This window comes from Neofelis nebulosa, chromosome 5 (genome assembly GCF_028018385.1).
Source record: "Neofelis nebulosa isolate mNeoNeb1 chromosome 5, mNeoNeb1.pri, whole genome shotgun sequence".
Lineage (NCBI taxonomy): Eukaryota > Metazoa > Chordata > Mammalia > Carnivora > Felidae > Neofelis > Neofelis nebulosa.
Genome location: NC_080786.1, coordinates 50,220,049 through 50,292,137, shown reverse-complemented (window position 1 = coordinate 50,292,137; position 72,089 = coordinate 50,220,049). Strand labels below are relative to the sequence as shown.

At 39.7% G+C, this 72,089-nt stretch overlaps 1 pseudogene; it reads right to left on the bottom strand.

Moving 5' to 3' along the window:
• Positions 1–35,854: 35,854 nt before the first annotated feature.
• On the bottom strand, positions 35,855–71,095 carry LOC131513109 (vomeronasal type-2 receptor 1-like; annotated as a pseudogene).
• Positions 71,096–72,089: the final 994 nt, after the last annotated feature.

Sequence of the window (72,089 nt, the reverse complement as noted above, 5' to 3'; positions counted from 1 at the left end):
TAAGTGTCTCAGGTCACGATCTCATGGTTTATGAGACCCCCCACTTGCACTCTCTCTCTCAAAAATAAATAACAAACATTAAGCTTTATGCTGACAGCTCAGAGCCTGGAGCCTGCTTTGGATTCTGTGTGTCCCTCTCTCTGTCCCTCCCCTGCTTGCACTCTCCCTCTCTCAAAAATAAATAATAAACATTAAAAAAAATTTTTAAATGGCTTCAATTCAACCAAATATTTTGAGGAAGCCCCTCACTGATATTTCCCATTGTGATGATCATATTGCTTCAAGTTAAGGGGAGCCTCATTAATGAAATCCACAAATATTATTGATGAGAAAGTAAATGGCAAAAGTAAAACACGACATGTATTTAAGGAAGTGGCTGTCTACTGAAAAGATAGCATGAAGAGCAGAAGTGGTTTAGCAGGATTTCACCTGAGACACAGGTGGTGGATCCAAGCTCTCCTGAATAGGAGCAATGTGACCCGGGGACATTGTCTAACCTCTCTGAGTCCCAGTATCCCCATTGGCACCAGAAGGAAATACAGATGACCATGTTTCTATGAAGATTACAGATATTAAATGTACAGCACCTGGGACATAGAAAGTGCTCTAGTAAAACCACAGACATTGTTATGATGACATCTGATCATTTATTGTGATATTATTTGCATTTTAACACCTAGAGTATTTTTCAAGTGTGTCAAAGTATACTTGTTTTATTTGACTGTAATAAATACACATGGAAGAGCTTGGCCCAATACTTTTTTGGGCCCAATTTTTTCTCAGAGTCTAAAAGCTGATTTATACTATTATGGCCCAATACTCACAAAGTTTAAGGCATGTCAGCAGGGAATATTTCATTCCAAAATGTCCGGACCTTATTTAGGAACCAGTCCACAAAGGCTAGTTAATGGAGGGGAGACTGGAAAAAAAGAGATTGCCCTATAAATATCTGAAGTGCCTGAAAAGGGCTAAGGACATGAACTGGGAGAATACAGAAGTCAGAACCAGTAGGGCAAGCAGACCTGGCCACACCAACATCGAAGTGACAGGAGTTCCAGCCATTTGCAGGGCTGCAGACTCGCCAGAGCTACTCAGAACACTCCCATCATCCCTATAAAAGATCTTGAAAAAAGCTAAGGGACATTGTGAAACTTTCAGTTACTGGAAGAGACGGTAACTCATTTTGTTTTTTCATAGTCATATGATCAATGCTCAGAGAAGTTTTTGCTACTCAAAGTGCAGTCCAAGGATCAGCAGTTTGGGTAGCACTTGAGAACTTCTTAGAAGTGCAGAATTACTCCAGACCCACTGAACCAGGACGTATATTTTAACAAGATCCCCCAGGTGATTCATATGCATATAGAAGTTTGAGAAGCATGAATCTGCATGTACTGGGAGATTGTGTATATGAAAAGGTTGAACAGGGAGAATGCATTTTGACTAATACAGAAGAAACTGAGACCTAGAGAGTTTAATAACTTTCCTAAGATCACCCAAGCCTATCTGATTCTAAAATTCATGTTCTTTCATTGTTGAGTAGCTGCTCTTTAAACATGAGTTGGATGTCTGTTGAAGAATATGCTTTGTATATAAAACTTCCTGGGGCGCCTGGGTGGCGCAGTCGGTTAAGCGTCCGACTTCAGCCAGGTCACGATCTCGCGGTCCGTGAGTTCGAGCCCCGCGTCGGGCTCCGGGCTGATGGCTCGGAGCTTGGAGCCTGTTTCCGATTCTGTGTCTCCCTCTCTCTCTGCCCCTCCCCCGTTCATGCTCTGTCTCTCTCTGTCCCAAAAATAAATAAAAAAACGTTGAAAAAAAATTAAAAACAAAAAACAAAAAAAAAAAAACTTCCTTCTGATTATTGGAGGTCAGCAGGATTAACACAGATATTCCCAGGTGGAGATGAAGGAGAATAAAGATTAAATTCAAGACGAATTTAGGACTCTCTCCTAAAGCACCACAGACTCTGCCATCTACAGGTGAGAACTATGTGTGAATACACTTTGCCCCAAACCCTCAGACCCCACTCCTGGCTTTGAGCTCCTCTCGTGGCCATAGTTTTTGCTTCCTGCCTCACAGAAACTGATACATGCCTCCCCTTGCCCTGATGCCCAGTGCTGAGGTACATTTACATTTTCCCAAGGATTCTGTCGTGAGTTATAACTGAAAAGTAAGTATGAAATGCTGGCATTAACATTTAACAAATATTTCAGACTTATAACCCATTTTCTTTTTTAAACATAATTTTTAAAAGAGAGGCAAGTAAATTCCTCCTAAAGATAATAAGCCAGATTCAGCAAAGGATGGTATGATCCTTTAAACAGATAAGCTTCCCATTAGGGGCTAGAGAGGCCACCCTCAGCAAACGGGAGGTGACAATATGGAGATTGCACATGATTGCTGTGATGTGGAAGAGAGAAATATGGTGGCTAAAGAGAAGGAGGTGTTGAGGGGGGTGTTTTAAAGATAGGAAAGCCCAGGGCACCTGGGTGGCTCAGTCAGTTAAGCGTCCAACTTTGGCTCAGGTCATGATCTCATAGTCTATGGGTTCGAGCCCCACATCGGGCTCTGTGCTGACAGCTCAGAGCCTAGAGCCTGCAGCCTGCTTCAGATTCTGTGTCTCCCTCTCTCTCTGTCCCTCCCCTGCTCACACTCTGTCTCTCTCTTTCTCTCAAAAATAAACAAACATTTTTAAAAAATAAAATAAAGATAGGAAAGTCTTAGGCAACTTTGACTGCTGGAAGGAAGGGAGAATCCAGTGTGAGGGACAGTCTGAAGACTATAGAGAGAGACAACAACAGACACAACAAGGTCCCCAGGTGGATAGGATCATAAAATCCAGAGTGCAAGTAGACAAACTGGTCTCAGGCAGGGGCTGGAAAACTTGTTAATATAAGAGGAGAAATGGGGGGAGGATAGAAGCAGATGCAGGAAGGTTTTAGGCTTAATGGAAGGAGGTGAAGTGGTTCCCTTCTAGTGGCCTCTGTTCTCTCTGTGTTGTAGGAATGAAGGAATCACTTCATTCTGGAGGTGAAGGAATCTTTGGAGAGTCCATGTGTTTGAGGAGAGTGAATGTGCGCAATCACTTTTCAGCAGGAAACCAATGGCATGCTCAAAGAGTATCGTTATAGGCCTGGATAATGTGGCCACCAATATGAACAGGACTGTCACTAAAGAGGGTCAGTTATGGGGCAAGTCAGTTAGATGTGGGTTGGGTTGGGGGTGGGGGTGGGTGAAGCACCCAGGAGCTAGCAATAATGGGCAAGAAAAGGGAAGTGCAGCCTTGAGAGCTGGAGCCATGAAGGGGGAATTGCCCAGCAGAGACATTAGTCAGACTTATGGTGAGGCAGAGAAGAAACAGGGAAATAGAGGACCCAACTTCTCTGTCCTCTTTCCATCTGGTTCTTCTGCTAGTGCCTCCCTTGACAAAACCCAACCGGAAGCCAGAGGGCAAGGAGCCCGAGGATCTTGCCTGTTGAGGTCAATCAGTGCCCAGAAAAGATATAGGTGGAGAATCTATCCACAGTAGAAACAGCAAATAACCAGCAAGTGGAGAATGTTTGAAATGGCCACTGGTGGAGGATGGATGAAATTACTGCCAAGGAACAGGGCTTGCCTGAAGTTGGGAGCCGTGAATGGATAGTGGCCTTTATCAGTGCAGGCCCATGATTATCTCCTGGAGTGCTCAGGAGTACAGGTGCAAGCACAGAGAAATGGGATGTTTTGGTTGACCCAGGGTTGGGATTTTTCAGGCAGGTGGGGGAGCGCAATGGGAGTGAGGAAGTTGGCACTGGGAAAATATGTGATGGATAATTACGTGTAAGATGTGAGAACAAGATCAAAAAGAGGAAACTGCTGATGAAAAAAGGAGAAGTTCAAGTCCTTGAAGGCCAGCCCAGGGGTATATTGCTGTGCTTCTCGGTAATCTCAGAAGGGTCAATGCATCTCTGGGCAGACAAGAGGCTGAGACCAATACTGGGATTTAGTTCTGCTCACTGTACCTGCCCTCATGGATATCTCTTTGGGTTGTGTTTGTTTTTGCCTGGCACGTCTTTTTTTGTTGGTAAACTGCAAGTCCTCTGTTCCACATAGATATCATTGGACTATAAATCACAAGGCCCACCTGGTTCCTGTTCCTATTGGTGGCCACATCATCCAGGCCTATATATTCTGAGAACTGTGGTATGCTACTTACATGCTACTGTGTTCTCACCCAAGGAATGAACACATATCCTAATAAAATCCAATCAGAGTTCTTCCATAGGATGTGAAATATAGACATGGAGGGGAGAACAGGTCTCTTTCTATTGGATTGTAAGCCTAAACTTGCCAGGGTCCAACTTGGCTCTCAGGTAGAGAAACCCTATCAGAAGCAGGAGGAAAACTAAAAGGCTAATATTCAAAAAAACAGAGCAGAAGAGCTGAAAGATGTGGAGGAAAAGGCCTGAGGACACCATGTGAGCCCCTTGTCCAGCCATGTGTGGATCTATCTTTTGGACATCCTGCTTTCATGGGACTAGGACATCTCTTTTGTGCATTAGCTGGTCTTTACTAGATTCCAGCTGGTTTTTATTGGGTTTCTGCTGTTTTGCACCAAAAAAGTGCTGAGTAATATAATAGTCTGAACATGTCAGAAATGCCCCACTTGCCCCTGGAATTGGTTGGTCATTCAGAAATCCAAGCAGGATTTGGGATAAACATCCCTGGACTCTTTGAATCCCCTGAAGGGTTCCGGCTGTTTTCCACCCTGAGGCCCCACTGCTCTTTTACTTTCCTCAGGCCGAGCTTAAGGGTCATGGTGACACATAGGCCAGCAGCTACCTGGGTTTATTCCATCTTTCACCTTGGAGCTGATTCAATCCAGTGTTGGAGCAGCTTGTCAGGGAATGATGACAATACAAAGAATCGCCGAATCATAGGCTTTTCAGGCCCACCGGTGTGTTGAGCTGGCCAAGCCCCTTAATTTTACAGATGGGTAAACTGATACCAAGAGGGCCTAGGAGACTTGCCCATGATTGCCTAACTATAAACCAGTAGAGGAGGTGAGGGAAAGGACATAGTATTTATTGAACTGTATAGAGTACTTACCATATGCCACACATTATGAGCTTTATATAAGCTTCTTTGTCCTCAATCCGTCCTGCAATGTGGATTTATGACTACCATTTTCCAGATGAGGACACTGAGGGTTATAGGTTTTCAATAACATGCCAGGGGCAAGTTAATGGCTGGGCTGGAATCCATGCCTTGGTCTCTCTGCCCCAAGACCTCCCAGACTTTTTTAAATTCCACAGGGCCAGCTCCCTATTGCAAAGAGAGAATAAAAATCTGAAGAAGAGTTATAATATAGCTTTACTTTGAAAACTTCTCAACTTGCTGGGATACATAGAAAGTTGGCCTTTTCCATTGTCTTTCCACCATAAAATATTTCTAGTTGTGACCTTTGGAGAAAATCTTAGAATATAATGTGGCCTTAAAGAACAAAATATGTTACAAAAACTCCAGGCTTCCAAATAGCTTTTGCCATTATTACAATGGAATAGGAAGAAAAAAATAGAAGAGTTTTTCACTGTCAGAATAAAATGTAGCTGACTTCTGCCAAAGCAGTTATTCCTGGAATGTCTAATTATTAAACCAGAGGCTATTATCGAGAAGTCAAGCATTTCATTCTCTTCATTCTGGCAAGAAGTCCTTAGGAAGCTCAATTCACAAACAGAGGAAAATCTCTTTCTGAGAACTGTGCAAAATTCAGCTTTATTTGAAAGAAAATCCTGCCATCTCCTTGGCAAGAGCTGTATAACATGCACAGTATATAAAACAAGATGACTCAAAGGGCCCAAATTTCTTCCTGGGGCCTCCAGGCTTCCTTGAAGGCCTGGGCCTGCCCCAACTCAACTTTAAAGGGCATGCCAGCGACAGCAAAAAAAAAAAAAAAAAAAAAAAAAAAAAAAATCAAAGAAGTACAGAGCTCACCAGCTCACCGTTCCTGTGACTCCAACAACCCTAGATTCTTAAATGTTCCCATTTCTATTATTATTTTTTTTTTTTTATTTTTTTTTTTTTATTTTTTAAAATTTTTTTTTTCAACGTTTTTTATTTATTTTTGAGACAGAGAGAGACAGAGCATGAACGGGGGAGGGGCAGAGAGAGAGGGAGACACAGAATCGGAAACAGGCTCCAGGCTCCGAGCCATCAGCCCAGAGCCTGACGCGGGGCTCGAACTCACGGACCGCGAGATCGTGACCTGGCTGAAGTCGGACGCTTAACCGACTGCGCCACCCAGGCGCCCCCCCATTTCTATTATTATTAATTATAGTTCATATTTATTGAGCACTGACCACGTGCTGTGTGTTATGCTAAGCATTTGACACGCATTTTCTCGTTTAAATACCACAACTTTATATCTCCACTTTGGAAATGAGGAAATTGAGGCTTGAGAAGATTGTGTAACTTGCTTGAGAGAAAACCTCTGTTTTGTGCCTCCTGGTGAATCAGAGTGAAGCTGTTAGGCTTAGGTCCCTCGGAGGGAAAAGAGAAGGGAAGGAAAGAAGCCAACCTTCTTAGCATCTACTATGTGCCCAACACCATGCTAGGCACTTTGTTTCTTGTCTCTCTCTTCCTCACAAAAAGCCTGGTTTATATAAACAACCTAATTTTCTATAAGAGTTCGTGGAGAGAGAGATTAAGTAACCAGACCATAGTTAGCAGATAGTTGAGTAATTATTATACAGATCACGTATTCTAAACATCCCTTTCTACATTTGCCCTAAGTGTGTAGAGGATTTAAGTCCTGGCTCTGTGATGCAAGCTGTCGGATCTTGGGCAAGTCCCTAATAATCCCGTTAAGTCAACAAGGTCAACTAAGATAATGTATGGGGATCCTTACTACATTCCACTTTTCCACACACAGCTCCCTCCCCTCGTTTCTGGCACTTCTGTCAGAGCCCTCCTTGCTTGGTAATGCTCCTTAGTGGCTTATGTGGGGTGGGGGTGAGGGGGGTGGGCACCAGACTGTCTCGAGAGCCCCAAGGGATGACACATTCCATAGAACCCACATCTTGGAGCGGAGTTGGCACTAATCTATTTAGTAAATGTTGACTATTGAAGATCTCCTGCTGTTTTCAGTCATAGGACCTAGAGATGTCTTTGCAAAGTCCTGAATCCCTTAAGAGGTCATTTGACCTGCTGGTCACTTTTGGGTGACTTTAGTCTCTGTTGCTTCAGAAACCCTGGCCACAAACATAACGGCCTCTTTAAAATTCAAGCTACTAAAGCAATGACCGCCCCCCACCTCAGATATCCATTATAATATTCCTTTGCAAAGCTACCCCCTCCAGCAAACATTGATTAGATTTTATTTTTTGACATCTCATCTTCAGCAAAAATTTGGGAAGATATAAAGGAAGGCACACTCATACCCAATCATGTGGCATTCAGTCACAGTAAGAATGAGGTGGTCCCAGAGCTAAAGATTTGCCTTTCTGGTCTTCAAGTCAAGTAAACATGGCCTATCATGTATCACGTTCAGGTGACCCCCACAGATCAGAACCCCACTGCACTGACTGAGCAGGGATCAACAGTGCAGGTCAGTCAGGGAGAACATGTACAGAGGGCCATTTTATAGGGTGATGCCTGAGTCAGTATCATTGGGTGAGGAAATTTAGACCTACACTGCTCTTGAGCTAGGCATTTTACTAATACCACAGAGTATAAGAACAAAAGTTCTCAAAGGATTAAAAAGAATATAACACAGTTCACTCACAAGACATACAGTTTCACACTAATTCTCCAAGTGCAGTTGCTTGAGTGGAAGCATTAACATCACCTGGAAACTTGTTCAAAATTTAAATTCTCAGGCCTCAGAATTAGTGTGTCAGCACCAATCTGGTAGCCCAATTTCGTGTCCTCCTACAAGAGAAATACCATGCTAGCCAATAGAGGCTATCTGCTCACTGGATGCACTTCTAGAATCAGGGCCCTACCACAAAGCCCTGAAACAACCCTGTAGTCCTGAGTCCTGAAGCTTCTGGACATCTAGTCAACTCCATGCACAAGGAGGTGGGGGTACAGAAGGCATCATGAAGGTGAGAATGGGAGACCAGAGCCTATACCAGACCTGGTCCAAGCTCAGAGCACCCTTCTCAGATGCGGCTAGAGGCCCTGACTAAAACTAATCTCACCAGAGAGTCACTTACAAAATTTTGAGGAAGTGACTCAGTTGGTTGAGCGTCCGACTCTTGGTTTCAGCTCAGGTCATGATCTCACGGTTTTGTGAGTTCAAGCCCCACATCAGGCTCTGTGCTGGCTGCACTGAGCCTGCTTGGGACTCTCTCTCTCTCCCTCTCTCTCTGTCCCTCCCCCACTTGCGCTGTTTCTGTCTCTCTCAAAATAAATAAATAAATTTAAAAAAAAAGAAAGAAAGAAAGAAACTTTTGAGGAAGAGATTTCAAAGTACAAAAGCCCTTGGGACCATGGGGACAGAGAAGAGAGGAGTGGTAGATGGCATGGGGAGCCCCGCTTGCCCAGGCCTTGGGACAGTAATGCTGTTGGCTTCTGTCTGCACAGGCTGCCCCCACTTATTAATTAGAACCAGACTCTACTGCTCCTAGGCCAGTCTTTGCAGCCTCCACAGAGGCCAGGATAGCACTTCTCATGTGAGAAAAACTCAGTAAAGTTTGTTAATTGCTCCACACATAAATCTTACTGTTGTTTTTAACTAAAGGAAAAAACATGTTATTTGTGGTCTAAATTAACCACCTCCACTCACCGTGGGAAGCTTGTCTAAGTCACAAGGCAATCACAGCAAGTCAGTAGCACACCTGAGACTGGGGGATTATTAATCAGGTCTTTCTGACTCTGGACACCTGCTCCTTCTACTATATCATGTTGCTTTGGGACCATCAGAAGTTTCAGAGAACTGAACTTGGGAAGGTTGGGTTAGGAACCCATATACAGTATAGGAGGAGTCAAAAATTTCTCTGGTAAGAATCCCTGAAACAAAAGAGTCTACAAAACTATAAGCTATAGCAGTAGGTTTCCTCTCCCCTCATTTAGATGGCAGTGTTTTTTTTTTAAGTTTTATTTATTTATTTTGAGAGAGAGAGAGAGAGAGAGAGAGAGAGAGAGAGAGAGAGAGAGAGAATCCCAAGGAGGACCCATGCTGTTAGCACAGAGCCCTACAGGGGCTCTATCTTATGAACAGTGAGATCATGACCTGAGCTGAAACCCAGAGTCCAGACCCTTAACTGACTGAGCCACCCAGGCACCCCAACTGCAGTGAGTTTTAAAACAAATTATTTGACCCTCCCCCTACAGAAGGTGCAGTCTAATTCCTCTCCCCTGAGTATGGGCTGGCTTTAAGCAATTCATTTCTAATAACTTGAATGTAGCAAAAGAGACACTTGCTGTCTTCCAATCTTCCAAGGTAGGTTAGAGAAGGCAATAGAGCTCCTTCCTGGTTCTTCTCTCTCTCTCTCTCTCTCTCTCTCCCTCTCTCCATGTCTTGCAAGCCCTCCACCAACATATGAAAGAAGTCTGGATTTCCTGAAGCCACTTTACTGAAGAGATCCCATAGAAATGGTGACACATGGCCATGGAGCTCCAGTTGTTCCAGACCCCGCCTTTCTGAGTCTCCCCAGCATCAACCACCAGACATGAATGGGCAGCATTCAGATAATTCCATGCCTCTGCCTTCAATCTGCCAAAGCTGACATCAAATGGATTAGAGACAGACTCCCCCAGACAAGCTCTGGCTAAGTTACCGACTTACAAGCAAAATACTGTTGTTGTTTTAAGCTACTAAGTTTTTAAATGGTTTGTTAACACAGAATTCCATAACTAGAACATGGCCCCAATCAAAAGAGGTGAATGGTACCAAGGGAAAAGTAGAGAAAAACTGGCAAATGTTAACACTTAGAGAGGGTGATTTTTCAGTATCTATAACTGACTTATTTTTGCCTTTTTACCCCAGTAAACATATGGACAATTATGCAAAAATCCTCCCTGTCAGGGTTTCAAAGAAGCCAATAAAATCAGGAAGGTAAGGATTGATACCTATTAGAGTTGCCCACGATATTTGAATATTTTATTCTAAATGAGATTTTCATATTCAGATCAAAATTACTGTGAAATCAATTCGGGATTTTTTCCCCCAAAGACTTCTCTTTTGCTGGTATTTTACAGATTTTTGGGGTGGAGGAAAAGTTTACTTTGTGGTCTATTTATGGATATCCTTGTTGATGATTTTTGCTTGTTCTGCTTAGAGAATCCATTGATTTTACACTCTGGGATATCTTCTGGTTTTCCTAGAGCCCAAACTGTTGTATCTCATTTGGCTTCTTCTCTCTACCCAAACTTGTCCTGCTGATTCCTCTTTTAGAATGAGTGGCTCCCAATTTTGGTTTCCCCACTGAAGCCTCCTGAATCAGTCAACCACTCTTCCCTGTCTTTAAAGTCCTAAGTGTGATACCCATTCAAGCCTCCTAGGCCCTGGCTTGGTCCAGAACCCTTGGCCTCTTGCTTTTCTACCATGATCACACTCCTGTCCCAATACTTCCCTCGTTTCTTTTGTGGATAATTATAATCCTCTCCTAAATGGTTTTCTTGTTTCCAGTACCTTTCATCTGAAATCCAGGTACCGTGTTAGAATCTGGCACATCTTTCTCAAACAACAATTTCACCAAGTCACCAGTGCCTCTAGAGTCCGGACCAAGCACATGATAGCACAAGGCCATTCACGTTCTGGCCATTGTCCCCTCAAGCCTCATAACACACACTTTCCTCTTTCCATAGCATTTTTCCCCAATAATACCACCATATGTATGGTTTTCTAAACACACCATATTGTTTTAGGCCCCTTTGTGTTTAAAAACATTGCTCTCTCTTTTCTCGCCTCATGACACAACCACATGTGGAACTCCTATTTATCCTCCAAAATACATTTCACCTGTCACCTCTTTTAAGAAGCCTTCCCCGACCTTCCATAAAGAGTTGTCATCTCTTCTACCTTGTACACGCTTCTGTGGCTGCACAGGCTACAGTGAGGGAATCTAGGTATTTACACGTCAGCCTCCCCTACTGGACCTTGAGCTCCTTGGGGGAGACTGCCCTACTCATCACTGTGCCTCAGAGCCTCACATAGAGTCACCTACCAAAGGGACTCAATAAATGTTTTTTTTCAATTAAGTAGGGCAGAATAAAATGAACAACCATTCAGTGGTGGATTCTTAAATGATGGACCAAGTGCCCTTGAAAAAACAGCCTCTGGTAGCTAGCCAGGCACACCTTAACTTACAAAGTTTATATCACAATAACAAAACTCCAATTTCATCAACAGCACGGAGGTGAGTGACTGAGCTGATTCAGAGATGAGAGGAATAGGGGCGCCACATGAACATAAACCATTTTGGGAGTAAGTTTTGTTAGGTTCACAGCTCATGTAATTCTGGCTGGAATTAACAAGACTTATAAACTATAAGAGCCAGAGAATCATCTCTATCTTGTCCATAGCTCCGGCCTGATCTGGTCTTAGATTAATAGTTCTGAGTTTAATCTTCACATTTTAATAAAAATATAAACAAGTTGAATTGGATCAAAAGAAGAAAAATAATCATTATTAAGATTTGGAAAATAGAAATTATAGGAAAACATTAAAGATGTTCAAGAACCAATTTCACTTATAGAAATTAACCATAAGAAATTAACTAAGAATTTGCACAAAATATTTGCTACAATATAGTTTGTAAGGACATTTTTTTAATCATGAAAAAAAATGAAAACACTTAAGTGACCAAACGAAGAGATCAGATAATTAAACATCCATAAATTTGATAGCCAAGAGATGGAAATATAGAAATGGAGTTATATTCAATGATATAGTTATTGAAGCAATTAGATTATAATCCAGTAAAATTCCATTTTATAAGTTTACATATGGCAGAAAACACTCTGAAGGAAAATGCAGCAAAATTTTGGAAGTAATTATCTCTGAGAGTTTGAATTTAGATTTTTTTTTTATTTTGCTTATCTGTATATTCTATGTTTTCTAAAATCACCATGCACTACTATGTGGAATTTTTTAAATTAAAGTGAAATAATGGTAGAAATTAGCTTGATTTAGCACCAGATGTAATTAGGAAACCTCTATAAACTTGGCTTCTCATGAACATAAAATAGACAAATGGGTAAATTAGACATAAGGCCAAAACTAAGCTGGAATAAAGACAAGGAGATTCTATAACACCAGGTTGAGGAATTTAATCTTTATTTTGTAAGAAATACAGAACATTGAATCTTTTTGTTCAGAAGAGTGACTCAAACAAAACTGTTATTTAGAAAAATATTTCACAGGTGGAATTGGGCTTTGTGGCTAATTGGATTGGAAGGAAAAGGGGAAAGTAGAAGCCAGTGTTTCCAACTATAAAAGGTTTGAAGCCTAAGACATGGGACAGACAATAATGGCTTGGACAAGTCCAGAGAAAGACAGGGAAGAATTTGGAAATGCAGAAGAAAGGTAATGAATAAGCTGGACTTGAATCGTGCTCTAGTAATCAGGCAACTGCTACTATCCACTCCTGGAAACTTGAAGTGGATGTTCCTCAGAGGAAAGAATAGGAAGGAAGGAAGGAAGGAAGGAAGGAAGGAAGGAAGGAAGGAAGGAAGGAAGGAAGGAAGGGAGGAGGAAGGGAAGGTTTGTACATGTGGAGTTGACACAATTCTTATAAGTTTCAGACTTCCTAGGCCAAGATTAGATTTTGGAGGCTGGACTTAATAGAAAGTTAAGTTTGGAAAAAGATTAAACTGAGTCTCTGAAGAAAGACCTATCAAAGAATCAGAATACACTACACAAAAAGTAATTCCTTTAATCCTGAGCAACTAAAGCTGAAAATATATTAAAGGATCACAAAACCCGAAAAAAAAAAAGAGCAAAGGAAAGAAGAAGCACAATATTTGTAAAATCTCTTCACTGATATTTTAATAATTCTTTATAATTTATCCTTTGCCTTTTTCCAAAGAGGTGGCTTGTTTTATCCCTTTAATGTATTCATAGTCATTTATAATTTCAGATAAGCCCTTTTGATTCATTCCAAACTGGGTTTTAGTGAAAAATAACTGAAATGAATGCTGATGTGATTTCTCATTGACTCCATGATCTCCACTCCAGGCTGGAAACTGGTACAATGAAACAACATTCTGTATAATCATTAACCTCAAAGGGCATGTTATTAATTAAAGGATGTAAGACTCGTCTGCATCCTGAGTATTAGAAGAGAGATAAATGTTTAAATAGAAGAGTCTACCCATTTATAAGAACTGTGGGAAAATTTACTTGACCAAGAAGTAATTGCTTGGTGTTCTGTTGGAAAACCATTTTACACTGATTACCTGTGAGCAAATGACTTACCCACCCCCCAACAGTATGAGGACAGACTGATTTAAAACTTTACATAAATCTGAATTCATTTCCTCTAATTTTTCTGGAAAGAGAGAAGCCTGCAGACCCATGTAGATTTCTAAGCTTTGATTGCGAATACCATCCAGCTCCCTTTACATAAGCCAGACAGATGTTTTGGGAAAATGGATCTAGTCATCTGGATTTGAATAGAGGCATTTTCTTAAATGACAGCAATGAGCCCACCCAACATATGTCATCAAAGTGTTGGTCTCCAACTGAGATGTCAGAGAGAAGATCTGACAATCATAACCCCCAAGTGATGGGGAAAGTATCTTAAGAGACATTACCAAATACATTCTAGAAAGTCTGCAGTGCTGGGCAGATTGCAGAGCTTGTGGTTCATATGACTCAGAAGCTACTTTTTTTGAAGCTATTTCTTAACAGAACCACAGTGAGGACAGCATGTGGCCCATGTCTGTGAGGCAAGGGGCATAATTACATAGACTCCAGTGTTTCATGTAAAGCTCTTTTTAAATGTTTTTTTTTTAATTTTATTTCCAGATTTAATGAGCTATAATTGACAAAGAAAAATTGTATATATTTAAGGTGTGATGTTTTGATATATTAATACATTGTGAAATGATTACCACAGTCAAGCTAATTAACACATCATCACCTCATATACTTGCCATTTATGTGTACGTGTGGTGAGAAAACTTATGATCTACTCTCATAGCACATTTCAATAACACAATGCAGTATCATTAACTAAAGTCATCATGCTGTGCCTTACATCCCCAGAACGAATTCATCCTGTACAACAACCTTTGTACCCTTTGAACAACATCTCTGGGCTGCCTCACTGTCTGTTTAGCCATACCACTTTTCTAAAAACTTTTATAACCACTTCCCCACACTAAATTCCCTCTATTGAACTATCCAATGAGGACTCTGTTTTCCTGGTTAGATGCTGACTCATACAATGTACTATCCCACTGGTCTGGAGACAGAGTGGGAGGGAAGTGTGGTAAGGAAGAGTAGAAATGCTGAGTAGCCCTTCCGTGAGAGGGGTCTGGAGTGGCCACAGGAAAGGAGCCTGGTGCCATAGGGAGCCAGTTGGCTCCAGTGTGGGAGTCCAAGCTCATTTTGTGACCACCTCTGGCATCTGTACATCTTTTCCACTTTGGCGATCTCAGCTAAGAGGCTTAGAGGTGCTAGATACTCCACTGCCCCAAGTGAACAGCCAACATTTGGCCTGCCTGCCTCTTCAGGGCTGTGTCACCCCTGGTTTCCATGTCTGAGCACAGGTCAGGATACATCCTGTGGGTTCCTCCTGTAGGGGAGAAAAAATTTTCCCTCTAACTTAGGTTCAGCGGCTGGGGACCCTGTTAAATAAACTGACAAAAGACAGATTAATGAGATAAAAACAGTTTATTAACAAGTACAGTACATACACATGCAAAGGAAACTCAGTGATGAGTAACTCAAAGAGATGGTCTAGAACTTGGGCTTATATAGCATCTAAACAAAGAACAAGAAGTTTGTAGAGAAATGACAAGACAAAGGAAAAGGGTGCAGGCTTCTAGAGTTAGCAAACTTTGAGAAGATAAATATATGGAGGGAAACTAATAGAAGATAAGGTTCAAGTCTGTAACGTTTGTTGGGTAGATTCATCTCAGTGCCATCTCTGCGCTGTTAAGAGTCTAGAGTTGTCTCTAATGATTAAGACTCTATCTCCGATTTTAAGCAATGGTAGGAAAGGTACAGAACTTTTTTGGCAACTGTTTCTCAATTATCTTCAGCTCAAAATAATCCTTATGCCAAAGTGCCATATTTGCAGTGGCATATTGTGACCTCCCAAACTCTCCTTATGGTTCTCTGTTGCCTCAACTTTCCCCATTTCCCCCAACACACTTCATTAACTGTGACAAAAGGTAGAATTTTCAGGATCCTCAGAATCAATTCTGCAGCTGGAAAAGAGAATCCCCACAAGTGGATGTCACCTTGTGGTGACACATCCAGTCCATTACATGTTCCACGGCCCCTTCTCCACTGCCTATCAGGATAATTTCCCTCATGTCATCATTAATCAGAAAACTTCATCCTGTCTCTTCTAGGTGATAAAAATGCTGCTGTACTTCCTACCATCCCAATAATTTGCTTTAAACCAGCCTAAGTAAGGCACTACAAAGAGTGGGTTTGGATCTTAAATATGTGACCTCTTGTGGATGGAGTCTTAAAATTCTCCATAACCTATAACCCACATGTAGTCTGTCTCTGAGACATTTCATTCTTGTAATATTTTCTTAATATGTTCTACCCTCTATGGACACCTTCTCTGAGGTTCCCACGTGCCATAAAATCTTTGTTTTTGATTGCCTGGTAACATGAACACAGGTCACACTGCTTGCCTTCCTGTCGGTTCAAGGCCATCTGGCCAGGGTCCAACTAGAGTCCACAGATCCAGTGCTGCTTGAGTCATTTGACCAACTTTGCCATATCCCTTTGATAACTGACGATTCAGGACATGTACCTCTCTCCAAAGGTTGGCCTTCTGGCATCTCCTCCTGGAATTCTCTGCAGACACCAGTCTGGTACCTTACCTAGCAAGGCAGAGTCCCCCACTTTCTGGCTGAAACACTGTCACAGTGTTTCTTGCTGAAAATCTAGTCCCAAGACTACAGCTATTTTCCTTTCATTCCTCCCCTTCTGAAAGTATTCAGAACCCTTTTGTCATTCACGATGGATCCAGTGGTGTATTCAACACCTCCCTCCTAAGAGGTCAGATACCATGATGACCACTCCTTTCGATTCAGATGCACTGGACGCCACAGCACAGTTCAACATCTCTAACACTGGCCCAACCAAAAGCAATCAGGTATTCTCTCCTTATGGGGTGATTATCTACAAGCCCCGTGAAGGGGGGCAATGGAGGAAAATTCTACATGGCCATATCAGCAAAGCAACTGGGTAAGCACATGCATGTTCATGGAGTTTCGATTTTATTCAAAGACATGGAGAAACAAAGTGAGGTGTCTGATCATTTAAAACAACTGTATAAAGGGACTCCTGGGTGGCTCAGTCGGTTGAGCGTCCGACTTCAGCTCAGGTCACGATCTCGTGGTCTGTGGGTTCGAGCCCCGCGTCGGGCTCTGGGCTGATGGCTCAGAGCCTGGAGCCTGCTTCCCATTCTGTGTCTCCCTCTCTCTCTGCCCCTCCCCATTCATGCTCTGTCTCTCTGTCTCAAAAATAAATAAATGTTAAAAAAAATTAAAATATATAAAAATTAATATGGATATTAAGAGTAGAAAAATATTTACATGTATTTTTAAGACAAAATGAGAGAATTCAAAAGTATATCAATGGTCAGCTTCAGGCTAAGTCCTTCATTCCCTTAGAGGTGTGCATTCTTTCTTTTCCACTTATAAGGATCCAAGGATCAAAGCAGTCAGAGCTCTCAGGGGGTGCTCATAATCCATGCCTTCTTGCACTGTGAGGGATTTTCCAACCATGTACTTCCTCCCACCAAAAGAAATCTTTCACACCACTACGGCACCAAAACTTACGGGGAAATAGGGCCATGGATAAGTGGTTCAGGAAAACTCTCCTCAAGAAGAACTTTTGCTTCTTTCTAAGTGGAAATAAAGAATCCCCAAGAGGAAACCACAGGGTGTAAATCTAGGGAAAGAGGCCTCCTAACCTACTGGAGGTAGAAAAACAAACAAACAAACAAACAAACAAGAAATTTTTCAAGGTTCATAAATGGGCCCAGCTGATCAAGAAGGGAATACAGCTGGGATGTCTGTGCTGTTGAGATTTGGAACCAGTCAATTCTTTGCTGTGAGGGAGAGTCCTATGCTCTTTTGGATATTTTAGTAGCATCCCTGGACTCTCCACTCACCAGATACCAACAGCACTAAATACTCAGTTGTCACCATCAAAAATGTCTCCAGACATTGCCAGTGTGCCCAGGGTTGAGAACCATTGAGTGAAGTTAAGGAAAGTGTAGCTTAGCTGGCAATAAAACATTTTATTTCTTAGAGTGTCCTCTGTGCTACATATATCACCATGGATTTAGGGAGAGTGCAATGTCCATAGTAGATGTGGCAAAATTCAAAATGCAAAGATTTAGACCCCTTGCTGGCCATCATCCTCAGGACTAACTCTACCTGAACTGAGTACTAATGAAAGGTAGGAATTATCCTAGTTTCACTAGGGCCATGTACAGCTGGACAGGCTGGGCACTGCACAATTCCAGAAGGTGCTATTCACATAGACTATGATATGAATGGTGCTTCCTGCAGTTGTGCAATACAACAGCCCTGGATGTCACAATGTTTCAGCCATCTGTCTCCTGTCTGGTAGAGAGAATCTTAGGAAAAAGAAGAAACAAAACTAGTACACAATATATATGGGTCAGGAAATCATGACTCACCATCTGAGCTTTAAAATGGGATACCGCTTCCAGATGGCATCACATTCTCAAAAATTAAAAGAGAGCTTCACATCTAAAATATCTTGCAACAAAAATTTATTTTACATTTCTTTTTTGTTCTCAGGACTCTCCTGGATTCCTTGAGAACATTAGAGAAATGGTGCAGTACAATGGAGTAAGCCTGGGATTTCTCATGAGAAGATCTAGATTTGACGTATGTTCCTACCACCTAAAAGCCCTGCATTGGCTTTCCAGTGGTTAAGTTGGAAATGATGGTAATCGTTCCTGTCCCAGAGTGTTGTGAGGATTAACAAAGAGGTGAGACAACGCGTGTGCATGTGCATTGTAAAGGGTAAAGTACAATCCCAAGGCTGCTCAGTTTCACAAATAGCTGATGTCACTTGATATCTTGCCAAAGATTTGAGACTTTTTTCAAAATGTCAAAGACATCTGTCTTCTAAAAGGTATTCATTTTTAACATTTTTGGAAATCCTCTCATCCATGTAATTTTAATTTTTGTTGTTCCTATTTTATATTACTTTATGCTTACAGGTCATGAAATTTCTCTTACTGATGGAGACTAAACAAATAGACTGATGGCTAGGATGTTAAAAGAAAGTGGCATTTTATAGAAGCCTTTTCAGCGTTTGCCCAAAAGAGAGTATAATTGTCTACACTTATCCTAAGAAAATTTTTTTTTACTAACTATAAAAGCAATATATGATCATTATGAAAGATTTAAAAAAGTAAGGAAGACAGTAACAACCATCATAATGCCACTCTCCTAAAATAACCCCCCGATGTCACATTTCATCCAATCTTTTCTTTGTTATAGAAAATATTATATAGTGTTGAGATTATACCATAGACCCAGCTCTTGCTTCTTCTTTCCTATATTATACAACAAAGTCATTAAAAACCCTAGAAATATTTTAATGGCTACATAAGATTCCTGCAAATGAATGTTTCATAATTTATGAACTATTATCCCACCAACAATTTTCATTTTTCTTTTGCATCCACCCTTTTTTTTTTTTTTTTCTAAATTCCTAGAAGTGGAACCAAAGGGTCTGAATTTCAATTTGCTACCAAAAAGGTCCTGGTCTCAGTTTGGTAGCAGATTAAAAAAAAAAAAAAGCCATATGAATTTTCACACCTTTTAGCAATATGAGGATGCACTGATTGGAATACACTAACCAGAACTAAGTATGCTTGGTTTTAATGTGTATCCTTTTAATTTCCATATATTTGATATGTGATTTTATTAGTCACTAATACCTCCTCTTACTTCTATGCTCTGCTCATTTATTTTTATGGTGTCTCAGTGTTTTAATTGATATGTATGAATTCTTTATATATAAAGGTTATTCATCACTTATCTCTAACATTTGGGTAAAGAACATTCCAGACTATTTTTTTTTCCTTTAGTATTGCATGCTTTTTTTGATGTCGTACTTTTAATCTTGATGTGATCCAAACCACTAGCATTTTTCTTGTAATTTCTTCTGTTACTTTTAAGTTTAGGAAAAAATTTATTTTTATCCTGAGACCAAACATTTATATTTATCTATATGATCTTTAGTGTCATTCTTTTTATAATTACCTAAAATTCACATTGGCTTATTGCACCAGAGAGGGAGGGGGGAACTCCAAAACAAACAAGCAAAATGATAAATACATACATACATACACACACACACGTATTTACATAAAATATTTTTAATATATTTGAATACATATATATACATATATATGTGTGTGTGTATATGTATATATATATACATATATATATGTGTGTGTATATATATGTGTGTGTGTATATGTATGTATATATATATACACACACACATATATATGTACATATATTCAAATTCTTGGCTTTGAGTATCCAAAGTAGAAAAAGCATTCTTGAAGACAAAGTCCTTTTGATCTTTCAAGAGCTTCTCATTTCAAGAGGTAAAAAAAAAAAACCCTGGAAGATCAGAAGCACAGATTTTAAACTAGTAAGCAGAGGGTACAGAAGCACGAGTGAGACCTATAAGAACGGAAGTAAGAATCCCTTCTGGACTGGGAGGAGCTAGGAGCCAAACACAAGAGCCCCAGGATGGAAACCCAGATGAGTTTGTGAAGGACAAACACTCCAAGGATTCAGCATTCAGGTGCCCAGAGCCACTTGGAGCAGCCACATTAGAGTAAAAATGGCAGAACCGTGGGTTTAAGAACAGAGCTCCCCACGAGGGCCCGAGAGAGTGATAGATCTGGGTGCTTTCCGTAGCCGCCCCCCCCCCCCCAAAAAAAAAGACCTGCGGAAAGTAACAGAAAATGGAAGGTGGGCCTGGCCGGGGCAAGGGCAGATTGGGGCAGGGCTGTGGCGTGAGCAGCGGAGCCCGAGAGGCGGCAGTGAGGCTGCCCGGAGTCAGGAGGGAGAGAGCTCCTCAGCCAGGGACATTCGGAGTAGACACAGTGGACAGAGAAGCCAACCACCTGACAAGCCTCGCCTTGGTAGGGCTAGCAGAAGGATTCACTTCTGAGACTGAATTCCCACGCTAAGGCCATGCCTGACCCCGTGGAGGAACTAGGTGGGCCCGGTGCGCAGGAAAGACAGAGGAAAGAAAAGCCCTGAGAGACTGAGTTCTTGGAGAAGTGACTGAGTTACCGAGAATTAGCCAGATTAAGTTTAACACTCTCAGAGAAAACAGGGGCTCATGGGCCATATTAATATTATAATGTGAATATTATAATCCTAGAAACATAGAGAATATAAATACACATGTAAATATATAATAAATATTAATATATTTTAAGTATATATAATATGTAACTCATATATATATACCTCCTTTCCCACTGATTGGGATACCACCTTCATCATGTTAAATACATATACATGTATTACATATACTGACATATGTTTGTGGACAGTTTGGCTCCATTTAGCTGCCCACTATTCTAAGGTGGTATTTAACAGATTTAGGCACAGCACCTCATGCTTGCTTAGTCTTCAGCTTTCGTTTCAACTGTATTCAGGTCCTGTATTTTCCTGCAGCCCTCTCTTAAAAGCTGCTTACTGCTTAAATCGAATCAGTCCCTTAGATATCCCCCATTAATAAATCACATCATCTCCACATTCCTCAGCATACCTATCAATTGAGAATATTCAGGAATGTCTCTAAAGTCCCCTTAGGCTCAGGACTCTTTAATATCACTAACTATAATACAACAAATTAGATTAAAAGTCTAGAATGAATGAAACCATTATCTGGACACTAGTTTTACTGCATCAACACCTCAATAAACATGTGATTTGACAATGTGTAACCTAAGGCATTTTTTCTATAGCCCTTTTTTTTCTCTTTCTGTCCTTGTTGGATAGGATTCTTGGAGGTTACTAAGATAGAAATTATCTGCGTTCAAATCAGGTGGAAAAGAAAGACACAACTTTGACCTAGAAGAATGTGACACTTTGGGTTGTGAAAGGAGAATAAATAACATTTTCTCATATCAGCCTCTGTCCCGGGAGGTCTTAGGTTATTAAATATAACTGCTCGAACAAATAGTATTTCTCCTCCTGGGAGAACTGGCTCTTATTCTGCTACTCCCAGGACAAGCTGTGCAAAGCCAATTAGTCAAACAGCCTGCACCAGATTAAAACCCTCTCCTGACTCCTCTGGAAAAGCCTAGTTAGGCCTCCGTTAAAATCACCCGGGACAGCCTTACCTATCTGGAACGTGACGCCAGCCAAAGGAAGCCGTGTGCCATGGCCTATCTGCTGGAAGCACATGGCTGTAGGGGGCTGTCTATTCAGTTTCAAGTGTTCCTTATTCATAAGAGCCCTCTGTTGAATCAAGTTCTTCAACTAGCCTCCCTTCGTCCAGTCTCCTTTGGACTACAACTGTTCCCAAAATTCAGTTCTAAAGTCATATATTAGTAGACCCAGAAAGGGTCTCAGGCATAGTTTTCGTCCAATCTTCCTTTTACAGGCGAGGTCCTGAGAAACATGGTCACTTGCCCGAAGTAACAACAAAGCCCTGACCAAGGTGGAACTACAACTCAGGTCTGCCGAGTCCCAGTCCAGGGCTCTTTGTACTGACATTCTGCCCTCCTCTCTTTCACTGTCTCCCCTGGAGGTGGGAGAGAGAAATGGCACCTTTGGGGGAAAGGAGACAGCATCTTTATTTACCCATACACTACCGTGCTCACAGTTTCCAGAGATCCCTAAATCCATGAGAATGCCCCACGTACTCAACTAATGGACAGAGATTTCACTGATTTTAATTTGTGATGCAACTATTCTTTTTAATTGATCGAGTCATTTTTTAATGTTTTATTTATTTTCAAGAGAGTGCAAGCGGGAGTGCTCGGGTGGATCAGTCAGTTGGGCATCCGACTTCGGCTCTGGTCATGATCTCATGGCTCATGAGTTCGGGCCTCACGTGGGGCTCTGTGCTGACAGCTCAGAGCCTGGAGCCTGTTTCAGATTCTGTCTCCCTCTCTCTCTGCTCCTCCCCTGCTTGTGCTCTGTCTCTGTCTCTCAAAAATAAATAAACATTAAAAAGAGAGAGAGAGAGAGAGGAGGCAAACTGATGTGGGGCCTGAACCTACGAACCATGAGATCATGACCTGAGCCGAAGTTGGACGCTCAACGGACTGAGCCACCCAGATGCCTCAGATTGAGTCATTTTTAAAAAACTTTTGATGGATCCCCCAAATAATAACTGAGTTACAAAGCCACAAAGAGGAGGGAATTTATTCAAAATATTTGAGTGCCTCCTTTTAGAAATAATTCAAGGACAAATAAACAAAAAGGCTTACTTCATTCACCTAACTGAATAAACTTCTCAGTAGATCCTTCCATGATGCCAGTAACAGAAAACAGAATCTTCCATTCCATTTTTCAATGTGAAAAATAGACAGTTTCTAAGCAATACAGATCTTAAGAAATCATTTTAGCCTCAATCTAGCTTTTAAAAAAATGTTACATTACTTAATGTTTTTGCAAATTCCTTTTAGAGCAGAGTCAGAAATTTTAAGAATAGATTTTCTGTGTGGCAACACAAACATTTTAAAGGAAGAACAGTGGGTCTAAGTTTTTATTTATTTATAACCTGACTTGCAGTGGGAAGGTTCCCATTGCCTACACGGGATAAGCTCCTTCATTTGTATATCACGGAGAGAATTACCAAGTTAGAAGGGTAAGCAGTATATGCATCAGAAGTCCTAGAGACCGGCTCCCTCACCTTGTAGATGAGAGAAGTGAGACACAAGGAGGTCCTCAGACACACCCAAGGTCAAAGAGCTAATTAGCCTCAGAGCCAGAAATAGAACCCACATCTCCTGACTCCCCAGAATGTATGCTGTGACTCATTCTCACACTTTATAAAGCCTCTTTTATTACCAATTTCCATGAGTTTTCATTAGATACATGAAAATTATAATAGTGTTATTCCTAACAAATGTTTCTCCCCATTGTTACATATTCAATGTATATATGTGTAACAGCAGAATATATATAATTTGTCAATGATTCTCCCCATGGGTCCTTAAAATATCACAATTATTATAGAGCCCAGGTTTAGGACTCAGATGGGATGCAGTGTTTGAGCCCCAATTCTGTTGTGTATAAGATAGTAGAGCTGGTTATTTGAGCTACTTAAGCCTTTGAACCTCAATTTCCTCATCTAAAAATGGAGCAATGAATGCCTACTCTAGTAAGTTTAATGCAAAGCCCCTATGACAGTGTCTGGATTTAGAGGAGCTGAGGAGAGAATTTTTTTGACATTTGAAATCTACCATATTTCTGGTCTGTCTAAATTTATTCATCCATTCATCAAATATTTATTAGGCACTTTCTGTAACTGAGCATTGTTCTAGAGGCTGGAGATACAATAGCGAACAGGATGGACAATACCCTGGGGTCATCAGCCAGGATCTCTGAGGGGACACACGATGAAGATGGTTTTACACGTGTTAGAGTAAGTACAAAATGGACTCAGCTGCCACTAAGGGAATAACTGCCGCTGCCAGTGTAAAGAAACTGCTGGGATGGTGCTCTCAGAATCAGAAGGCAAGCCTGAAGTCCTTTTCCCGCCTCCACCGTCCAGGCTCCCTCTAGTGCCCCCTACCGACAGAATCTAGCGGAGAGTGACTAGCAAAGCGGAAACGCGGTTTGCGGTCTCAGCCCCAACATCACAAAGCAAAGTATCAAGGGTAGGTTTGGATCGTAAGGAGAATATTTTAATAACTGACACAGATACATCCTGAAGAATCTAATCCTGAGGAATCTAAAGGTCTTTGCAAATTTGAAAAGAACGCTTGCCGACTACTGCAAAGAATTCTAAACCTCATGCTGTGAAATCAGTTACTCAAAACAGGGCACACCTGTGTGATTTCTTTTCTTTCTTTCAAGGAAACATCTCACTGTGAGTTTGTTTATCCTGAAGCATGTTAATATTGCAGTAAACTTAACCAAATGACACGTGTGAATGAAGGATTCAGAAGGCAAGAGAGACTTATAGGGGAAGAACTGGAAAAAATTTTGTAAAATAACAACTGAGATGAACTTTGGTAGGAAAACTGAGGTCTCTATGCAGAATTTTTCCTAAGTTTTACCAAGAGGTATGCAAACACTAGTCTGATCCACCTCCCTACAAAATCTACAATACAATTTGCATCCCTCACAAGGTTTGTGAACTTGGATTTTAGCAGTGGTAGGAATGCATACATTGGTACAAAAGGCAAAAAGGACAAAGAACATTATTATAATTAGGTCTTCCTTGCACCCTACCTCCCAGATGATAAAAGAATAAATGTGATGGCAGTTGTATTGTGTCAGGACTCATTTCAGAAAACAAAATCCATCCAATTAGCACAAGGAGAATCATTCTAGATCTTAAGTGCCGTACCAGATCCACTGGGAAGGTGAACAAAGCAGAACCTAGGCTGAATTTCCAGGGACACCTCCCAAGGGCTCAATACAGAATTAGGCCACCAATGGAGCAGCTGCCTCACAGAGTCATAAAGTTACTAACTGCGTAATGCCCCCCATTCGACACAATCTACACCAGACTGTGGGAGCTAGAGAATGGCACCACTGCTATAATCACTGTAGAAAAACCAAATGTGTCTCCCTCTGTGCTCACCAGCACAGATGGTAAAGAACAGCCTCCAAAATACTGTATTCCGCTTTTGCCTTCTAAATAGTAAACTTCAGGGGTGCTTGGTGGCTCAATCAGTTAAGCATCCGACTCTTGATTTCGGCTCAGGTCATGATCTCACAGTTCATGGGTTCTAGCCCCATGATGGGCTCTGTACCGACAGTGTGGAGCCTGCTTGGGATTCTGTGTCTCCCTCTGTCTCTCTGCCCCTCCCCTACTCACTCTCTGTGTCTCTCAAAAGTAAACAAACACTTTTTAAAAATAAAGTAAAAACTAAATTTCAAACAGAACTGCAACTGCAAGAAAACCTAGGCAATGTGACCTTTGGCCAATACTTTTGGAAAAGATCGGAATGGAAGTTGAGTCAAGCCTCTCCACAGGACTGCCACAGAATTCCTCTATGAGATGGCAAAACATAGGAAATTCTCTAGAAGTAAAAATCATATGGTACTAGGGGCACCTGGGTGGAGCAGCTGGTTAAGCATCCAACTTCCGCGCACGTCATGATCTCACGGTTGGTGGGCTAGAGCCCCACTTCAGGCTCCAGAGACTCTCTTTCCCTCTCTCCATCCCTCTCTCTCTGCCCCTTGCTCACTTATGCTCTCTCTCAAAAATCAACCAGTCAATCAATAAATCATATGGTACTAGCAAAAATGTAGAAAAATAGGGCAAAGGGACAAAAATCCGAATCCAGAAAGACACTCATTAATATATGAACTTCGTTGATATGAACATACTTAGTAAAAGATAAATATGGAGGAGTGCCTTGGTGGCTCAGTCGGTAAAGCGTCCAAATTTGGCTCAGGTCATGATCTAATGGTTCATAGGTTCAGGCCCCACGTCAGGCTCTGTGCTGACGGCTCAGAGCCAGGAGCCTGCTTCAGATTCTGTGTCTCTCTCTTTCTCTGCCCCTCTCCCACTCCTGCTCTCTCTCTCTCAAAAATAATTAAACATTGAGGTCCCTGGGTGGCTCAGTTGGTTAAGCATCTGACTTCGGCTCAGGTCATGATCTCATGGTTGGTGAATTTGAGCCCCACGTCAGGCCCTGTGCTGACAGTTCAGAGCCTGGAGTCTGCTTTGGACTCTGTGTCTCCCTCTCTCTGCTTCTCTCTCTCTCTCTCTCTCTCTCTCAAAAATAAATAAACATTAAAGATTTTTTTAATAAATAAATAAATATTTTAAAAAATTTTAAGATAAATGTGGCATTTCAAGGTGGTGGAGAAAATATAAGATATTCAATTAAATGAGAGTTGAGACAACTGGTTAATCATTTACACAACTATAAAGCTACATCCTTTTGACACCACACAGAAAGAAAAAAAACCCAGATGGACTATAAAGAGCTAAATGTTAAAAAGTAAAACTATATTGCACTACTAGGCCTTTATCCAAGGGATATAGGTGTGCTGTTTCGAAGGGAGACATGCACCCCCATGTTTATAGCAGCTCTATCAACAATAGCCGAAGTATGGAAAGAGCCCAAATGTCCATCGATGGATGAATGGATAAAGAAGATGTGGTAAATATAGACAATGGAATACTACTCAGCAATGAAAAAGAATGAAATCTTGCCATTTGCAACTACGTGGATGGAACTGGAGGGTATTATGATAAGTGAAATTAGTCAGAGAAAGACAAAAATCATATGACTTCACTCATATGAGGACTTGAAGAGACAAAACAGATGAACATAATGGAAGGGAAACAAAAATAATATAAAAACAGGGAGGGGGACAAAACAGAAGAGACTCATAAATATGGAGAACAAACTGAGGGTTACTGGAGGGGTTGTGGGAAGGGGGATGGGCTAAATGGGTAAGGGGCACTAAGGAATCCACTCCTGAAATCATTGTTGCACTATATGCTAACTAATTAGGATGTAAATTTTTTAAAAATTAAAAATTAAATTTAAAAAAAAGAAAAAATGTAAAACTATAAAAGTGTCAGAATAAATTATAAAATAATATTTGTATTGTCTTGGAATGGAAAAGCCCTTGTGAGCAAGCTACAAACTCAGAAATCATAAAAGGATAAGAAGCCTGACACTTCTGACTCCGTACCATTTAAAACTTCTACATCCCAAAGCTGACCATATTAAATTAAGATGAGCAACATCTTAATAGTTGCAATGTGCACAAGACTAATAACCAGAATGCATCAGAAGTATGTACAAATCAAATAAGAGAAGCTAAACAAGTGAAGGGAAATTTTACAAAGGATATATGGAGGCAATTCTAAAAAAAAAAAAAATTGAAGTCAATAAATATATTAATTAATTTTTTTTTTTTCAACATTTTTTATTTATTTTTGGGACAGAGAGAGACAGAGCATGAACGGGGGAGGGGCAGAGAGAGAGGGAGACACAGAATCGGAAACAGGCTCCAGGCTCCGAGCCATCAGCCCAGAGCCTGACGCGGGGCTCGAACTCACGGACCGCGAGATCGTGACCTGGCTGAAGTCGGACGCTTAACCGACTGCGCCACCCAGGCGCCCCAAGTCAATAAATATATTAAAAGACATTCAACTTCACTAGTAGTAAGGGAATGAAAATTTTAAAAATGACACTCCATATCCATCTGTAAACTGACAATAATTCAAAAGATTGAAAATATTCATATCAAGGATGTCTACTTTTACTACTCTATTAAATATTTTACTGGAGGGGCACCTGGGTGGCGCAGTCGGTTAAGCGTCCGACTTCAGCCAGGTCATGATCTCGCGGTCCGTGAGTTCGAGCCCCGCGTCGGGCTCTGGGCTGGTGGCTCAGAGCCTGGAGCCTGCTTCCGATTCTGTGTCTCCCTCTCTCTCTGCCCCTCCCCCGTTCATGCTCTGTCTCTCTCTGTCTCAAAAATAAATAAAACGTTAAAAAAAAAATTTTTTTTTAAATATTTTACTGGAGGGTTTGGCCTGTGTGAAACAGCAAAAACAATGTAACATAAGAAAACTGGAAATAAAGAAATAAAACTCTCTACAAGGCAAGTCTCAAAAATTTACAAAAATGCTAATAGAATATAAGCGGGTTTACCAAAGCTGCAAAATACAAGGCCAATATACAAAAGTCAATTTCATCTCTATAAATTAGCAGTGAAAAAATTGAAAACTGAAATCTTAAATAAAAAGTTTCCATTTAAAATAGCATCAAAAATCATAAAATATTTACGGATAGATCTAACAACACATGTGCCCAATCTGTATGCTAAAACTATAAAACGATGAGATAGATCAAAAAAAGACCTAAATGAATAAACATATGTATGGTTTTCATAGATGGGAAGACTCCATATTGCTAAACTATTAATTCTTCCCAATATGATCTATCAATTAAATGCAATCCCAATAAAAATTCCAGCCTACTTCTTTTTGTAGAAATTGACTAGCCGGATATTTATCTTTACACAGAAAAGCAAAGGACTTAGAATAGCCAAAATAATTTTGGAGAAACAAAGCTGGAGAATTTACACTACTTTATTTCAAGACATCCTATAAAACTACAAATCAAGAGAGTATGGTGTTGGCATAATGAAAGACATATAGATTAACAGAACAGAATAAAGTCCAGAAGTAAGCTTATACGTATATGGTCAAATGATTTCTGACAAAGGTATCAAGGTAATACAATGAAGAAAGGATAGTCTTTTCAATTAATGGTGCTGGAACGTTTGGTTCTCCATATGTAAAAGTATAAACCTTAACATACACCATGTACAAGAAATTTACTCAAAATGTATCATACACCTAAACGTAAAACCTAAAACCATAAAACTTCTATAAGAAAACACAGAAAAAATTATTTGCAATCTTGGGTTACACAAAGATTTCTTAGGTATTACACAAAAAACACGAGCTGTATAAGGGAAAAATCAATAAACTGGACCTCAACAAAATTAAGAACTAGTGTTCGTTGAAAGACATTACTAAGTAAATGAAAACACAAACCACAAACTGGAAGAAAATATTCACAAAACACATATGTGATAAAAGTCTTGTACTCAAAATATATAAAGAACGCTTTCAATTCAATAATGAAAAAAAAAAAACAATTTTTTTAAAGTGGGCAAATTGTTTAAATAGGTGCTTCACCAAAGAAGAGATACCAGTGTTAGATAAATACCCAAAATAATGCTAAACATCATTAAAAATTAGGGAACCACAAACTGAGGCCACAGTGAGATTCTACTACATACCTACTAGAAAAGCTAAGATTTAAAAAAAAGAAAAAGAAAGAAAAACACCTGACAATACCAAGTATTATTACAGATGTGGAGTAATTGGAACTCTCAAACTTTGCTGGTGATAATGCAAAATGGCATAGTCACTTTGGAAAACATTCTCACATTTCTTTTAAAGTTAACCGTATATGCATACTACCCAGCAACCCCACTTCTAGATATTTAATGAAGGGAAATGAAAATATATGTCCACAGAAAGAACTTTTTGTGAATGTTTATATAGTAGCTTTGTCCATAATTGTCAAAAAACTAGAAACAACTTAAATGATCAGTTGATAAATGGATAAACAAATTATTCTATATCCATACAATGTAATGCTACCTTGCAATAAAAGATTGAACTACTCATGTACAACACTGATGAATCTCAAAAGCATTATGCTAAGTGAAAGAAGCCATTACCTACTGTAATTTATATCACATTATAGAAAAGGCAAAACTATAAATCACATCAATGGCTGCCAGAGGCTGAGGTTGGGGGAAGAAGTTGACTACAAAGGGACACGAAGAAACTGTTGGGAGTGATGAAAACGTTCCACATCTTGGTTGTGGTCTTGGTTACACTATTTTGTATGACTTTGACAAAGACCATTGATTGCACACCTAAAAAGGGTGAATTTACTACCTGTAAATCTGACCTAAAAAAATCTATCTGTACAATACAACCTTTTTTAATTCTATGCTTTAGAAGGAAAAATTTTTTAAATATGTTTCTGTGCTCTTTTTCCCCCCTTCCTTGTATGTGAATTTCTTCCAATTCAACAAGAGACTGAGGATTGTTTCAGCAAAAATACAAAATGAAAAAAATGATTCAGTGTTAGGCAGGGGATTTATAAATGAGAAAGTTTTTGTCCATAGCAGAAAGAGAGGAAAGAAGGGAGTGAGGGAAGAGAAGGAAAGGACAAAGTCTTGAAAGCCAAAATATATTGAGAATGAATATCATTATTCCAAAGATTCCCTTATAAACCAAGGCTTGGGCAGCTGAGCCTAAAAATTTCAAAATCCAAACATACAGAAAATTCAACAGTTAATACCCACCTAAGGAGGAAGTGAGAACATTTTTGATTGAGAGAAGAGGAGGAGGAGGAAAGAAGAAAAGGACACAATATCAGATGCCCTTGGGGTCAGAAGAGTGGAAGGGAGGGTCATATGGAATTCCCAGGGAGATCCTATTTCCTTGGCTAAGCCAGGGGACTGCGAAAGCCTCAGAGGAGCCTCACATTCATCCGAACACTGCATCCAGAAGAGCCCAGAAAAAAATGGCTGAAAGCAGCCACTCCGGCTTGCAATCTGTAGAAGGGTGTAGAGAATGCAGTGTGGTGTTCCTGAACCCCCCAGAAAGAGTTATGAAGAGATTCCCCAAAAATGTAACTAGTGAGCATCAAACGGTATTTGTGGCACTTGGAGGTAACACAATGAAAAACAGATTTCCCACTTTTTACTCTATACTTCTACATTGTTTAAATTCTTTATTACAGAGAATATATGTGTGTTATCACTTGTATAATTAAAACTAAATTTTAAGTTTTCTTAATTTTACATTTTAAAAGAAAATCAGTAAATACGGGAAAATATAAATTATGAGATTAAAATCATACATGATCTGGGCGCCTGGGTGGCTCAGTCGGTTGAGTGGCCGACTTCGGCTCAGGTCATGATTTCGCGGTCCGTGAGTTCAAGCCCCGCGTCGGGCTCTGTGCTGACAGCTCAGAGCCTGGAGCCTGTTTCAGATTCTGTGTCTCCCTCTCTCTGACCCTCCCCCATTCATGCTCTGTCTCTCTCTGTCTCAAAAATAAATAAACGTTTAAAAAAAATCATACATGATCTCAGGTTCCAGATAATCATTGTTCACATCTGATTTTTAGTGTTCCAATGTCATCTAGAAATATACATTTAAAAAAATTTTTTATGTTTATTTTTATTTTTGAGAGAGAGAGAGAGAGAGACACAGAGTGCGAGTGGGGGAGTGGCAGAGAAAGAGAGGGAGACACAGAATCTGAAGCAGGCTCCAGGCTCTGAGCTGTCAGCACAGAGCCCAACATGGGGCTCAAACTCAGGGACTGTGAGATCATGACCTGAGCCAGCATTGGAGGTTTAACTGACTGAGCCACCCAGATGCCCCTAGAAATATATTTTTATATAAAATTAGAATTGTACCATAATATTGTTTTGTAACCTATTTTCCTTAACTACATAATATATCATGAACCACATAACTGGAATCATGATAATTATGAATGTCATTTTTTAGTACAAACTTTCAATAAAATCTTGAACACCCTGTACTTTTTTCATACAATGCTACAATATGAAAGTGTTTCCCCATTAAATAGCCCTTGAAATAGCTGTATTTCATATTTCACTGTATTTCTATATCATAATTTATTTAACTAACTTCCTGTTGTTGTAGTTTAAGGATGTTTTTTGGGAGAATACAGCAAATAAGAGCAATGCTGAAGATAAATCCTCTCATATACCCATAACTATTTCCTATGGATAAATTTCTGTAAGTGGAATTATTCAGTTAGAATAGAACCAGGAAAAATCTTAAGACGATTTGATACATGTCCTCGAGTTCCTTTCCAGAAAGTTGGAACCAATTTCCACCTACATTAGTATGAGAAAGCTCACTTTGCATTTTACACTGAGAATATGAACTCAATAAACTTCTCCTGCAGGAACCAGAGAAAACACGATCCAGGCACAATGCTTTACAATATTTTAATGGATATTAGACAGGTGGCCACCTATCCACCAGTCTAGCATGTAGTGTTTTAAAGCTGACATCGCAAGCACCTGATAAGCATCATCTCATATAATCTTCTCAATTCTATGAGATAGGTACTATTAGGACACCCTTATGACAGATGAAGGAATTTAGACACAGAAAGGATAAAAGTCTCAGGGATAGCAAGTGATGTGACCAAAGTATTTTACAGGCCCTTAAATTGTCTCTTTCAAATGACCAAACTTCTGGCACTCTTCAAATGACTGTGTACACCTGCTTGTTTCCCTGGCTGGAATGTAAGTCCCGAAGGCAATGCTCGCGTGTTCATTCTTCCACAGCTCACCTCTCCACCTTCCTTTCCCTTCACTGGCCAATGGACTTCCCTGCTGGGACCACCACAAGCAAAACCTTGGTGAGTTTTCAAGCTGACCAACGGAATCCTAACTCTTGTCATTAACTACTATAAAAAAAAAAAAAATTAGAAGTCACCTACTCCAACCCAGATCCTATAGCCCACTCTACCAGCAAAATGGCGTTTGACCATCAATGGGCAAATAGAGGCATACCACTTCTTTGTCACCACCTCTTTCTGTGGGCATCCTGGGTGGAGAAACCTGCCAGTTGGCACAGTTTTATATCATAGGTCCTAAGACTTTCTAAAGGGTCAGCTAGCCTCACCAGTTCCCTCTGTATCTTGGTTACCCTCACCCCAAACACCAGCCTCCAGGTCAGCAGGCACTTGATACTGCCCAGTGATAGGGACAGTGATATTATTAAGTGATCGGACTTCTCAATCTGAGAAACATCACCTGGCCCTATATTACCCTGCTTTTAAAATGCAACATTAATGTATTAAGGTCAATGCTAGGTATCCATTTACTGGCCTTTAAATTGGAAGTCTGAAAGGAAGTTACAGTTTGAAAATAAATTGAGTTGTTTTTATGGATATTTTACTCCCTTTGAGTAGAAAACAATGCAAAAAGATCATTAAAAAAAGGCCATTATTTTTTTTCTCAAGCTTTAAGGTTTAGAAACATTTTCAGTCTGAGTCTTAATTAGTAGCATTAAAATACAGGCACGATATATGGCATACATTTTATGTGAGCACCATTAGAGTTCATGGTAAGCCACCTATAAATGCTTTATCCCATCATCTCTGCAAAATTACTACGTATTGATCCATACATCATCCAGTACAGCAGGCAAACACAAGAACTAAAAGGAAAAAATACTGAGGTGGAGTAATAGCACCTAATATATGTTTTTACTGATTAAACCACAAAAGTTATTTGAGCCCCTATCTCTGCTGGTGTTGAATGGGAACACTTCTTCCCTACTCCTGACTCCTGCTGCATTGAGGAAGTTCAACTAGTTTATCACCCTTGGCATCTCTCCACAGCTCACTCACCCTTGAGGGGAAGTGGAGTGACACAGCTGAGCTCAAACACCTTATCTATCATTTTCTTTGGGAATGAAATGCCCACAGGGTGTGAGAATATATCCTTGTTTTCTACGACCCAAGTCTTCCCTAGAAAGTTTCTCATGGGGGGGGGGGGGGGTTGGGCTCAGTCCTGCATTGCCAGTGACTAGAGGGGTCAGTCACCTTAATTCTTTTTTTTTCTATTTTTTATAGTGTTTATTGATTTTTTGAGAGAAAGACAGAGCGTGAGTGGGGGAAGAGCAGAGAAAGAGGGAGACACAGAATCCAAAGCAGGCTCCAGGCTCCGAGCTGTCAGCACAGAGCCCAATACGGGGCTTGAACTCATGGACCATGAGATCATGACCTGAGCTGAAGTCAGACACTTAACTGACTGAGCCACCCAGACACCCCCAGTCACCTTATTTCTTGGGATCAAATTTAGGAAATCCATTTGACTCTTAAGAAAGTCATCCTCAACCCAGTGTTTATCCTAAAAAAAGATGGCATTTGACCTCTCATTTGCTACTGTTTAACTTTTATCTTAATTTGTTATAAACCCAGAAAGGAGGCTATACTTTGGTGCATTGTCAATGACCGCAACATTTCATGGGCTGGGAAATGAAAATTCCCACACTAAAAATTAAGCAAAAGTATGGAGTTGGGGAAGACAAATACTCATGCAGAGAGGCTTTTGGTAGGGCCAGGAAATATAGTTGTGAGCCTTGAACTTCAGTGGGTAGGCAAGGCATTTTTATCTTCGTGGTTTAATGCAGTTTATATTAAACCAGCTTTAGCTGCTGTGGCCCAGGCCAGTGGATGGAAGGCTCTAAGCTGGAAGCATGCTTTGTTGACCTTGATGGGTGACTATTGCTTGTAGTAGCTTTGTCCACAGGCTAAAGACTGTTTCTCCAGAGGCAAATCATCTCAGATTCTGTAACGGTGTTTTAAGTACCCTTTAGCATGGCATTTCTTACAGAGCAGGGCCACGTTTGAGAAAGGTTTCATGCAGCCACAACCATGAACTAACATAAAATACAACTTGATGCCAGTAATGCCTAGGGACTTTAAAAATGAACAAAAACATATGTATAGTTCCATTTGTATCTTGATTACACTGATGCAAAATGCCAGTCTCCCAGTATAGCAGCCGCCAAGGATATTCAGAATGCATTCATTAAGCACCTATCATGAATCAGGCCCTCTACAAGGACCAAGGAATAAAGAGATGAGCAGTACAGAGCTCCCTGAGCTCATGGTGCAAGGTCTCTTCCAAAAGTCATTACAACACAAGATGCTAAGTGCCATGATCAAAGCAGGTGTGGAGTGTTACAAAGCATGAGAAGTTCCCCCATGCCAACTTAGCAGAGAGAGCCTGCTCAGAAAGCTTCCACAGAGAAGTGACTTGATACCTGAGTCTTCATGGATTGGAGAAAGATGTTTGGCAAAAGAACGACAGAGAAGGAAGGAATATTCAGAAAGAAGGAGTTACCTTTTCTCAGAGAAGACGAATTCAGGGTATTATAAATAATCTAGCTAGAGGGAAGGGAAGCCCCAAAAGGTCAAGGAAGAAGGAGTTTCAAGTAGGAGAAATAAACAGAGAACAAGAATATAATGGTGAAGGATTTTAGCCAAAAAGTGACAAAATTAAACACACATTTTAGAGGACTCTTGCTGCAGAGAGAGGCAAAGTAAGAGTGCCAAAAAGTACCTAGGCCAAGAGTGTCTAATGGATTGGGTAAACAAAGAGGAAAGGACTGATCTGAGAACCATATTGATTTTGGAGTTGACAGAAATTGGTAGACAATTGTGGCATACATGGGGCTTAGAAGGGGGACGGAGGAGGCAGCTGAAGGAAAAGAAAATGTTGATAATGATCCCCAAGTTTCTGATTTCAGAAACTGTGGCCTGAAAGTGCCACTATCACAGGAGCTAGAGCAGGGCCCACTGCACCCCCTGGAGTTTAAAATACTCAGTGCACGGGGCTGGGACTAAAGAGACATTGGAGCCAACCAGCTAATAATAATATTACCAGTAGTTCATGAAATAACTTGTATAACTAGCTGCTACAGTCTGAATGTTTGTTCCCCCTTCAAAATTCATAAGTTGAAATACCAACCCCCAAGGTGATGATATTAGGATGTGGAGCCTTTGGGACGTTAGCTCGTTAGGAATTAGCAACCACATAGAAGAGGCCCCAGAGAGATCCCTTCCACCATGTGGAAGCAAACCTTCACCAGACATTGACTCTGCCAGTGCCATAATCTCCAGACTTTCCAGGCTCCAGCACTATGAGAAAGCAATGGTTTTTGCTTATAAGCCACCCATTCGGTGGCATTTTGTTACAGCAGCCTGAACAGACAAAGACACTAACAGTTACTGAGTGTTTACTATATGCCAGGCTTTGTGCTTAGAGAAGTAAAAGAACGTGCCTAGGATTAAACAGCAAGAAATTGTAACATTGGTCCCAAACCATGTTATTCTGAACTCTTTGCTTTTAGTCATTTTGCTCTATCACGCCCAACCAGTTCTGAGGCTAGGGCACCAAAGTAAATCATTGTGCTTTGTCTTCCCTGATCAAGGCCCTCACTGAGGATGCTGGCCACTCCATCAGTCTGATTAACACTGTGGGAAGATTTACTATGAAACTGCAGCTGATAGAGAAAAAAACAAAAACATAAAAACAACCTGAGAAGGAAGTAGTAATTTGCACTTCGCCTGAGAAACCCTTATGCTTGACCTATAAATCAACATACTCCAGCTCCAAAAAATGGGACACCGTGGAGAAAAGCTTCAAAGAGAAAGGCAGAAATGAAGTTTAGTGTCTTTAGGAGGAAGGAGAAAGGTGTTTGCTGGTTAGGCTGTCACTCTGAATCCTTACAGAAAGGAGAAAAAGTGTTTACTCAGTGAGATTTTAACTTTGAAATGGGAAAAAGGAAACAGGAAACTTTTCATTCATGTTTTTCAATTACTGGTGAGCTCTGGCAGCCACTCTGAGAAAATCATTTTCCACCCAGGTGGCTTTATCAGCTTAAATGATCCCCTTATTAATCAGAATTTCAAAAGGCAGTAAAAGCCAGTTCAAAATAATGGGATTATCTTTGGAGTTGGTGCTAAGTGCTTAAACTGTAGCCTTCTGATGTGTCCCCCTTTTCTTTTGAATATTTACTTTGAGATGCAACTGCCAAATGTCTAAATTACGTCAGGAAGTCTGATGTGACAATGTCCAGCTAGCCACAAATTGTTGAGAGCTCTGCTCTTGGTCCAAGATGGTCTCTTGATCTCTTGCCCAGATGACAGTAATCACTTCTAAATTAGTCTCCCAGCTCTCAACCATAAAGCCCTACAGTCTTCCCCCCCACAAAGCAGCCTGTTCGTTCTCACTGCCGCACGGTATCCCACTGTGTGGGTTTATCTTGATTTATTTATTTCTTCTCCTGCTGATGGGCATTTGGGTGGCTGACTCATCACAACTACCCAATTCATCTTTTTGATAAGCATACAGACATAGTTTAGTTAGTGTCTTCCTGGGAATGGATTTGCTGGGTCATGGGTATATATATGTTCCTTTTCGGTAGATGCTGAAAATAGTTTTCTAACGTGCTAATCAACATTGCGGTTTTGTTTTGCTTTACCTTTCTCCGTATTCTATTCAGCCTTTTACAGATCTTGTTTTCCCCTTACATTTTCTTTCAATGTTTAGCAATAAATAAGAATTTTAAAAATTCTATTCTGAAAAAGTAAAGATTCTTCATAATTGAGGACATTCAAAAGAGTATGTTCCAAACTCCTAAGGCATTTCCATGGGGCAAATTGTTCTGAGTGATGGTGCATTGCTGGCAAAATGGGCAGCCACATACCACATCATTTTGTAGCAAACACATGAAACAGTCCTGGAATGTTTATTGGTACAATCAGTCATATGACAGTAATAGCTTATGAGTAATTTGAGATTATCTTTGCCATTGCTTCACCCCGTTAGCAAAAATAACTGACCATGATCATTATCCTAAAGCATCTAAAACCTCTGTTCTCATTCATGTCCAGGTCTATTTATGTTTCAAAATGACACGGATTTAAGTAAGATTTACTTTGATTATATGGATTTGAACCCTTTCTCTCTTTGCCCCTGCTGTCTTTGTCCTGATCAGTTTGGATCTTCCTCCTACTCTTTCCTCTTCAGTGGAGGCTTTGTCTTTGAGAGGTATTCTTATTTAATGGTTTCAAGAGTTCCTAAGTCCCAGACCCCAGACTAGCCACCATCAGACCTTCCCACAGTCTATTTACACTCATCCATGAATTAGAGCCTATGAAGTATACTTCCAGCTTGCCCTGGCAAACACTGGCATCATGAAGCAAAAGGAACTTGGGTCACTGGATGATTCAGGGTACCAACAGGAAACGCTGGTACGCTCAGAAGAGAAGAGAGTTAAAGTACAAAACAAATGAACATAGGGTGGGGAAAAAAAGAGAGAGGAGAAAACCAAGATACAGACCCTTAACTATAGAGAACAAACTGATGGTTACCAGAGGGGAGGTGGGGGGGTGGGTGTTAAACAGGTGATGGGTACTACGGAGGGCCCTTGTTGTGATGAGCACCGAGTATTGTATCGAAATGTTGAATCACTAAGTTGTACACCTGAAACAAATATTACACTGTATGTTAACTAAGTGGAATTTAAATAAAAATTAGAAAAAAACAAAACAAAACAAAGGACTATAGACATGAGCAGACAAAGTTAAGGGATCTAACAAAGGATAGTGAACCCCCTGGGACTAGGAACAATGAAAAGTTGTTTTTACACTCAGATCTGAAAGGATAGGTCAGCAAATGTGGCACTTGGTGAGAGCTGTCGTCACAGGAGAGGAGGGGGAGGGGCCACAGGAAAGGAATGAGCCATGGCTGAAAGAGCAAAGACCCTGACCTCTCTCCTTGCTGTCCAGTGACCCTGACCTCTCTCCTTGCTGTCCAGTGTCCCATTGGTGCCTCTCATTGACAGAACCCACTGGAAGCCACAGGACAAGGGAATGTGTGTGATGGAGACTATAGGAGCATAGAGCAGAGTGGGGAAGGCAGCAAATGGGAGTGTGGTGGGGCAAACATAGATTATCTAGCAGCATCTTTGAATCACCCCCTGAAAGAGGGCTGTCCAAGACAGCAGTCTGACCAATAGGACATACATTCATCTCAAGTGTGTGTTAAATATTAATCTGTTAAACCCCTGAGATTTAGGGATTGTTCGGTCCACAGTTAATCTACCCTAATAATGTATCTGGTTTATTTGCATTTCACATTATGTCTTTTATATTTAAATTGTTTTCCCAAAACTATCAGGGGAAATGTGTAATCTTCTAAAAATGTAAATGAGTAAATTTCACAAAGATTTTTTTATATAAATTGTTAATAATTCTACCTTGAGATTATGAATAACTACTCTGCCTTTAGATGTTCCAAAGAGCTGCTTCCCAATGACAGCTCAAAAGGGAAGAAATTGCAGGAGGGTTAAAACACAGCATTTCTTCAAAAAATAAGACTATATGAAGGAGAAAATACCATGGTAAAATAGTAAAATGAATACCATTGAAAAATTCTTTTTAAGACTGCTCACTCCCATTTCAACTCACCTCCTTCCTCTTAGCCCTGGTTTCCCTTCTCTTCCCAGTGAAGTGCTTGTTGCTCTCAAACTGGCCCCTACCCACCAGGTTTCCCTAACAGCCTCTTTCCACCTCCTCCATCCCTGCTATGCTCCAGGCCTCCTCAGTTTACATGGAAACATCACCCTTGAGCCTTTCTAGGTTACTGATTAACTATCTTAATAACTTTATTCATCCATCCATTCATTTAAAAAAATCATCATGTTAAGACTTATAGTCTTTATAAGATTACTTATATACATATAAGGGGTCCCTTAATAAGTTATAATGCAGCAACAGAGAAAAGATTTGGAAGCAGATAACCCTAGTATGAGGCGGAGAATGGTCAATGACACAAAAGAGGCATAGATAAAGTCCTACAGGACTTTAGAAAAAAGGAAAGGGAAGGTGGCACCTACCATGCCCCACCACTAGGCTAGGGAGAATGCACACATTAGTTTATCTTTCTTGCTTATGGCTAATTCCTTCTTGTCCTTAAGGAAGGTATTCAAGTGTCGCCTCCTTGAACTCCATGCTCCCACAATCACAGCTTGATCACATCATAGGATCATTGTCAGTTTATTATCTTTCATTTCAAATGACAGCAATTACCTGTACGTGGGGGACAAGCCTTGTCTTTGTGCATCTTCTATGCCTCCCTCTGAATCTGATGCACACCATCCCTTCAGGGATGGATGGATGGATGGATGGATGGATGGATGGATGGATGAATGGATGGATGAATGGATGGATAGATGGATGGAGTACTATTAGCACCTTAGAGGAAAAAGGAAATAAGGTAATTCTAGGAATTTCAGGCATCCAGTTGGATTGTTACAAGGATGTGGGTAGGAAGGTGGCAGGTGACAAATGTTGAAAATAGAAAATAGAAAACAGTTCGTAAGGTCTCAAATATTTGGCTAAGGCAGCTGGACTCATGCTGCAGAGAACTGAGGAAACACTGGGAGCTGATGAGCAGGGAAGAGATGAGATCAGATTTGTGTTTTAAGTAAATTAATCTTGCTGTTGGAGTATCTTTCCCTTTTTGATAATATATTCACTTTCTATCAAGAATTTCCTTTGCCTTAACCCAAACAAATCAATCTTATATTGTGGGTTTGAGCAGCTCTGATAAACATTTCTTTTTCTAAAAGAGCTCAAACCTGCATATGCCTAGGTCAGCCTCTAATAAAGTGTTGTTTTCTACTTTTTTTTTCTTTCAATTAGTCTTTATGCTACTCCCCAAGCCAGCAACTGCATTATTTTGATGCAACACCCCGAAATTAATTCTGAACTATTCCCCAAGACCCAGCATGTGGTTACCAGAAAATGCTCACCCCCAGCAGGGAGCATCACAAATGACTTCTATGTGAGATTCTCTTATGAGACAACATTTGCTGATAGAGATTCTAGTAATTTTTTTTTTACTAGAAATCATTTTAAAATGACACGTTTGAATGAAATCTTGCCATTTGCAACGACGTGGGTGGAACTAGAGAGGATTATGCTAAGCAAAATAAGTCAGTCAGAGAAAGATAACATACAATTTCACTCATATGTTGAATTTAAGAAACAAGGGTGCCTGGGTGGCCCAGTCAGTTGAGTGTCAGGCACTTGATTTCGGCTCAGGTCATAATTTATTGGTTTGTGAGATTGAGCCCCCAGTCTGTGCTGACACCATCGAGTCTGCTTGGGATTCTCTCTGTCACTTGCTCTCTGACCCTCCTGCACTCATGCTCTCTCTCTCTCTCTCTGAATGAATGAATAAACATTAATAAAAAGAAGCAAAACGAATGATCATAGGCGGGGGCGGGAGGTGAAGAGAGAGGAAAACCAAGAAACAGACTCTTAATTATAGAGAACAAACTGACTCTTACCAGAGAGGAAGTGGGTGGGGGCATGGGTGAAATAGGTGAAGGGGATTAAGGAGTGGACTCGTTGTGATGAGCGCTGGGTGTTGCATGCCTGTGTTGAATCACTAAACTTGTGCACCTGAAACTAATATTACACCATATGTTAGCTAAATGTAATTTAAATTAAATGAAATAAACAAATAACCCATTCGCCCAAGGAGAAAAATTATCTTTTAATGCAGTAAGGGCCATTTTAATACTTGATAAGTAATTGAATAGATCAATATTAAAAATTAGACCATCATCTTTGACAACACATATTATTCAATTTATCTGCCATAAGCCAGTCTTTATGACAATGTATGTGTACCAAGTCAACAAGTGATAACTTCAGATCATTTTAGATGAAAGTTGTATCTTAAAATTATAAAATTTTACAAGTAAACATTAAAGTTAAGCATGCAAGTTCAGTTGATACTTTGTTTTAATAATATTTATTCTCTCTACTTTCCCAAACCTATTGCTGATCAGAAAAATAAATAATTGCAAGGAACACAAGTCCAATAAGACAGTATTACTGAGCCATCTGGTATGAAAGGAGATAGTGAAGTCTTCGATATTGCCCAGGTGGACTTCTGGAATTACCTTTTTAGATATATATTCAGCAGTCAACATTTCAGGAAAAATTACTTTGAGATTGAAATATTTTGAATATAAAAGTAAGGCAAATCACTAGACTTGAGTCATCTTTCAGCATTTTTTAAAATTCCAAAATGGATCACTGAGAAGACTCAAGCTGCATGCATTATTGAGCAAGAAATTGACTCGGATTCTCATTTTCGTATTATTTGATACCTTGACAAACAACCTTCTCTTTTCCAAAGTCCATTCCTGGATCAAGTATAGGGACAAAGAAAGCAATCTCCCATGCGTCACGCCGTGATATAGGCTCTTCTCTCAGAGTCCTAGGGCCATGATGCAAAGCACTGTACAAGTTTTGGGAGATGGGTGGGTGAATAGATGCCAGCCCAGAAAGCACTGGGATACCATTAGCCCTCCAAGAAATGAGCTCACTTTGGGGCTTTGCTGAACCGTGGTGTAAACTTCCTATTTAAATTACAGGAAGCTTATCCTCTTCATCTGGTCTGGAATTATCTTTCTTTAAAAATTAATAAATTCCTGACAGACCTGTCCTGCTAAACTAGTCATCATGGTTTCACTTTCTGCTCCAAAGCCTGTATGGATCTCTCTGCCTAGTTTGACTAATTGATATTCACAAGACTTCATAACTTCTCTTGAAAAGAGAGTTTCTGATCCTACTGGTTTCCTAGAGTCAAGTATGCACACAGCTATTTGGTTTATCAGCATTTCTACAAATTCTGTTTTTCCACACATTTCATTCATATGCACATAAATATATGTAGATCACTTTTAAGTTTCATAACTGGAAGAAGATTCAAAATATTTTTTTTTTAATTTTTTTTTCAACATTTTTTATTTATTTTTGGGACAGAGAGAGACAGAGCATGAACGGGGGAGGGGCAGAGAGAGAGGGAGACACAGAATCGGAAGCAGGCTCCAGGCTCCGAGCCATCAGCCCAGAGCCTGACGCGGGGCTCGAACTCACGGACCGCGAGATCGTGACCTGGCTGAAGTCGGACGCTTAACCGACTGCGCCACCCAGGCGCCCCATCAAAATATTTTTATAACATCTTAGTTAACTCTGGATGACCAGAGAGTAAATATCTATCATTTAATTTATTCTAAAAAATCTTGCATTCTATAGGAACTTAAATATTTTACTACTATTATCTAGGAAAATCTGGAGGAAGTAGGCCTTGCTTTCCCTCTGGAAGAAACTTGTCTATTCCCATTATGAATTCAAGAAGGACCTGAGCTTTGTTCACATCTCAGTTCCTCCAATATCATCTGTATGCTGCAGAGTCCTTCGAAACATAAATTCTCTTACCAAATGCCCTGCTCCAAGGGAGAGTTTATGAGCTATAATTCTTACCTCAGTTAGAGAAAAGCTATCAATAGATGCATTAACAAGATGTCTTTGTTGGTCCCCACAAGGTGACTTTGTTTAATGTAAATTTCTAGATCAGACACCCATGATATAAAAAAGAATATATTCATGAGCCAATTTTTTACCCATTATTTTAGATTACTTGTACCCTCTGCTATACACTCCTTATATGCAAGTATTGAGATGCTTGAATGTAGTGGTTTACAGTTTCAGGAGTAGCGGGTATTCTAATTCATGCTCAATGGTATCTTACAGTATGAGATTTCATATCTCATGCTAGGACCATACTACCAGAGCCCAAGTCCTCAATATTTCCCCAGAGCATCGGGCAGCTGCTGCAGGAGCAACCTGAGAGGGAACATTGAACCATGTCACCATTGCAGCTTTGAAAGACACATGTAACTCACAACCCTAGTCATCCAGAACACTTGACACTGTGTTCTACTTCTACGGCTCACAGAAGCTAAAGCCAGTTGGATGCTTTTATTTATAGTGGGAACTCTTCCACCAACAATTTCATCAGTATTCCTCACTGGCCTCAGCAGAATAATGAAACACTCGGGAGCAAATATACAACCCAACAAACCATAGCTGGATGCCAAGATTGCAAACATTTCCACAGCTACTTTGAACTTGCCTTTGGTGCTCAAGTAAGCAGGGACAAAAAAGATCCAGATGATGAAAAAGACCAGCATCACAAAGGTGATGCATTTTCCTTCATAGTAATTATCTGGCAACCGGAAAGCAACCAAGGTTGTAAGAAAGCATAGCAAGGCCAGATAGACATCAATCCCAAACATAGAGCATAAAAATTCTATAGAACCTTCAACACATTCCAAAATGATCTTTATGTTTCAAGATTCCATGTTCTTGCACACTCTTGGAGGCTCCAATTCTAAGTAGGTTGTGCATATGCCAATCTCAACTAGAACAGAGATTAGCACAATGATTTTTCAATAAAGGGAGTGGATGGATAGGAGTCAGGCTCTGGATTTAGAAATTCTGTAGGCTAAACACAGTGAAATAGTCTTTCCAAGAATACAAGACAGGCAAAGAGAAAAACCCACTGCCAAAGTGACATGGCTGGTCATACAGGACCAGTTGTATGGCTTGCCAATGAAAAGCCTGGAAGCCAGCCATATGATGACAAGAGAAACCTGAATAAGAAAGCCCAGATCCCTGTCATTGGCATTCACAAGTGGAGTATGCCTGCATAACACATACACAATTGTGACTGCCACGACCACAAGCACCCCAAAGATGGAGAGAATGACAAGCAGGAATCCCAGGGCCTCATTGTAAGCAAGGAATTCCACCTCTCTCAGTATGCACTCGCTCTTTTGTGCATTTGACCAATAGTCTTCACCACATTGTTGACACTCCCTTTGACCTAATGAACAAACAGAGGATTAACTGCAAGAAAATTAATTGTCCCCTTTAGCTGTGAATAGCTCGGAGCAGCCAAAGACCCAGGGCAGGACTCACTGAAATCCCTTTATACAGAATATACAAAATCTAAAAAAAAGAAAAAAAAAAAAAGAAAGAAAGAAGAAAAAAGCAGCAATACAATGGTCTTAGAGTCTGCAACCAATATTACAAATTGAGAATTATTTTTAGTTGTGGAAATTTGGACTGCCTTCATGGTTTCAGCCTTTCCCATATGGGCCTTTTCCAGTAAGATGCCTCTTTCCTTCTCTTCCCATTATCCCGTTGAGAAGAGAGGTGTGTATCCTCATAAACCTAAGAACAACCCACAAATGGTTTGCCAGGGATGGGAAAATTAAAGCTACTCAGGTGAAACAATCAAGAGAATTATTGTGAGAAATTTGATTAAAATACAAGTGTTTTCAGTCTTCCATTCAACATTACTGCCACCTACTGAGGGGAATCTTGTCTTTTGCTCCTTCAGCTTTCTCCTCCCCACCCTCCAGATGCAGATTCCAGAGAACAGGCAGAGAAGGACTGAGAATAAGAAGGGAAACAAGGGTCCCTGGGTGTCTCAGTTGGCTAAGCTTCTGACTTTGACTCAGGTCATGTTTCCGTGATTTGTGGGTTTGAGTCCCATGTTGGGCTCTGTGCTGACAGCTCAGAGCCTGAAGCCTGCTTCAGATTCTGTGTCTCCCTCTCTCTCTGCCCCTCTCCCTCCCCCACCCTCTCTTTCTCTTTCTCTTTCACACACACACACACACACACACACACACACACACACACACACACACCACAAGTAAATAAGCATTAAAAAAAGTTTTTTTAAAAACAAGGGAAACAAAAACAACAGTGTTGACAAAGCTCCATGGGAGTGTGTTACAACATAGGAAAAAGGTATTTGAGATGAATTTATGGTAAATTATCAAATGGATCACTTTAATGTTCTTTGAAATGTACAGGTGATGATTGGAAATCCCTTTTAACCACTTCTCACTGTTGGATTGGACTTCTCTTGATAAAACTCTTCAGAGAATGAGTCACGTGGGGCTCAGGGAGTTGTTCATTGTGCTTATTTTCTATTTGGGGAACTTTTACATTTTTTAAAATTCTTCTTGAAATAAATTGTTATGGAGGGCCTTTGGGCAAAGGACAAGTACAGCTTTTGAGTTATCTTTAAAGATAGAGATAAGCAGAGATAAAAGTATACCTGCTCCAACATGATTCATAAGGCTACGCACACCAAACCCAGGTAAATTCCTGGTCATGAAGAGCAGAAATTCATCAGGTTGTAGAGAAGAATTCATGGAGCAATAAAGAATTCATCTGTAAAATTCATCCTACAAACCTTGAGCAATTATGGCCTTAAGTCCACTGTCTTTAGGGATGGAATTCTATATCTTACAGTTCCAAACTAGAGATAATTCAGTAGAATACAGAACAGTAATTCACCTGTTTCTCCAATTATTCACTATTTCTTACATAACTGATGTTTAATGTATTTTATAAACTGAAATAATTTTAAGTACTTTTTATGATTCCATTTATTTACATTTCACATTTCATTTTTAAAATTTTTCTTCTCTTAAATTCTTTCTCTTAAATTCCCAACTGTAGCAGCTTTAGAACTGAAATCCAATATTATGGGTTTTTTTTCAAACTACACAGAATATCCAACAGTTTGAAGGATTGTAATGATTTTTGTTATAAGTTGTTTACACCTATTTATAAAGATCACTCCTAAAGCCCTGTTTACCAAAGCATGCTTACTCTAATTGCATTTCAGTATCAATGAAAAATATGATCATCTCTACCTGGTTCCCATGACACGTGTCCATCAGCACATGCGATGAGGTCAAAACAGCATATTGGTTCCCCTTGATGAATCCCCTTCCGGGTCCCAGGACGACATAGATCAGTACACACCAAATGGAAAAGCTAGCAAAGACAAACACAATCAATGCATGTAACAAAGCCTTTTGTCTCCACTGGGGGACCAGGGGAGGACAGAAAGAGTTTACATCTGGATTTCTAGGGGGTTTGTGATATCTCAGGAAACCCAAGATAGCTAGGCATGGATGACAGACAAAGAGAATGAATGACACCTGGAGAGCCTAGAGAGGAATTTTGCTAAAAGTCATCTTATGGCTGATTCTAGAAATCCAGAGCTCATCTTAAAGCTAGCTCTTTCCAACTTTAGGGCCTCAGACCAACCTCCATGCCCATGATACTCTGGGGAAGGGACAATTTGCCAACTCTGTTTCTGCTTGTGGGGGTCCTGTGATCCCAAGAATTATCTTGAGAGCCTGAAAAAGATTTCTTCTCACAAGGTCGTCCCAACATAGTCTGAAAGTTAAAGAGAGTCAGTAGAAAAGAAAAACAAAAGATCTTTTCCATGGGAAAAATTGGCAGGGCAAAAAAGGAAACATGGACAAGGCATAACACTGGAATATTTTCTCACAAAAAGGAATTTTAAAAGCTCAATAGTAAATGCAGGTCTCCCTTTATATTCTACATGGATGTACACTTTCAAACCTAGTACAAATGCAATGTTTGTAAATCAGTTTATATCTTAATGTAAATAAAGAGCTTCCTATTTAAAAGGGAGATAAAATGTGGTTTCCATTAAGGAAAGAGTTATTTTGGAAAATGAACAATCATATTTATATTTATTTTGGAAATCAGAATTTTCCTATGTTGAGTTTTGCAGGCGAAATCTGAATTAGATAACAATAAAAAACATTAGATATCTGGGAGATCAGTTATGGTATGTAACATTACTGAAGTATGTATTGCTATACACAATAGATAGCCTTCTTAAAAGGTGTGTGTGTGTGTGTGTGTGTGTGTGTGTGTGTGTGTGTGTGTGTGATATCACAGAATGAACTGGATTTCCTCTCTCTAGACCTAGTCTTTTGAAAAGAGCTCTTTATATACCTTTCTTTGAAAATCATCATGAATCAGGCGCCTGGGTGTCTCAGTCGGTTAAGCATCTGACTTTGGCTCAGGTCATGATCTCAGTGTTCGTGAGTTGGAGCCCCGTGTAGGGCTCTGCGCTGAACAGCTCAGGGCCTGGAGGCTTCTTCAGATTCTGTGTTTCCCTCTCTCTTCTCCTCCCCTGTTCACACTCTGTCTCTCTCTCAAAAATAAATAAAAATATTAGAAAAATAAAATAAAATCATCATGAACAATGAACTGATGCCTTTTTGCTCCATTTCTAAGTATCCCTTTCTGTCTCAACCCCTGTAACCTAGCTTCTAACCCACTCATCTCACTAAAATGTTTCTTGCCATGTCTGCTAGCTTTTCCTCTAGCTAAATTCTCTGGTGTTTTTCTTCAATATTTGGCACTCTTGATCCATCCTTCCTTGAGATTCAGGCGCCCTTGGCTTCCATTGGGCCTTTTATTTACTTTGTCAGCTCTACCTCCTCCACCTTCCTCATCACTGTGGGCATTTTCTTAGGTTTGCTCCTTAATCCTCTGCTTTAATCTCTTCACATAAAGCAGCTCGTTCACTCTTTTTTTTCAACCAGCAGCTCTATATAAGGACTCCCAAATCTTGATCTCTGCCAACCTATCCCACCTGACCTCTAATTCCATATCCTAAACTTCCAACGTGTCCCCACTTTTAGTTTCTACCATCACCTCCAAGTCAACATGTCAAAACTATTCCCATTAAGCCTATTCCTCCTCCCAAATTCCCCATTTCTGTCACCAACACCACCATTCTTATCCATATCTTTATCTTGCATTACTTGCATGCATATATACACCCTCTCCTTCACTCAGGCCCGTCTGCTCCCCAACCTCCAGATTCAGCTTGCCATCATGAGTTAAATCATACCTGGTACCGTCCACTAATTATTTGGGGCAGAACACTTGCAAGTCCAGGGGCTTCTAACTGTAAGACATCCAGAATGTGACTATTATGTGTCACTTCCATCACATCTATCTTAGTTCAAGCACCCGCATTATTGTGGATTATTTTATTGGTCTTCTAATTGGTTTATCTTTTTCTACTCTTGTTCCCCACCCCAGCCCACTCCTTAGGGCTATTTGCAACATGGCAGACAGATGATCCTTTAAACCCTAAGTCAGACCATTACTCTCCTCTCTCAAGACTCTTCTGTGGCTCCCCTTTTCACTCAGTGTTAAAGTCAAAGTCCTGAAATACCCAGTAAGGTCCTGTGTGATCTACTCTCTCACCTCTCTTCCTTCCTTCTCCCTCCCTCCTAGTAGCCACACTGACCTCTTTGCTGTTTCTCCAAAATGCCAACCACACCCCTGCCTCAGAGCTTAGAAGTTGCCATTCCCTCTGTCCAAAATGCTCCTCCCCTAGATAATGCATGGATTCACTTCCCTTTAAGTTTTGTTCAAATGTCACCCCAGTGAGGCCTTCCCTGACTACATTATGTAAAATTACAACCTTGACTCCATCATTCCCTATCTTAATCCTTATAACTTTTTCTCTACAGCACTATCACCCTTTAAGATAACATAATTTACTTATTTGTCTTCTTTATTGCCTATTTCCTCCCACCAAAATGTTCCATTAGTCAAAGATTTGTTCTGTTTTGTACACTGATGTATTCCCGGTTCGTAAGATAGTGTCTAGCATCTATAATATTGTGCTCAACAAATATTGGCTCAATTAATTAATTGATTTCACTGTAAGTGCTGTGAAGGCAGTATTTTGGGGTGTGTGTGTGTGTGTGTGTGTTTGCTTGCTTTTGTTTTTTACTTCTTTTCCTTTATTTAGTAGTCTGTGAAATAACAGGTTGGTTCCAAAGAATCTTCCAAAGCTGATCAATTTTGGGAGGAGAGAGACTATCATCATGAACTTATGGATTTTAAAATGTGTTTTATTTTACTGCATTTATTTTCCTTCTTGATGCTCAAGTTGTCCAATTTTTGACCAGGGAGAACTCCTGCTTTGCTCCCGCATTCTTTTTTTCTTTTTTAAAGTATAGTTGACAATGTTATGTTAGTTTCACATGTACAACATAGTGATTCCATAAGTCTATACATTACCCTGTGCTCACCACAAGTATATGTACCATCTGTCACCATACATTATTACAGTACCGTTGACTATATTCCCTATGCTCTACCTTTCATTCCCCACGACTTATTTATTCCATAACTGGAAACCTGTACCTCCCACTCCCCTTCACTCATTTTGTCCATCCCCCTCACCCCCTTTCTCTCTGGCAATCATCAATTTGTTTGCCTCTCTCTCTTATTTCACCTAGCTTAACACTTTCTAGTTCCATCTGTGTTATCACAAATGGCAAGATCTCGTTCTTTTATGTCTGAGTAATATCCCATTATATACATATACACACCACTTCTTCATCTATGGATGGACACTTGTGTTGCTTCCATATCTTGGCTATTGTAAATAATTCTGCAATAAACATAGAGGAGCATACATCTTTTTGAATTAGTGGGGTTTTTTAAAGTTTCTTTGGATAAATACCCAATAGCAGAATTATTGAGTCATTTGATATATCTATTTAATTTTTTTAGGAAAATCAGTACTATTCTCCACAGTGGCTGCACCAATTTACGTTCCCACCAAGAGTACACAACAGTACACAAGTGTTCCCTTTTCTCCACATACTTGCCAACACTTATTATTTTTTATCTTTTTGATTCTAACCATTCTGACAGATATGAGGCAATATCTCACTACAGTTTTCATTTGCATTTCCCTGATGATTAGTAATTTTGAGAATGTTTTCATGTGTCTGTTTGCCACCTGTATGTCTTTTTTTTTTTTTTTGCAAGATGTCTATTTAAGTCCTTTGCCCATTTTTTTAGTTGGATTACTTGTTTTTTGGTGCTTAAGTTGTATAAATTATTTATATATTTTGGATCCTAGCCCCTTATCAGATATGTCATTTGCAGTATCTTCTCCCATTCAGTATGTTGCCTTTTCATTTTGTTGATGGGTTCCTTTGTTGTGCAAAAGCTTTTTTTTTTTTTTTTTGATTGCTTCTCTTGTCTGAGGAGACATATCTAGTAAAGTGTTGCTAAGGTTGATGTCAAAGAAATTACTGCCAAAGTTTTCTTCTAGGAGTTTTATGGTTTCAGGTCTCACATTTAGGTCTTTAATCCATTTTGAGTTTATTTTTGTATATAGTGTAAGAAAGTGGTCCAGTTTCATTCTTTTGCATGTCCAGTTTTCATAGTACCATTTATTGAAGAGACTATATTTTCTCCATTGTATATTCTTGCCTGCTTTGTCGTAGATTGACCACATAATCATGGGTTTATTTCTGGGCTTTATATTCTGTTCTATTGATTCTGTGTATCTATTTTTGTGCTAATACCACATTCTTTTGATTCCTATAGCTTTGTCGTATATCTTGAAATCTGGAATTGTGATACCTCCAACTTTGTTCTTCTTTCTCACAATTGCTTTGACTATTCAGGATATTTTGTGGTTCCATACAAATTTTAGTATTATTTGTTTTAGTTCTAAGAAAAATGTGGCTGATATTTAATAGGGATTGCATTGTATCTGTAGATTGCTTTGGCTATTATGGACATTTTAATAATATTATTTCTTCCCAATCCATGAATATGGAATATCTTTCCATTTGTTAAGCTGTCTTCAATTTTTTTATGAGCGTTTTATAGTTTTCAGAGTATAGGTCTTTCATGTCCTTGATCAAGTTTATTCCTGGGTATTTAATTCTTTTTGGTTCAATTATAAATGTGACTATTTTCTACATTCCTCTTTCTGCTACTTTGTTACTAGTGTATAAAAACACAACCAATTTCTGTGTATTAATTTTGTATCCTGTAATTTCAGCAAATTCATTGATTACTTCTAATAGTTTTTTTTTTTTTTTTTGGTGGAGTCTTCAGAGTTTTCTGTGATTAGTATCATATAATCTGCAAATCATGACAGTTGAACTTCTTTCTTACCAATTTGGATGCTTTTATTTCTTTTTCTTTTCTGATTGTTGTGGCTAGAATTTTCACTATGTTGAATAAAAGTAGTAAGCATGGACGTCCTTGTCTTGCTCCTGATCTTAGAGGAAAAGCTCTCAGTTTTTCACCATTGAGTATGTTAGCTGAGGTTTTTTCATATATGGTCTTTATTATATTAAGGTATGCTCCCTCTAAACCAACTTTGTTGAGAGTTTTTATCATGATGAATGTTGCACTTTGACAAATGCTGTTTCTGCATCTATTGAGATGATCATGATTTTTATCCTTCATTTTGTTTATATGGTGTTTCATGTTGACTGATTTGTGAATATTGACTATCCTTGCATTCCCAGAATAAATCCCACTTGATTGTGGTGAATGATCCTTTTAATGCATTGTTGACTATGGTTTGCTAATATTTTGTTGAAGATTTTTACAAGAGTTCTCCTCACCTATTTTCCTTTTTTTAAATACTTTTTTTTCTGGGGTGACAGGGTTGCTCAGTTGGTTAAGCGTCCAACTTCAGCTCAGGTCATGATCTCACGGTTCATGGGTTCAAGCCCAGCGTCAGACTCTGTGCTGACAGCTTGGAGCCTGGAGTGTGCTTCAGATTCTGGCTCTCTCTCTCTCTCTCTCTCTCTCTCTCTCTCTCTCTCTCTCTCTCCCCCACTCACACTCTATCTCTGTCTGTCTAAAATACATAAACATTTTTTTTTAATTTTAATACTTTTTTTCTTTTCGCTATTTTGCTGGGGTGCTTTCCCTTACCTTATTTTCTAGATGTCTGATTCATTCTTCGGCATCTTCTAATCTACTCTTGATTCCCTTTAGTGTATTTTTCATTTCAGTTATTATATTCTTCAACTCTGGTTCTTTTTTTTTACATTTTCTATCTCTTTGTTGAAGCTCTCACTGAGTTCTTCTACTTTTCTCTCGGTCCCATGAACACCTTTATAGCCATTACTTTAAACTCTTCATCAGGCATATTGCTTAATTTCATTTAGTTCTTCTTCTGAGGTTTTCTCTTCATCTTTCATTTGGGGCATATTCTTGTCTCCCCATTTTTCTTGACTTTATGTGTTTGTTTCTATAAATTAGGCAAAACAGCTACTTCTCTTACACTTGAAGGAATAGTCTTATGCATGGTTGGCCCCTGTGTGGACTGTGCCTTGTGACTTTGGCTGGCTGGCTAGAGCTGTGTCTGGTGTGGCCAGAGTATTCTGCAATGGAGCTACCCTAGTAACATGGCCAGAGCTGAAGTGGGTTCTGGGGCTGGGGTGGTCCCGGGACTCTCCACAGAGAGGGTGCTTGGCAGGACAGCTGAAGCTGAAGTGAGTATAATCCAGGGTGTCCCAGGGTGCTGAGCACAGGGGTTGCCCTGGTGGGGCAGCTGGAACCAAGGTGGATGTGGGCTGGGAGGTCCCAGGGTGCCCTGGTTGGGTGGCTAGAATTGAGGCAGGCATGGGCCAGGCATTCCCAAGCCACTCTGCACAAGGGGCACTTTGGCAGGATAGCTGGAGCTAAAGCAGGCATAGCCAGGAGGTCTCAAACAGCTCTGTATCAGGGGTGCCCTAGCAAGCCATCTGGAGCTGAAGTGACTTGGGCCTGGAGTGTTCCAGGATGCTGTGTTCCTGTGTCATCTTGGTCTGATAGCTGGAGCCATAGTGAGCACTGACTAGGGATGTCCTGGTGTGCACTGCCCTGTGACCTCCTTGGTGGGATGGGTGGAGCTGGTGTGAGCTAGGAACCCAGGAAACACTGGAGCAGCAGGCCAGTAGGGTACACAGATCCTGTTCCTGTTCACACTGTCAAGGTGGAGGGGGAACATAAACCCGGGCACTCACTAGCCCCTCTGACCCAGAGAGAGTTCCAGCAGCTCCCCACCTTTAGGCGAAGTTCTAGGGCCAGTCCCTTCATATTCTAGTTGCTCTTTCAAATCTCAGCTTTTTTTTTTTCCTATGCCCTTGGGCAGACAAACCTGCTCAAGGTCATCTCAGGGTACTATCCCTCCTCACTGCAGTTCCCAGTATTGGGGGTGGGGGTTCCTTTAGTTACCAAGTCTCCATCTACCCTGTCATTCTCAGTGTGGTCGCTATCTTTTGTTGTGCAGAAGCTGTTCAACCAGCCCTCAGTTCTTCTTCAGGAGGAACTGCTCTATAAACAGGTGTACATTTGGTGTGTCCATGGAGGAGGTGAGTTCAGGGTCCTCCTATGATGCCATCTTGGACTGGAATTCAGGGCAGTGGTTTTTTGCAGTGCTTAACAAGAGGTGAACTCATAGTAGATGTTAAGTAAATGTGTATCAAATTCATTTGTACCAATTTCATTATTCAAATATAACCCCAATTTAATAAAGAAGAAAAATAAAATTATTATGTTCTAATGAAACATTAAAATAAAAACCAACTACTACATTTTACTGTTCTTTCATCAAATTTTAGCAGAATGAGTGTTTTATGAACCTATACAAGCAGTAACATCTCTTTTTTCATGCACAATAATTATATTAAGTACCTGCTATATGCCTAGCAGCAGGACTACAAAGTGAAAAGTCTCAGGCCTCATTGAGAGAGAGAGCTCTAGACTACAGGAGATAGTTTATACTCTAGGCCTAGGGACGTAGAAGTGTTACACGTCTAGTACGGTACTCCTAGTCACAGGTGGATGTTGAACACTTGAAATGTGGCCAATGTGACTAAGGAACTGAATTTTTAATTTTATTTAGTTTTAATTAATTTACACTTTATAAGCTACATGTGAATAGGGGCTAGTGATTTGGACAGAACAGCTCTAGGTCAAAGAAATACAATGCAGAAGAGAGCTGTGGCCCCTCCAGTGGTACATACTGATAAGGTTTTATTTTTATATCCTGTCATAATGTTTGAGTGCTGCCTAAGGATGGGCCAAGAAAGGGAGGAACTTGTGTGTAAGTGTGTGTGCTTTTGCGAGTCTGTATGAGTTTATAAATGTTTACTGCCATCCATGAAAAGCAGAGAGCAAAAAAAGAAAACAAAAGAGATGAAAAGAGATTTAAAAAAAAACACAAGATCTTCTAGGTGTCTGGCATAGGACAGGATCCCAAAAATCTTAATTTCCTTGTCACTTTATTCTTAGATCTTTCCCCAGCAGGATTTGGAAGACCGTTTGGGTATCTCAGATCTCAGGTCTAAAGGGCCACACAAGAAGAGGGAAGATACATGAACAAGAAACAAGATGAAAACAGACCCCACACCCCTGAAAGAAGTCTGCACCATTAAAGAAAAACCACTGGCTGCATGGACTCCCACATTCCACTCTCTCACTCCTGCTAGGTCCTTCATCCTGAGATCCCCTTGGAAGATTAAATTGCCAGTGCTTTTCCTCCACCTGACCATTTTACTGTGACACAGCAGGTCACCATGTAGTAAACACTGAACTAGAATATCGAAGGCCATAGAGTCCTACTCTCCTAGAACTAATATTTCATGAAGGATAAAAAGTTCAGCTATCTGGTAAGTAATGGGGTTTCTTCATAACTTCTGGTAAGTGATGAGGTTTCCCCTAACTTCCTCTGTTACTTCTCCAGGTACTGTCTTTACCTCATGTACCCAGGGGGCCCAGTCTCTAGCTCACCAACCACTTCTCAGTCCTGCATATCAAAGCCCTCCTGTTGCTATAGGAGGAAGAGAAATAAAAATTATAATAATAAATAAAATAAATAATGACACAAATAACAATAATTCACAATCAATAAATAATGACAATAGGAAATAAAAGTAAAATAACAGTTTTTATTGTGTAGTAAACATTACTTCCAAACATAACGCATTTAATCCTCAAACCTTATTTCTATTGCCTCTCAAAACAATTTTGAAGGCAGTATTTTGGAAACTCATCTTTCTCTCCTATAATCTTCTCAGTAAAAGGTTTATTGAATGATACATCAAAGCTTGTTGACATACATGTGCACACATATGCATACTATACGGGTAGCTAGCGTTCCCTACCCTAAATCATATTATGAATTTGTAAATCCTCCCTCCCACACTTTGGCCCTGAGAATAAATGAGAAAAAAAGGAGGAGGAGAGTAAGTCCCTCTAGAACTACCACCCGAAAGAGAAAGAAGGACTTCTGGGTGGCCTGAGGATAATGGTAGCTGCTAAACTGTGACTTTCCACACATCCTATCCAAAACACCACACAAACTTTAAAAACAAAACAAAACAAAATAAAATAAAACCATACATGACAACTATTGTAGCATCATAAAGGACCTGAGAATACTATGAACTTCAAAGTACTTGTGTGTAGAGAAATGTCACTAAATTCCAGCAATGCCATCTCTAGAGTTCCTCCCTCATCTCTGGGTATGTGGGAAATGACACTTAAGAAACGATGCAGGAAAGAGTAAGGGGGAACAGAGAATCTAAGGTTGATGGAGAGCAGACGAGACACTCCTAGAAAGAAAATGTCCCAGTCTGCATTGAAACAGGTCCAAAACCATGTAGAGACAGCACTGGCTAGAGAAAGGTCTTAAAAGTGGGACTCAAGGTGCCAGTCTAAGGACAGCACCACTTGTATGGGACTAGAAGGTGTACGAAGACGGAGAAGTGCCCTTTTGAGATATGATAGAAAAGGAAAGAAGAAGGAAAAATTAAGAGTCCTACAGAAACAAGAGTGAATCATAAAACCAAGAGACACATCAAGCTTTCTCTTACCACAAAAAGTCATTATCTCAAATGTACTATTCTTTACTCTACTAACAGAAGGCAGTCTTGAAATTGAAATTTATAAAACACCAAAAACCCTTATCCTTGTCTATGAACAAAAATGGAAGAGTGCCTTGATGTAAGTTTACTAAAAGAAGAAAACAGGCAATGAAAATCAAAACATTCCAATAGAAAAAAATATTCCAGCAGATTAAAATTCCCATCAACACACGTAAACACATAACCATTAACCAGAAAAATAATGTAACGGCATTTTATTTTATTTCTTAATTTTTTAAAGAAGTCTTCATGCCCAGTGTGGAGCCCAACATGGGGCTTGAACTCATGACCCTGAGATCAAGACTTGAGTCGAGCCAAGATCAAGAGTCAGATGTTTAACCAACTGAGCCATCCAGGTGTCCTGTGTAACATAGTATTTTAAATACATATTCTAGCACTACAATTAAATACTCTCAAAAAAGCACTTGGAGATGTGCAAAAATATGTTGATTCAGATATTTAAAAATTAAAAACCTAAATAAATATAAAACTGGAAAGAATGAAAACAATTTCATTTTTTGGTTCAGGAAAGAAACTAAAGACAAAACAATATCAGTTCAGAAATTAAGATAAAAGTTACAAGGTACTCAAAAACAAATATACCTGAGTGTAAATTTAATAAGGGACATTGAAAAGGAAGGAAAATAACCAAAAGAATAAGGAGGAAATAAAGAAAAAAGGCAAAAATGAGAGAAAATAGATAAAACCGAAGACAGACCAAGGAAGTCAAACTCTTTGACTGGAGTGCTTGAAGAAGAAAAACCAAATGATAGAACTAATATTTAAAACTACAGTCCAAGAGAATGTTCCAAAAACAAAAGACTGGAATCAGTACATAGAAAAGATATGTACTGGGGCGCCTGGGTGGCGCAGTCGGTTAAGCGTCCGACTTCAGCCAGGTCACGATCTCGCGGTCCGTGAGTTCGAGCCCCGCGTCAGGCTCTGGGCTGATGGCTCGGAGCCTGGAGCCTGTTTCCGATTCTGTGTCTCCCTCTCTCTCTGCCCCTCCCCCGTTCATGCTCTGTCTCTCTCTGTCCCAAAAATAAAAATAAATAAATAAATAAATAAATAAATAAATAAATAAATAAATAACGTTGGAAAAGATATGTACTATATATGAAAAAATTGACTTGGAAGAGCCAACTCTAGATGTCTGATATTCCACAGTGCCTGAAACCATATAGGCATATAATTCTCTGTGTATATAAACAAAATAAGATGTCAGAGTAACTAACCTTTGATGATTCATTGTTCCAAAATATGGTTGCATTGTTCTTTTTCATCACGAGCTCAAACTTAGAGTTTGTGAATATATATTCTCCAACCTTCACAAAAGCAACCTCTCCATTATCACCTAATCGCCTTTAAGAATGTCATAGTCACATCTCCATTTTCATCAATTTCTATTCTCTCTCCATTATGGGTGGTAAACTTAAGTCCCTTCAAATAGTACATTAACTAGAAAAAGAGGAGGAAAAAAAGCAATTTGTAAATATTTGGTTGCCTAGAAAACAGGGTTTATAAAGAAAAGAATCTCAGAACTCATATCTAATTCATGTGATTGGACTTTTTCCTTTTCCCTGATACCTCTGCTGTCCAATACAACAACTTCTGGCCACATGAGACAATTGAAAAGTTGAAAGTGGCTGGCCAAATTGAGATGAGCTTTAAGTATAAAATACACACTGGTTTGCAAAGACTTAGTTTAAAAATATGTAAACCATCATTAATAATTTTATATTACTTTTATTTATTTATTACTTTATATGTATAATATTTATAATAATAAATATTATTTATTACTTTATATTTATAATATTACTATTATATTATCATGATTATGACTTCATGTTAAAATACTATTCCAGATCAAATAAAACTTACTAAATTTAATTCTATCTGTTTCTTTTTATTTTTTAATTTAGTTACTAGAAAATTTTAAATTACCTGTGTGGCTCATACAGACTCATACAGATTAGGCGTAGGGATGCCTAATAATATCTCCATATCTAGGGAATCTTCCTTTCCTCCCAGATTTCTTCCACTTATGGATACCAGTCTACCTCCCCAACCATTCCCTTTCCTACATGTCAGGTGGTAGAGACATGAAGATCAACCAGATCCACTCCCTACCTTGAAAACCTCACAATCCAGTAGAGAGGTTAAACAAATAAACAGGTACAAAGAGTAACATTCAATGTGCCTCTATGTTGCTGTTGTGGAAAGTGTTGAAAAGGCATGGGAAAGGGGGTGGCTAACTGTCTTAGGAAAATTTAGGAGGTTTCCCCAGGAAGTGGCTATCTGAGCTGGGTTTTAAAAAATTAGTAAGAATTCACCTAACAAACATTGGTGCAAGGAGATTCTAAGCCAAGAGAATAACATGTGGACAAAGGTCCCTCCACAAACCAAAGAGGCCAAACAACTTGGTGGAAACAGCCTGAATTATGATGTCTGATGAGCTGACATCATATTTTGGTTCTTTCAAATGTCATGACCTTGGGCAAGTCATATATCTTGTAAGCACTAGCTTCCTGGTCTGTTAAAAGAAGGAAATTATTCCTGCCCTATCTCTGTCATAGAAATTAATATAACTTTCAGCCTTTAGTAAGTCAATATACCAAGTTAAGTATTATAATAATCACCATCCACTCTGGAGTAGGGCCACTCCAGGTCCCCTGCCCTTTTATCTCTCCTTCCTTTTACCACATGCTGTTCTCAAACAACATAAAATCTACATCAGAGTTCACAACATGGTGACTTTCCCTGGCAAGTCCATTGGGAAGAGGCATTTTTTTTCCCTTTCCAATGTTCAGAAGAGTTAAGAAAGGAAATGTTCAAAGAATACCAGTCCCTGACCATTCTCTAGAACAATGTTGCCATAATTCCATCTGTTTGTCACCATTGGATGGTAGGATACAGTTCCCTATCACCCAGCTATACAAAAGAATTTAGAGATATGTCCAAATAAACCACAAGAGTAAAAGGGTTTTACCAAATATACATATTCTGATCAAGTCTGCTAACGTGATAAGCTGAGAAGAATGAGTATGGAGTACATTGTCATTTTAGTTTTAAATAAATTTAAAATTTTTACTTCAATACATTTATGAAGCATTCTCAATAAGCCTCTTAACCATCTCTCGGGTAAGGTCCTGCTTTTCAGGTTTAACTTACTGACATCATATGGGGTATATGTCAAGGAGCATGAATCCCGTCATGGACTATCCCACCAACATTCACCCTGACACTATGTTGACCTTTGATCTTCACTAAAGTCTCTTCTCTGCAATTCTAATACATGTTTGTTGTTCTCTGAGCAAATTTAAATTGTAATATTGAAATATTCAAATAATGAATTAGAGGGTTGTTATTTACCATATAGTATCCTTTCTATTACAAAACAAGTACCCAAAGGATTTCTTTTAAAATAAAGGAACTGCCCTAAGCCTTTAAAATATAACTTAATTTCTTATTCTGAATTTACCACAATTTCCCCAGTACCAAGGAATACACCTTGCACTCAGATCTCGCTTTACAAATTCCATTCTCCAATAAATGGAAATAGGAGTCTTTACAGAAATGGCTGACTTGACTACTGACCTGACGCAGAGAAAGTACAAGATGAGCCCAGAACATCTTGGGGTTCCAGAAAACAAGGAAGTACTTAGAGATGATAAAGATGTGTCAAAGAAAAAAGAGCTAGCTCAAAGTGGCTCCCAACAGCCAAATCTGGGAAATTTTGAGGAGAATAAATAATGATAGTTGTGGATTATTCCACTCATAGGATGGAAATAAATATTCTTACATCCATATTGATATAATTAAATCAGAGGGGGAAGAGTAGAATTCTGGTTAATAAGTGTAGAAGAAATGAAGGAAATAGAAAATGACTATTTTTTAAACAAGACAGTAATGGTTGTTTCAGGCAAAACCCATCATCAATGGATGTTAAAATTTGTGGGCAAAGGTATGATGAGAAACATTATTTTCAGATCCTCAGAATACTGTCCCCACAAGATAATTACAAAGGGAAACACACTTTACAGTAGAAAAGGTGACATCACTATTACTGATGAAAATTAATGTCAACAATAATAATAAGACATAATGACATCATGTACCTCCTGATATGAGACATAAAAAGGATACATCAAGGTGCCTGGGTGGTTCAGTCAGTCAAACGTCTGACTCCTGGTTTCTGGTCTGGTCAAGATCTCATGGTTGGAGAGATCGAGCCCTGCATCCAGTTCTGCACTGACAGCATGGAGCCTGCTTAGGATTCTCCCTCCCTCTCTCCACCCCTCCCTACTCACACTCCCTCCCTCCCTCTCTCTCTCAAAATAAATAAACTTTAAAAAAGAAATTTTTAAAAGGATAAATCATATCAAAAACATATGATATTTTTGCCAAATGCATACCCTCAATGTACCCATGAGAAAAAAAATAGAAAAACCAAAATTGTAAAATATTCTTTTTTTTAGTTTATTTATTTATTTTGAGAGAGAAGAGAGTATGAGCAGGGGAGGGGCAGACAGAGAGGGAGAGAGAATCCCTAGCAGGCACTGTCAGTGCAGAGCCTCATGTGGGGCTCGATCCTACAAACCATAAGGTTCATGACCTGAGCCAAACCAAGAGTGGGAAGCTTAACCGACTGAGCCACCCAGGTGCCCCTAAATTTAAGACATTTTTTTTTAACGTTTATTTATTTTTGAGACAGAGAGAGACAGAGCATGAACGGGGGAGGGTCAGAGAGAGGGAGACACAGAATCTGAAACAGGCTGCAGGCTCTGAGCTGTCAGCACAGAGCCCGACGCGGGGCTCGAACTCACGGACCGCGAGATCATGACCTGAGCTGAAGTCGGCCGCCCAACCGACTGAGCCACCCAGGTGCCCCTAAATTTAAGACATTTTAAAAATAACTGGCCAGTACTTATAAAAAATATCAAAGTCATGAAAAACAAGGAGGAATGGAGAACTACCACATACTGGAGGAGACTAAGTAGACACAGATCAAAATGCATTGTGGGATCAATTTGAAAATAAAAATAAAGATGTGGTGGTTCAGACTACTGTGGACTCTGTTGGCAGTGACAGGCAATTTGGTGTTGCTAGAGAATAAAGTGCTGAGAGTCATGGAAAGAACGATAAAATCAAAGATACTGATAGCACCAGACCACAGATGTCATGCTTTGTCCTTTACAGGTAAGAGGGGAGGGGCTGAAGGCTGTAAGCAAAGGAGCACTCTGATTAGGCGTGCATCCTGCTGAGATCATTCGGGCTACTGTGTCCCAACACGAATTTCTTGGACATCAGAGTTGAGACAGGAAAGAGGAGAATCATATCCTCAGGATGACCCCCATTAGTCTTCTTCTAGTGTTCATGCCTTTGCATGGCCCCTCCCACACTGCATAAAGGCTAAAGTTTCCCTCCCAGCTAGCTATGACCATGTTAACTAAATTCTGGCTAATGGCATGTAAGGAGAATTGTACGTAATTTCCAGGAAATATCCTTAAATGGAGGGATGTACACATCATTGCCCTTTCTCCTTCCTGCTGGTTACAGTATGGACATGATGGTTGAAGTCCAAGTAGACATTTGAGATTATGAAGTGAACCCACATATTGAGAACAGTGAAACAAGGTAGAAGGAATCTAGATCCCTAAGTCAGTCTTTCAGTCCCAGAATGTTAATCTCTAAACTTCACTTACATGAAGAAAAAGAAAAACAAAACCTATTTTGCATAAGGTACTGTTTAGGGAGGATTTTCTACCATTCAAAACAAACCTAATAAGAATTCTGTTAACAAACTAGGTGTTGTATGTAAGTAATAAATCACTGAATTCTACTCCTGAAACCAATATTGCACTGTATGTTAACTAACTAGAATTTAAATAAAAATTTGAAAGGAAAAAAAATTTTAATTAAAAAATAGAAAAAATTTAAAGGCTTCAAAAATCCCACCAAATAGGAACTTAAAAATGCTCATTTAGGTCACACAAGCAAGCTCTTCTCTTAGGTAGACATGTGATACAATTATATCTATTAAATACAAAAGCAAGTCAAAGGTTTTATTTGTATGAATTCTTTTAATGTCAAACTCTGTCATGAAGTAAAAAAAACAAACCAATAACTTACCAGGCTCAAAGTCAGGTATATATGCACAGGTGTTTCCTGGCATATATGGCCCATGTCCTTCTTCACATCTACTTAGACCATCCAAGGCATAAGTCAGAGAATATACAGCTTGTTTGACATTGTTTGTGATTCTTAGCTGAGACACATCCAGATAGGTATTTTTAAGATCTTCCAACTTCTCCTCTCCAATACAGAATTCATCAGACATGGCATGTAATCTGTCCTCCTTACCAGTCAAATTCACTCTATGGTCAATGTTGTAAGGAACACTGCTATCCAGCTAAGTACAGTTAAAAGCCATTTGCCAGAATTCAACAGTCAGGACATCATTTGGATCCTTGCCAGGATGTACATCATAAAGAAATTGTTTGAGTCCTGGTATATCAGCTCTTGGAATTGCAAATCCAATACTTCCACCAAAATATGGGAAATATTCAGGCTTTGCAATGAGGGCAGAGGTAATCCAGGCTTCACTGGCTATCCATGTTCTGTCAGTTATGTTGTGGTGAACCATTTCCAGCACAAAAGGACTGAGGTCAGTATCAGATGCTTAAAGCACAACTCTGGCAGTGGAACTCAACCGCATCAACAATTTTCTGCATTTTCTCATTGGAAGAGGCTTTGGGAATAATTTCAGAGAATGCAATACAGGTTGTACTGTTGGCACTCAATGTTGCAATACAGGTTGGCATTCTCCATTCTTTCCTTAAAATTTTTCACTCCATATTTTCCATAATCATCATCAGTTGCTCTTGTGCCTATCCAGATCCAATCGAAGTGGTGGATAAGTCATACCATGGCTTCCGACTGGATCTTATCACTGCCTACCGTGTGAAGGTAAGACGGAAACTGGTGTTTGTCATAAGAATCAAGCAGGTAGAGGTGTAACTCACCTACAATTGAAAATGTGCGTGCAGTTATTAGAAAGCAATAGAAAAATTTCAAATTACACAACCTCTGAATATTTTTATTGGAGAAAGAAGGGACTGATCAGTTCTCCCTTCATTCTCACATCCTTCCACGATAAAACCTTGTACTCCGCTCCCTATCTCATAGGTGGGGACCATGCAAGGGAACACTGGCCTCCCTGTGCACCCTTTCCTCACTCCACCCCAGGGGAGTCAGAAAAGCCAATTATCAAGATAATGACATTCAATGCACCACTTTTCAGAGGTGGGGTCACAACACTGAAAAACAGGTCACCTGACATTTCATCTATGTTCTCATGACACTGGGTGTGAGGGTCAAGGTCCTTCCTCAGCTCTGCTTTCTCATCCACACAGATGATGGAGTGAGTGGACTCACAGTCTATTTGGAAGGCTCAGTTCTCTCTTCCCTCTGCCCCTCGTGTGTGTGTGTGTGTGTGTGTGTGTGTGTGTGTGTGTGTGTGTGTGTCTTTCTACCACCACTCCTTTCCCTCTTTCTCTTCTCTTACCTTGTTTCTCTCTGCCAGGACTTGTGAGCATTTAGGTTCTGAGACTTACTGGAGGAAGGTTGTAGGAAGCTCCACAGCACCTGCACAAAGTTCTAGAAGGCCTCATTTTATAGGTACTTGTCCAGATAAATTAAACAGTACTTTTTTTTTTCATTTTGCCAGTGATCCTCATGTATATTTCCATCAGTACCATGAATTCCTGACAATCTTACATGCATTTCTGCTCTACCTTACCCCCAGCCTCACTGACTCTGCAATGAGGAACATACGCTACATTCTTGCCCAACCCATCTCTTGTTATTAATATGTCACCTTCAGTAGGACCTCCTATATTATAATTCCATAGCTCCATGACTGTCAATGCCTTTGTGAGTAACAAAATATTCCTATTTTCTCTTTTCTATACCATTTGTCCTATTCTTATACTCTTAGCTAAAGTTTACATTCTTCTTTGGAAACTCATTAGCAGCAGCAGCATGGAAGTCATATGCAGGAAAGAATCTCATTTAAGAAGCAGAGACACCTGATTTTTAATTCTGGCTACATAATTAGTGTAAGACTGTGGACAATTTACTTAAACCCTCTGAACCTCGGTTTCCTCATGAACAAAATCAGGGTAATGGTATCTACATCTTAAGTACATTAAGTACACCTAATATATACTCAGTATAATATAATGAATAACATACATATCATACATGTTAATATATAACATAAAAATTTTAATATGATCAGTATATTAAATGAAACAGCCAATGTGAAAGTGTCATATAGAAGATTACTTTTACCTTCTTTGCATATTTACTGCAAAGATTTAAATAAGAAAATCAATCTAGAGGTTTCTAGCCAGTGCCTGGACTGCAGCTGGGTTTTGGTAGAAAATAGAGTTCACAGTAACCGTTCAACTGAGCTACATGAAGCCCACGGCTAAGGTGTTAGCTGTGTCATCCACCCACCCCCCACCCACTTGGCCTGTTTCTCGGTATTTTTCTGTTCCTCCTTCATTTTTATTTGTAACTTTATAAGAAATACCATGTAAATGTTATTTTTTATGATTATTTCAAATTTCCCATTACTTTAGTAACACAAATAGGCTTAATCATCATTCACATTAATAAATCCTGACTATACTTCAATCACCCATCCTTAGAAATCATTAGAGTTTTATTTATATTTTCTTAACAATCCATTCTCCCTTATGTCATCTTATTCTTAAGTAGAAACATATCATCTGTCTCTGAAGTTAAAATAATCTAATGGTTACCAGAGGGGAGGTGGGTGGGGGGATATATAAAATAGGTGATGGGGATTAAGAATCATACTCTGTGATCAGGACAGAGTGAGGCGTGGAACTGTTAAATTACTCTGTTGTACACCTGGAACTAAGGGAACACTATTACATTAACTAACTGGAATTAAAATAAAAACTTAAAGTAAAAAAGTTTTTTAAGTCAAAAATAAAATAATCCATAAAATTAGCATCCCAAAACTCTAGCTATCTTATGAAATTCCCAGGCTCATTTCACTATGTTAGTGTATGGAACAAAAAGAGTCATGAATATTTAATATAGGCAAGAAACAAAATGAATTCCTTATACCATCTAGCAAACAACCAACCAATTAGTATTTCTCCATCACCTACTCTGTGCCTCTGTGTTGTGCCTAGTGAGATGTTAACTTAGAAATCAATAACTCACAGCCTCAAGCCAAAAATTAAAGTAGTATCCTGAAGGGTATAGAAAAGTCTGAAATCACCTCTACATGGTCACCAAGTCATACCTGCTGAGGCTAGACAGGACAGAGTAATTAGGGGCAGTAACTTCACCATCATCCCTGTTTGTCTCTGCAATTTACCCCAGCCTCATCTGAGTACCTTACTATTTACTGCAGTTTCCACAAACACAGCTTGTGTTTGCTTATAAATTAGTACCCAGCACAGTATTCTGAGCTACCTGAGTATTACCTGTGGTAAATAATACAACCCTAGAATTCTTGACACAGCAGATGATAAGGACGATCCGCATACTCCAACAATTCCTGCCAGAAATGCTCCGGTACTGTTTCTAAAATTGGGCTTGTTTTCTTCCCGCCCTGTAAGGAATCCCAACACTTCTTCTACAGATTTGGAGGTGGTGAGACAGGTATCAAAAATCTGATAGCCCAAAGTGATGTTGGGCAAAATATCTTTCCTCTTGTTAATCTCCTTGATTGTGTGGATCATGGTTTTCATCCAGCGGAACCCCCAAAAGTTAAACCTGAAAAAGAAACAGCTTTTGTAAGGCTTTAGTCAGTGGGTGGAACTTCGGGGTCCGGGAGAGCAACCTTTAGCTGCGGGTGGTACCGAGAGCATTTTGCCAGAATATCAGCAGGCACCTCACTTGCGTGAGCATGTGAATATTGCATGAATGATAGAGCAAAGTTCAAGGGTTCACATATGAATTGTATTCACTGTTGATTGGTTTGGGCTGAGAAGTACCTTTTTGGGACATTTTCTAGCTCTCTATATCTTTCATATGATATAATCTCCCCAAACTGCTGATTATGTCTTTTCACAAAATTATCTTCATATTCTCAATTCTCTCCACCACACAGGGCACTAAATAACCCCTCAATACATTTTCGCCATTCATTGGAAGTCCTTGATGCCATATGACTCTCCTTTCCCTCCTCTTTACTTTCCTATTAATTATAAAAATGATGTAAATATATGAAAATGTGATAAAAGTATATCAAAGAGGAATATAAAGTTTATGTACACCATATATCCTATGACTCCAATTTAATCATTTTTTTCTGCCATGATTTGATGGTTGAATGCTGAAAATTTTTTTAATTGAAAACTGTCTCCTTCCCACCATTCTCACATAAAACCATGATTCAGATATTTCCCCCTTCATCCCCCAGCCGCTAAAGGGAAAAATATTTCTCTTATAATCCATCACCACATTTTTTTTTCAGGGTCTTCTCCACTGAAAAATATCTATTCTATTCCCAACTCTTGTTCTCCCCAGTTTTAGCTAAACTTTAACCTATTTAAAAGTATCTCAAGAATTTTTGTCTTAATATCTTCTCACCTATATAGTACCTAACTCTGTATCTTCTACTCAATAAATGTTTTTGATTAAACGTCTAATAGCAAATAGCCCTGCTAGCAGATGAGTATTTCTTTAGTTGGGTTTTTTAGTTAAGGCTAACTTTGTTTTTTATTTGTTCAATAAATAGTTACTGGATGTTCCACCGGTGCTAGACCTTATAGGTATAACACAGAACCAGATAGGAACTGCAGTGCACAGGTGAAGACACAGAAAAATAGCCAACTCATGCGCCAAATTATAAAAATAGTGACAGAGATACACATAGGGGCCCTGAAGATGGACACCTCACCCTGGAGGACATAATGGCCAAGATGAGGCTTGAAGAATGACATAAAAACAGGGATGAGAGCTGCAGATGGAGGGAATGGTGTGTGTGAAAGCATGTTCTCAAGAAGAGAACCTAATACGTTCTAGGGATGGAAAGATCAGTACATTCGAAGGATAAAAGTGGGAGTGGGTATGGCACAGGGAAATGGAAACTGGACAACCAGAGGTGCCAGAACATGAAAGTCTTCATCATCCTAAGATAGTTGGCTTCCAAATCTACATGGGAGCAAAGTAAGTTGGCATGCATGTTTTTGAAATAAATATAGCAATATCTGTCTTTAATATTTAGTTATTCAATTTGAGAGACAGAGAACAAGAGAATGGGGGAGGGGCAGAAAAACAGGGAGAGAGAGAGAATCCCAAGCAGGCTCCATACTGTCATCGCGGAGCCCGATGCGGGGCTCAATCCCGTGAACCACGAGATCGTGACCTGAGCCAAAATCAAGAGTCAGACACTTAACTGACTGAGCCACCCAGTATCTGTAGCAATATCTTCTTTAAGGGAACAGAGCAATTTATTTCAAGAGCTAGGAAAACGTTTACCTAGTTTGAATCAATAATTCTACCCCTGAGAAGTTTTCTGAACAAATTGTTCTTCCTGAAGGAAAAAGGTACGTATACCCCCAAAGTATTCATTACTGAATTATCTATAATATTGAAACACCAGAACTTACATGTTCACTGATAAGAAATTATGGTATAGTGACTTGATGGGAATATTTTCCATCATTGAAAAACTATAATTAGATTACACAGTAGCATGTATATAATATTAAGTGAAACAGGCCATATGCAATGTTACTTCCATACTATAATTAAAACGTACATACAAATTATGTGAACATTTGGTTAAGTATCAACAGAGAAATTTTTAAATTTTTTTAATGCTTATTTATTTTTGAGAGAGAGAGAGATACAGAGTGTGAGCAAGGGAGGGGCAGGGAGAGGGAGACACAGAATCTGAAGCAGGCTCCAGGCTCTGAGCTGTCAGCACAGAGCCTGATACAGGGCTCAAATTCACAGTGAGATCATGACCTGAGCTGAAATCAGACGCTTAACCAACTGAGCTGCCCAGATGCTCCTCAACAGGGAAATATTTTAAATGAGCACAGAATAATTACTGGAAGGGTGAGATTTGGGATGATTTTTCTTTCATTCTCTGATTTCCATTATGATATTCAAGTACTGTTGTGCAACATATACCTTTTCCCCCCCAGAAAATTTCTCTAAACCCTAACCTCATTTAGATCAACCAAAACAAGAATTAAAATACACTTTCACCTCCCATTTCACTGCCATTGTCTTCCCTGAACGACATTTTCAAAGTAACAGAAAAGTCTTCCTCTTCTGTATGCCTAAGCTGATGGCCAAGCAAAACTAGTATCTTGGTAACATTAGAGCATGAGACTTCTCCAAACCCCAACTTGAATTTCTAGATCAGGTATAGGTGGGTTGATGATGCTAAAATCAAAGTACTACCAGATTAGGCCTGGCTTGGCCCCTGAGCACGTCCCAGGCCAGGCCGGTCTCAATGCGACTGTCCCACTGAAAGGGAAAGTCGCATCACAAGAAGGAGTGTTAAGAGTCTTGGAGAACACTGGTGTTGGACGGAGATTGGAAGAAACTGCTGGTGGTGTGGGTGAAAATGAATTATAATCTTGAAGAACATATGTCAATTTTAAAAATATGGAATTTTGATATCCAAAATATATAGGTATTTTCAAGATGGACTAAGGTGCTAAGGAAAGTTTTAGCTTTGTATAGCATAAAGATGAGCAATATGGGTTTCAGTCAAATGAGACGGGAGACCAGCTGAACACTCATAACGATGCCTTGCATTGCTGAGTCACATTCAGGATGAGAAACTGTCTTTTTAGAGGCCCTGCATCACATGAAAGAAGCTTCACACACAATGTCGTGAATCAAAGTGTCACGACTTCTCAGCAGCAACACTGAGAGCCAGAAAATGACTGAAGAAATCCTTTCAGAGACTCCTCAGGTTTGAGTTAAAGAGGGAGTAAATACACACCTTATCTCTCCCACTGATTACAATTAAAACTGCTGGACAGACATATAAAGCAACTATTAGACTACTCTGAAACTTACATAAGAACAGGAAGGGGGAGTGCCTGGGTGGCTCAGTCAGTTAAGCATCCGACTTCAGCTCAGATCATGATCTCACAGTTTGTGCCCCGCATTGGGCTTTCTGTTGTCATCGCAGAGCCCACTTTGGATCCTCTGTCCTCCCTCTTGGCCCCACGCCCCCCCAAAAAATAAACACTTAAAAAAATAAGAACGCGTGCACTACATAGGAAAATCAAAATAACCCTGACATAGTGAATTACTTTGTAAATGGGACATACTTCTCACCACTGTTTCAACCACATTGGACATGCCAAATTATTTTTTTAATGAAAGGGGTAGATTTTTACTAAAAACTTCTATATTGGCTTTTTTTCTAGTTAGCCTTGCTAGGAAGATAACCTTCAAAAATTCTGATGAAAGGTGAGGAACAAATTAAGTGATTCCATTTACAAAATATTAGTGTACAAACTCTAGTTTTCATTTTATATTTTAGGGATTGAACGTGTAAACTTCCGTGATAAATAATGAACCGACTCTACAACAATGTAGCTGCCAGCAAAAGCCCTTCTCATCCCTCTTTCCTTTGCTTAGCTGTAAGACTGGAAAAGAATTAGAAGGTCCAAGAAAGAGATAAGAAGGGATGGATTGCAATCCTTTCCTTTGCCAACAACATTACTGTTTATCTACTCCTCTAATGATATTTCAAATATGTAGCATGAAGTAAGATCAAAGGAAAAGAGTTGTGATCATTAAAGATTTAATTGTATAAGAAGTTGCTAAAATTTTTATAGCATTCATTTATAATTGAAATTACCATCCAGCCTCATAGAAATGCTTACTATATAATGAATTGTGGTCATGCTATGGTCACAACTATGCAAAAGTTATAGTTGCATTTGTATAAAAGGGCTGAGAAAGAATATAGGGAAAGGACTGCTTTGTTATGGTAGTAATATAGTGGATAGTTGTTTTCCTTTGTTTCAATTTCTGGCACTTTTCATAACTAAAATGTGTGTATGTGTGTGCGTGCTCACATGCATGCATGCAAATCTAAGCCCTGTTTGCCTTTCTTACAAAGCATTATTAGTAAATTCAGATTATCCGTCATGGGTCCCATTTCCTGACATGGCAATTTCGGCATGAGGAGAGTAGGGCAGAAACCTTCCAGGGGAAGGAATCTTACTATGAATTTTAGCTCCGATATACAATCGGCATCCCCACACTGTGTATTTTCACTTGAGGAGAATTTAGTCTAATTAACAATTCACATTAAAGCTATAACACTGCATAACTCTGCATCAGTGCTTCCCAAACTGTACCATACATGAATCACCGGGAAGCCTTAGCAAAATGCTGATTCTGATTCAGCAGATGTGGGATGCAGCCTGAGATTCCACATTTTTAACAAGCTTTTAGGTGCTGCTGCTGGTCCACAGACCACCCTCTGAAAAGCAACGTTTTACATTACACAAAACCTGTTGTTGTCCTTTCTGCGGTACGGAAGTGGGAAAGGACCCACTTGAGACCAAGCTTTTCTTGTTTCTAAGCAATCCTAGAGTGTCCACCCTGGAGAAACTGAGGCACAGAAACAGATAGTACCTCTCCTGTATCAAATAAATAGTGTCGGAGTCAGGGCTGGTTTCATGGTGCCAGCTCCAGACCCTGACTTCCACCCCCCTTCCCCACATTCCTTCATCCCTACCACTGTGCTTCATGTAAAAAGAAGACAAGAAAAGCAGCTTACCCTTCACATTTTGCTGATACTGGCTCCAAAACAGACTCATTTGATAGGATGGCCCTATAGTGAATAGGAAACAGTCCTCTAATGACAGGTGAATGGTTTTCGGCATCTACATACCCATTCAGATCAAACTTGCCCAGCAAACGATAGGTGTGTTCTTCCTTTCTCTTCTTTGCCTTCAATGCCTAATTCAGCCCATAAAAAAGCAAGAAATCCTAGAACCAAGCATTTCTTTCTGCTGTCCATTTTAATAAAGAGAGTTTGGGAGAAATGACCAGTGTTAGAAGCTTTAAGGAGGCACCTTAATAGAGTGTTTCAGTGAGTGTGTGCATGCTATGTCCCAGTGGGCTCGGCTTACCACTACTTGCTACATAATCGTCAGGCCTCAATCAATCACCGGGCCTTACACTCACCTGCAATTTATCAATCTGGACTAGACACTGAGTAATCCCTTTGAAATGAGCCTCATAAAAATCTCTTCTATGCTTAGCAATAATATATAATGAAAAAATAGTGGGTTTTGAGTTTGAAAGAGTGATTTCATTTTGTAAAAATTGTCCCTTTCTTGTTTGTCATGTGTCAGCCTCATTCACTCTCACTTCAGCCACCCTTGTGGGAGCAGCTCTTGCCCCAAAGGTGAGGAAGGGCATTCTGCTTCATCACCAAGTATTTTAAAAGAGGTGACATCAGGGGGCCTGGGTGGCTCAGTCGGTTGGGCTTCCGACTTCTGCTCAGGTCATGATCTCTCGGTCTGTGAGTTCGAGCCCCGCGTCGGGCTCTGTGCTGACAGCTCGGAGCCTGGAGCCTGTTTCGGATTCTGTGTCTCCCTCTCTCTCTGACCTTCCCCCATTCATGCTCTGTCTCTCTCTGTCTCAAAAATGAATAAACGTTAAAAAAGAAAGAAAAAAGTTGACATCAGGCCAACCTCTTTACTTAGAGGTGTAGAAAAAGCCAAGTGGAAAACCATGGTGGGTTTGGAAGGCATTGTTTTGAATCTGCATTCTGCCACTTGCGTTAGTGTGATGTGGGAGAGTCACCTAACTTCTGGGCCTCGGGTCCTCCTCAGTGACTCCTGGTAAGCTACCCTAGAACAATTTTGTAAAGCCCACAAGAGTTCAAGGAAGAGGTCATTTTTCACATACATCATTTTCTTGAACCCCCTCTTAAAGGTGAAGTAAGGCCCTCAGTGCACTTTGCTGACTCTGTCACTGGTTCAGACACAAATGCCTGAGAATACCAGGGTTCTTTCATGAGAAACTCCTCTCCTACTTTCTTGCTAGGCCCCTC